The 72,089-nt window shown below is 36.1% G+C and overlaps 2 long non-coding RNA genes across 3 annotated transcripts in view; one reads left to right on the top strand and one right to left on the bottom strand.

Moving 5' to 3' along the window:
- LOC150100118 (uncharacterized) overlaps positions 1-5,850 on the top strand; it is a 14,518-nt gene extending 8,668 nt beyond the window's left edge. For both annotated transcript variants that reach the window (XR_016549288.1, XR_016549287.1), the window contains exons 4-5: positions 1,431-1,703; positions 5,643-5,850. This is a non-coding gene — a long non-coding RNA (uncharacterized LOC150100118). The remainder of the gene's footprint in view (positions 1-1,430; positions 1,704-5,642) is intronic.
- Positions 5,851-51,034: 45,184 nt separating this feature from the next.
- On the bottom strand, positions 51,035-71,861 carry LOC150100117 (uncharacterized). The gene is made up of 3 exons (XR_016549261.1): positions 71,794-71,861; positions 57,321-57,405; positions 51,035-51,126 (listed from the first exon to the last, which is right to left on the bottom strand). It is a non-coding gene; the product is annotated as an uncharacterized LOC150100117 (long non-coding RNA).
- Between the last annotated feature and the right edge of the window lie 228 nt (positions 71,862-72,089).

Raw genomic sequence — 72,089 nt, 5'->3', positions numbered from 1 at the left:
TTCAATGGCAATATTGTTACAGAATGTGAGAAATTTGCTAAAACAAGACCTTCCCTTGATAAACCCATGCTGTTCGTTGCAAAGTACAGATTCTCTGTCAACCCATTTCTGAATCAGAGCCCTAACGTATTTTTTCAAAATCTTCATGACCTCTCCTGAGATACTAATTAGTTGATAGCTGGATATATCGGTCTTTGCACCATCCTTGTGCAGTGGAATTACCATACATTCCTTCAATTCCTGCGAAATCTTCCCTGTTCTGAGACTCATATTAAACAGTCTGGTCAAAGGAATTGCCAGTTCAGCTGAACACTCTTTTAGCACACGTGCTGATATTCCATCAGTCCCTGTTCCTGAATTCTTATTCAATTTGTGCAGCAGCTCTAAAACCTCGGCCTCACACACCTGCGTTTCTTTGTCTAGTGAAGAGGTAACAGTGAACTCAATGTTGCGTTCACCAGGTTCATAGCTTTTAACAAAACGGGCACTCATTAACTGAACAACCTCTTTTGCATCTGTAATCCTTACGCCATCTGGATTTAGAAGAGTTGTTCTTTTATATTCATTCTTTCTTTTACTTGCAACATATGGATGGAATTCTTGTGGGCTGTCTTTATCATGCAGAGCCAGTTCATTTTCATACTCAGACTTTGCTTGCTTTACAACAGATGTGACTATTCTAGCCTGCTGCTTATAACGTTCATAACGGACGACATCCTTATGCAAACGGTATTTTTGCACATCATCCTTTTCTTACGAGTCTCTTGCCTAACAACATTACATATCCATTTGAATCCTACTCTATTTATTCTTGGAACTCTTGGGACATATTCTGATATCGCATCATTCAAGTGTTGTTTGAAATGCTTCCAATCCATCAACTGCTCTCATTCCACTAAACTCAGAATACCTCTCAGTTGCTTATAATTTCCTGCTTTGCAGTTCACCGTGTACCCTTTTCTGAATGTAACATTCATAAACTTAGTCATTTCTCAAGTGATTACCGACACCAACCGGAGGCAGAATAGTTACGTCTCATTAACTGAAACGTCCTCTGACAGTATAATCAAATCTAACACTCTTGGACCTCGAGTTCCTTCTGTTACATGCTGCTTGGGGAAGTTGTACTGCAACAGCTCAACAAATTCAGTTTCATTCTTCGCACGAGATTCTACTGCTACCCAAATCAATATTTCAATAATTAAAGGTTCACATTTACAAGAATTTCGTGTGAGTTCCTGTAACAAACTCCCACAAAGATTTTTTCTATATTAACCAACATTATCACAGATCATATTAAGAATATAAAATTATTTTATTATATTTATTTTATTTTATTTTATTATTTATTTTATTATTTTATTAAATTATATTAAAATGTTTTTCAACTTCTATTTAGATTGTGACGTAAATTTGTTTTACCGATCTAGTTCGCCGAAACTCCTCTTGTCAATGGACTCTGGAAAAGGATGCAGAACGAATCTTTAGGTGGCTTTGGACTTCAAGACTTGGCAAAAGTTGAAAAACGTACCCACGTGATTACGAGATGCAGATGTCGCTTTACCCAGAATTGCGCTTTTCAAAAAATGGCTAAATGGAATCTGTAATTACCACATAGGACGAGTTCCTGCTTTGAAATTTATCTGAGTATCTATTTTTAGAAGAGGACTATCACCGGAAATAAAGGAGCAGATGAAATTAAGGTAATCTAGAAAAGATATTATAAAACAGTGAAACGTTTCTTGAAATATCTCTTTATCTAGTCAAATTGTAGTTAAGATTGAGATGCTAATACATGTGATGTCATAAATTATAAAACTACACCATTTAATTGATCTGATCTGATTTTCCCTTTCAGTCGTTTCTGACCGTAAATGACTCTTGGGCATTGCCCATAAAGTATTCCTGGTGAGAGTTTTACAGGGTAGTTCGCCATTGATTCACCCTCCCCCCCATTTTTTCCGGGCTCAGGACTGACATATGGCTGAGACGTATTCATGACTGTATTCACGGGGCCAATTTGCCTGTTCTGAGGGACGAAAAAACCAGAGTTTCCGGGTGAAAATCCCCTACCTCCGTATGAGACAGGCTAACTCACCTTTAGTAGAAAGAGATCAGATAAAGGTTCCTCAGGTCAGACGGGAATCGAACCCAGGTCTTTCCGACCAAAGGCTTCTTCTATACTGACTGAGACGGAGGGTCTATCACATTACAGGACAAGGAAAAATGGACCTCTGTCTCATTATCCCTTAGGGAACATAACATCAAATATTCCTGGGATAAAATTGCAGATGGAGTCAAAATTAAGCCTGCCACTGCCACTGAATATAGGCAAATGACAAAGTTAATGAACAACAAAAATGTTCTTTACCATATTATCGCTTTACCCAGTGAAACGAACCTGAAGGTGGTGCTTCCTGTGGTCACCGAAGGCATCAACCTTGAAGAAATCACTGCTGATCTTATCACTCAATGGCTAACCCCAGGTACATTGAGCAGGATGCTCAGGTCAGATAAAAGGCCAATGCCGCTGGTACTGGTAGAGATCGACAACATGCAGTAAAAGATATAAGTGACTGCTATCTGCAGCCTCAGAATTTCTACTGAGCTTCTAAGAAAGAAGGCATCAGCAGGGCAGTGCCATAGAAGTCACAGGTTTGGCCATGCCCCAAAACTATGCAGGGCCGACTTCAGGTGTCTAAAATAAAACAAGAACTTGGAGGTGGAGGTGTACACCAACAACGCCGGCAGTCTCAAATTCTACACAGCTTACAATTCTACAAACTACCCCCACCCCAATAATATCAGACTTGGACTCTATCCTCGGCTCTACAGACTCTATTATCACATATCAGGGGATCTCAATGCTAACACAGCTTGGTTTAGTTCCACAATCAATACAAGTGGCCGCACTCTACACAACTACACAGCTCTCAACTCAGCCACACTTGCTGGTCCCGTCGAGCCCACTCATGACAGCCCTAAAGGAAGATCGGGTGTACTATACATCCTCTTCCTCCAAAATATCAGATATCAATACCAGTTAGAAACGATCAGTGGACTATCCTCTGACCACAACCCCATCTTGTTGAAACTTGGGACGCAAGAACAACCCCCTCCCACCGCACTCATTTATGGTATGGGATAAGTTGACCAAAGTTCTCCCTGAGAATATCGGTCCTGTACCTATCATCCGGAAAAAGTAAGAAATTGATATAGCTGTGAAAAACTTGACAAGCCAGATTAATAAAGCCATAACATCTCTTGCCAAAACTGCTTGCATCCATTCAACCAACCGAATCCCACAGGATATAATGGACTTAATTGGGACAAAAAATAAAGCTAGCAAGACGTACAGTTGAATAGACAAGTTGGAGACGCACTTCAAAAACATAGAAACCAATAATGTGAAAAAAATTAACATCGCTCAACTCAGAAGATCATACAGCTTGGAAATTCATGAAAATCCTTCGCAGAAAAATCATCTCCTCCCTCCCATGCACACAAAACACGGAATGGCAAAAATTCCGATAAAGATAAAGCTGGAGCTCTAGTTAACAGCCTGGAGGAGCAGTGCAGCCAGCCATATGAAAACCTGAATATCAACCTCATATATAAGGTTCATAGATAGGTCAAGCGTACTTTAAGACAAATAGAGGACAACTCTTATCCAATCACCCCTACTACTGCAGCAAAAATAAACAACATCATAAAGTGTTTAAATTCTAAAAAAGCTCCAGGACCAGATGGTATCACCAATAAGATCATAAAGATTCTTCCTTCAAAAACCATAGTGCATCTAGTGAACATTACAAATGCAATTATAAGACTACAAAACTTGTCTGGAAAACACATAGCCTGGAAAACTGATGATAACGCACACCCCTAAAAAGACTGGAAATAATCCAAATCTCTCCCAAAGTTACAGACCCATCGGTCTGCCGTCCAACCTTGGTAAAATTGCTGAAAAAGTAATCCTCTCAAGATTGCCGGAAACCACAGCACAGCTAAGAATTCTTCCTAATACACAGTTTGGCTCCGAAGGGAGCATAGTACCGTTCAACAGATAGTTAGAATAGTGGAATACGTCACGCAGGGCTTAAACTGGAACCTTTACATCGCCGCCGTTTTTTTGGATCTAGCAAAGGCTTTTGATAAGGTATGACACCAAGGCTTTCTCTTCAAACTCATAAAAGCAAAACATACCGATAACATATCCGACAGATATGATCAAATCATATCTGTCGGATAGATAGATATATGCAGGTAAAAGTCAACGGAATTGTATCATCCAGACGGAAACTTCTAGCAAATGTTCCTCAAGGCTCTTTACTGGCCCCCATATTGTTCTCAATATATGTGGCAGACCTTGCAAAACCCAAGGTCAAGCATCACAGCCCTATATGCTACTGGTGCATCAATATTAGCCAGATCGTTCAGCCTCAATCCAGCGACTCCAGAAAAACATCTCTTCTTTTGCGAAATGGTTCTCAGATTGGAGGATGCAGGTCAAACCCCCTCAAATGCTCAACCATACTTTTTCTCTAGAAGGAAAGACCCCACCGTTTATTTTTGATTTTTTCCAATACTTTGGTAAAAATATCTGGCTATAAGGTATCCAGAGTCATAGCTCAGCTTTACCCTTTGAGAAACCGAAGAAGTAAACGACACATCAAACAGACTGCTAATATACATGATGGTGATACGTCCTGTAATTACTTACGTCTCCCCAGCATGGAGCCATACTTCTAAATCAAATATCCTGAAACTACAGAGAATTCAAAACAAGTGTCTGAGGATGATTCTAGACGTCGTATGGTTTATTAGAAACTCCCAGACCATCGAGAGACCGAAGTGTCATTCACCTTCTCCCTTCTTCGCGATTTAGCTAAAAACGTTTTCGACAAGGCGAGCACGCACCCGAACCCACTAATCACACAAGCTTTCGACTAGGGTGAAGCAGTCTACTGCAAACACAAAAGACCAAAATTAATACTAATTCCAACTGAACACATCTATTTACCAAAAGGGACGAGCCTAAAACTCATAAACATTCCATACACAATTTCCTTACTCAGACAAATTGGAATAAGAAAAACAAGTTTGCTTCACCTATCCTGTCAGTAACGTTGTTGTTGTTATTGTTGAAGTGTTGTAATAAACTTGTTGTCTAATATTAAAATACATATTATTGAATACAATAATACGTATTTTAATATAAAGAAAGTAAATCAATAATAAAACATTTTAAAATTATATTTTTACTTGAGGTCTACATAATGCATGTTCGTGTGACAACAATGCCATCGTCTGCTTGATTTGAGTAAAGTTAGCCGTGTAGAATTAACTATAATTTTTCCATTTATAGTTAATCCCATATGCACTAAAATTATAACATTAGGTTCTGTTTCTCGTTTTTCATAAAGAGGGATAGGTAATGTTTAGTCGTTGTAATTAATGCAACTAAATTTTTAATAAAAACAACATGCCATTTATAATAATAATAAAAAGTTTTAATCTTATAACTTGTATTGGATTTAAAGATAGTATATAATAAATATTTTTATTAAATTTAGAACTAAATTTGTTAAAGTTTGATTTAAGCATTCGAAACTATGTTTGTTATAATGGTTTCCTTTTAGAATCACTCGATTATTTGAAGCCGGAATTCCTGTTCGGATTCAAAGGCGTTTGCTGATCAGATATAAACAGTGTCATAGCACAGACCAAGAAATTGATTTTCAGTTGCGCTTTCATAATGTTGTTCCTTTATTCTATGTATGGCTGACAGGATTACTGATTAGCAGTTGTGTTTCGATTATAGAAATGATCGTGGGATGTAATTTAAGAAAGAAATGTAAAATTTAAAAATGTATATTATTGTATGTAAATATTAAACAGATAGAAATAGAGAAAGTAACACAACCATCTCTTTGGCCATGCAATAAATTGATACGTATTTCTTATCCCACACTTAATACTATGCGTATCAGCTGAAACAGTTTTATGCAAAGTTTAAATAGTGTGATTTTTATTACTAAATTATAAAAATCCTTTGAGAATCTCGGGAATTTCCCACTTTCGATAACTCAGTTTTTTAATACTTTAAATGGTTAATCAACAATATTATTTTGAGTTAGAACAAATGATAATGTAATAATAATAATAATAATAATAATAATAATAATTTTTTTTACCTTTTTTTTTCTTTACCATTTTCAGTCATATCATCCAGAAAGCCATGATCTGCAACACATACCAGATAGAAACCACATTATACCGGAATAAATTCTAAATGGCTGATTTTGGTTTATAATGCAAACGTTTTGCTACGGCAACCGTAGCATGCATCGTAGTTGCCTACAATCTTGATCATTTGCCATGATCGTTTCTAACTGAGTTTTCTACAGGCTTTTTTTTCTTTTGTTATCTCACCCATGAAAACTTTTAAGCCTATTAAGTACTGTGGGGTGATGAACATTCTTATTATATTATTATATATGTTTAAAATTTCTTATTTATTTTTACATAATCCCAAAATCCTGCTCCATAGAGACCAAACATGTAACTTCAGGCCCCCAGTAAGTAGGGAGGTGATTTGAACCTGCATTTTCCTTATCCTGAAAGAAAACCGTATGTTAGAAGTCTGAACTTGTAGTTCAGACTTCTAACATCTTGTATTCACTGCCTTAACCTATAAGTCCTCTATTAAATATTCTGTATTGCTACAAATTCTGAATTGAATTCTGTTAAATTTTCAATTGACTTTCGAAGTCTTTTATACAGGTCAGAGGGAACTGATTAATTTTTAAATCGAATGATTGAAAATTGACTGCTTTTTAACTTCCGGGATTCATTCTTCTCTGGATAGTTTTTCTCTTTTATAGTGTAAAACGGTAAACTAAACATATAAACTCATTCCATATGGCATTAGATACTTTCTGGTTAATCTCTTCACTTAGCCTCTTTTATGTCTTAGACGAATGGTCTGTTATGGCCAATAACTCCGTTTCACATAAACCTAAATTTGGTAGGGTGCTTAATCTTATCTCTATATGCTGTCATGTTTATGAATAGGGTGGCCTGTAATATATTTTGCAAGGAGGGGAAAATAAATGCCTGTGTTTCTTCGAACACAACATTTTCTCAAATGCTATAATTTTAGAAATAGGCAAGAGTCATTTATAGCAGTTCATCTGTTTCTTCTCTCACCTAAGACGTTATCACTAATGATTATATTAACATATTTCGAACGTTATAGCTATATCAGAATATTTAACACAGTATAGAACATATACATCTATGTCTGAACTAGTGTGAGTTCTACGGTCGATTTTCTTGAGTTTTTACGAATATGCCGGCGTATATAAGAAGACGAAGTCAGAATAGAAACTGAATCCTCTGGAGTAAAATCCCCTTAATGGTCTCAATATAATCATTAACAATAAAAAAAATTACAGTAACGTAATAAAACAAACTAATAACAATTATTCACAATTAACGTAATCTACGTCAATGGATCTAAGTAGTTTGGCTATACATTCTGAGACGTTAAGTAATACTGACGAAGAAATTGAAGCCTTCTATCATGATGTTCAACTCTACAATAAAGGAAAACATCACTTCAGAATTGTAATGGGAAACTTTAATGCTAGAATTGGTATTCAACATTCAGATGAAAGCTCAATGGGAAATTTTGGATGTGGCATGAGAGATGACAGAGGAGCAATATTAATAGAGTTTGCAGAAAAAGATAGCCTGTATATCATGAATTCCTTTTTCAAGAAAAAAACACACGTAGATGGTTGACATGGAAAGTCCAAATGGAAAAACTAGTGAAATTGACTTCATTCTCAGCAATAGGAAAAACATCTTTCAAGACTGCTCTGTTATAAACACCTTCAACGTTTGATGTGACCATCGTATGGTACGCGGTAAAATCCAAATAAACTGCTAAAAAGAAAAGAGAAAAATGTTTCGGAGATCAAAGCAAAACACAGACGTACAAAAACTCAACATTAAAAAAGATATATTAAAACATGAACTAAACAACAAATTTAAACATCTTATTATAGATGACAATGCTGATCTATTAGAAAGTAATGACATTATTATCCAAAACCTTTTACAATGCTCACTTGAAATAGCTGATACCACAGAAACAGAAACAAGAAAAAGTCTCTGAATAAACAAAACAGCTTATGAAGAAACGAAGAGAAATGAAACAGTCAATTAACTTACAAAATAAAATTGAATACACTGAATTATGCAAAACAATCAGAAAACGTATCAGAAGAAATATGAAAATTCAATTGTAAATTCATACAACAAACAATTGAAAACAACCATAGTTTCAGAAAAGCCAAACAGCAATTGATGATCAGTAAACAGATGGTTGCTGTTCATTTTTGACGGGACCATCAACAGAGATAGATATGCTACAGGAAAAAGAAATGCAGAAATCTACTCAATATTTGGATGATGAATTAAATGAATAATAAGACAACTACGACACAGCTGAAGTACCACAGATTCTACCAAGAGAAGTTATGTGGATCATCCAAAGCTTCCAAAATGTCAAAGCTGCAGGTGACGATGGAGAAATAACTGAACATGTAAACACAGGTGGAGAAATAGTCTACAAACTCTTAGGAAAACTATTTACTTTATGCCTGAAGAAAAATGATGTACCAACAACATGGAAGAAGGATACTTTAATTCTGATAGATAAAAAAGCTGAGATAGAAGACTTCACGAACTACCGACCTATCAGACTACTATCAGTGGTCTTCAAAGTGCTTACAAAAGTCTTAGCTCATAGGCTTTGTGCGACTCTGGACCTAGCACAACCAAAAGAACAGGCAGGCTTTCTAAAGGGCTTTAGTACAATGGACCATATTCAAGTGGTACAGCAGATTACTGAGCGGTGTATTGAATATCAATTACCACCATGTCTTGGTTTTACTGACTATGAGAAAGCCTTTGATTCACTTAAAAGTTTTACAACACTTAAAGCATTACGAAACCAACAGGTGGAGGAGCCCTACATTAGAACCATCAAATCAGCATACACCAATGCCACAGCAGCAAATCATTTTAATGAAAACATCTCTACTGTGGGAATACAGAGAGGTATAAGACAGGGTGACACAATATCTCCAAAATTATTCACAGCGTGCCTATAAGAAATATTCAAACTTCTTGATTGGGATGGGAAAGGTCTGAAGATAAATGGAAGATATTTAAACAATTTACGCTTTGCAGATGACATAGCTATCTTTACTTCAACAGCATGAATTAAAGACTAGTATCAATGAGCTCCAAATTGCTAGCAGAACAGCATGCCTAAAGGTAAACCCAAAGAAGTCCCAAGTTATGTTCAATAGCTATGTCCAACCAGAAATAATAAAAATCAGTAATGAGGAAATTAAACAAGTAGCTCATTACATATACTTAGGACAACAGATATCAATGGAACAAAATATCATGGATGAAATTAAAAGACGCACGATGCTTGGGTGGAAAGCATTTGGAAAATCACGTTCAATATTCAAACGTCAACTACCATTATGCCTGAAGAGAAATGATTTTAACCAGTGTATTCTTCCTATAGTAACATATGGCTCTGAAACATGGACACTGAATGCAAATGAAATTCAAAAAGTAAGAACAACACAATTTAGTATGGAAAGATGCTTGGTATCACAAGACTGGATCACACAAGGAATACGTGGATAAGAAATCAAACCAAACTCTCTGACATCATAGGAAGAGTGAAACATCTAAAGTGGCAATGGGCTGGGCATATTTCTCGAAGACAAGATCAGCGATGGACAAAAGAAGTAGTGAAATGGAGGAAAAACGACCACGACGCCGACCTTCATGACGGTGGATTGATGATATCATCAGATTTGAAGGAGTGACATGGAAAAGGAGAGCCATGGACAGAGAGTTTTGGAGTAATCTTGGAGAGGCCTTCATCCAGCAGTGGATCGAAGATGGCTGATAATGATGATATATATATATATATATATATATATATATATATATATATCATCATTATCATAGAATATATATTATATATTATATATATAGAACGGCGCATTGTAGAGACAAAAGAAATTACCTTGGACCCTCTTCATATGAACAATAATCTCAGCTATAATTTGCCTGACTCTTTCAGCTCTACTATTAGATACTGGAGATCGCGTGGTTCCACACACGCACAAGTGTACAACAATAGAACTTTAACACGGAATATAGCACAAGTTCATAATAACAAGAATTTATAGCTTTATAATTGTATAGCTTTAGAGTGTCTCAATGTTTATTTCAGTGTCTTTTAATATCTTTCTATGTTCTTAACGCCTGATGAAGTCAATCTCGAAGAAACATGTTGCGTTTTCAAATAAATCTCAGTTTTTTATAATTCTCGGGTTTTTAGTAAATTTATATTAAAATTGAACATATCCCAACCTTCGGATAATAGTAGTAGTCATATATATATATATATATATATATTGTAACTTCTATACAATAAATAAGAATCGTCGCTTATTTATTTATTTATGCATTTTCTGCTTCAATCGACATAAGCAATACATCACGTATCCTCAAACTTGACAAGCAACATAATAATGATTTCAGTATACTTAATACTACATAAACTGAAAACTAAGTCATTAATTACTACGAGACTGACTTTTAGTTTCAAATTTATTTTCCCAAGCTAGTCTAAATATTGCCTTTGAAATTCATGAAGGCTTAATGTTTTAAATTTCAATTCGAAATTGCTCAAAATTGGAATTAATTGCCATGGCGATTACACCTGGTTGTTTGTGGTTTATTAGAATAGTTTACCACAATATTATGTGGTATTTGACACTGAAGAAGAAATAGTGGAAACACAAATTTAGGTCTTCTCCAGGCGATGAGGAAGATAATGAGATTTTCAGTGATAGGCTACTAAACTGAACATATTATTTAATAATTACTATCTTTTAAAATATTTTAAGAAATTAGGCCATCTCTTTTAGATTAAAATATAAACCTTGGATCATCTTACACTAAAGATATGCAATATGCTTTGTTAAAAAGCATTTTATCAGTGGTGTAGCCAGACTAAAAAGTTATTGTTTGACCAGGAGATCTTTTCTCATCCTGATCCACAGCAAAACATCGATGTATCTTATACAGATTTCGTTTCTATCCCATACACCACAAATCGCTCCATCAAAATAGCTGACCGATTCAGAAGTCATAACGTTAGAATTAGCTGTAAGCCCATATAAATCATTCTTTAAAATAATATTTTATACAGGCATTAATATCTTTAAAAAAGAAAACTGTCTCTATAAACATGTGGATATTTACATAATTCCTTGTTCCTTTGGATCTGCTTTACATAGGTCATACTAGCAGATAATTTGAACTAAGAAAGAAGGGACCTCTAATCGAGGTGGAATGTGCAGAAGCGACCTCGATTATCATTGTATCAACATAAATCCTCAGCGATTGGATAAATGCACCATATATTATCTTGAATAAACTTTCACTGACATTGTATCAAGTGATATCCGGAAGTCATAAATTAGATCTCTCGATCATGAAGTTCAACTTTTCAAATAATAACCTTTGCATCTACCATCCTGAAGTAGGCAACGTTTATTAAATGGATACAACTAATCGGTTCATAGTGAATTTTTATTAGATATGGCGATTAATAAACCCAACTCATACATCACTGAGCTGATAATCATAAAATTCTATTCGTACATATTAAAAGAATAATTTCAAAATTTCTCTATTTTAGGAAATAAAGAACTATTAGACAGTTTTCTTAATTTTAGAAAAATATCCAGAATTAAAATCAAATACATCTTTTCAAATTTTACTTAAGTAGAATATAAAATCTACATCACCTCTTGCGGTGGTCGGGATAAGAATAGTCCCACTGTAGCCCATGTATATCGTACGAGACAACTGAAATGGGTTCGCAGGGAAGGTAACGGATGGCAATGCTGTAGACCAGTGTTTTTCAAACTTCAGGTATCTGCGTACCCCTTCTTAAATTTTCATTATTACCAAGTACCCCCTTATCAAAATCGTCTTTTTCTTCTTCTTCTTCTGCAGCTTCTCCCAATTATGTGGGGTCACTGTTGATGATGAGTCTCCTCCACATCCTCCTGTCTTGGGCTGTCACCACATCCAAGTTCTTCATCCTCAAGTCCTCTTCTACCAGCTCCCCCATCTCTTCTTTGGCCGCCCACCCTTCCTGCTTCCTTGCACATCCATCTGCATGACCCGTCTTCCCACATATATTCATCCTCCCTCCTCATCACATGACCAAACCATCTCAACCTTCTCTCCTGTATCTTCGCTCCTAAGTTTGTAACTTTCACTGTTCCCCTCACATAGTCGTTTCTCAGACGACCCTTTCTGGTCACACCGCACATCCACCTAAGCATTCTCATCTCGGCAACTTCCATCCTGCTGATGTTATTTTTCATCAGGCTCACAGTTTCTATAGCATACGTCATACCTGGCCTCACTATTGTCTTATAGATTTTGCTTTACAGATTGATCTGCACCCTCTTATCGCATAACACTCCAGCCATCTCCCTCCAGTTCCTCCAACCGCTTGTATCCTGCATCCCACTTCCTTCTCAGCTCCTGCATCTTCTTTCACTGTTAAACATAAGTATCTAAAGTCCCTCACCTTCCTGACGACATTTCCTTCCAGCTCCAGGTCGGCCTCCTGGCCACCGCCCACTGTGCAACACATATGCTCCGTCTTACTTCTGCTCAGTCCCATACCTCTTTCTTCCAGTACTTTTCTCCATCTTTCCAGTTTAGTTCCCGCTTCTTCTCTTGAATCTGCACACAGCAAGATGTCATCTGCATACAACATTGTCCAAGGCGCATCTTCTCTCACCTCCTCCGTCACCACCTCCATCACAATGTTAAACAGAAATGGATTTAATGCTGACCCTTGATGCAAGCCAACTGTTACTTGAAAACTTTCTGTCTGTTCCAGACAGGTCCGAACACTTGTCTTCCCATTTCTGTACATCTCCTGCACCAACCTGACATATTTCTCCGGAACCTTCTTCTCCCTCAGACACCTCGAGACTTCTTGTCTTGGCACTCTACGTATGCTTTCTCCAGATAAATAAATGACAGATGTAGCTCCCGTTGTTTCTCTCGAAACTTTTCCATCATCTGCCGTAACCCAAAGATAGCATCTGTCGTTGATCTACCAGGCACGAAGCCAAATTGTTCCTTTGCTATCTCCACCTCCTTCCTCAATCTTCCATCAAGAACCCTTTCTAGGATTTTCATTATGTGGGACATCAACTTTAATCCTCTGTAATTTTTACAGTCTTATGCATCCCCTTTACTCTTGTAGATGGGAACAAGAGTACTCTCCCTCCATATCAAAATAATGATAAATAATTAATTAAAGTATATTTCTTGTAAATGTCTATTTTATTTGAATTTATATGTTCATGAAAACAAAGAAATATTATTTATTTTAATAGAACAAAATTTGGAATAGGTTGCTCTTCATTTACCGTCCATGAAAATCCACATTTCATGTAATTCATATCATCCTTAAGAAGATTTTTCATCTTCTTCCTAGTTGGTTCTCTAGAGATGCCAGACGACACACCCTTATCAATTTCATTTGATTCAGATGCAATATCAACGTTTTTTGTTGCATACAGCTACTTGTATTTGCTCTATTGCTCTCTTTTGTTCGTTTTATAAATCAAGTCCTTAACCAATGATCCATACGTAAGAATTTGAAAGCTAAAAAACATTACCGTATTTACTCGAGTATAACTTTTTTCCCCAAATAATTAAAGCTAATCGTGGTGCGAAATATATGCGGGGATTTTCGGAAACTACAGTTTTCAGAAAAAAACTGAAAATGGTGTGACTTACCAAGAAGCTCCTATTCTCTATTACTACTTTTGGGCATCGAGAACAGTTTCCTTGTATGCATCGTCAAAGTCATCTACCCAAATAGCTTCATGTTCTTTCCAAGTATTTCAAGCAAAAATTACCAGTAATTTGCAAGACTTGAGATACCTAATGAACAGTCTTTCACAAATGACTAATGAGAATTAAAAGCAGACAGAGCATAAAACAGACAGCAATGGTATGCCAGTAGAGATAGAACAGCTATGAAGAAGTGCATATGAGTGGTGCCGTATTAACAAAAGATCACAAAAACCAAAGACAAAAGCAAGCCAACAGTTGAGTCGAAATGCTAATTCCCTTCAACCGAATTCCATCATATCTGAAACACATTCACTATATATTTCTTATCTTTAACACGTTCACGACGGGGTGGTGTCAAGCAAAACCATACGTTGCATCGGTAACATATGGTTTTGCTTGAGTCTATACAGCAGTTTCTGTTGGAGGAGGGGAGATGTGATTCATTAGTTAGAGCCGTTTATATTCCCAGTTGTCTCTAATTGCACTATTTATTGAGAAATATATTACACGGACTGCAAATGTCTCTGTACCTTATTCAGTGATACAATAAAACTACTGCACTTGTTTTTCAGCGTCTTCAGTATAGTGACCCTGTTGGGAGGGGGGGTGTTGTTTACCGCAGGGAGCGAGTTGCTATCGCCAGTGGCGATAGTAACTCGGAATTTGAGTAGGAGAATTCATAAGTAATATATAATTCATGGAGAAATATATACGTTTAAAATAATTCTTTTTTCCTTAATAATGATTCCGTGCGTTAATGATGCATTTCCGAAAATTGCCACGTACACCCTGAAGACCTTTCACGTACCTCCGGGGGTACGCATACCACACTTTGAGAAACACTGCTGTTGACCAGTGGTTCTTAACCGGTGTTCCGCGAACTGGTTAGAAGTGTTCCGCCGGTGAAAGATGTCACATGACACAGTTCTGAGTGTAATTGGCTACTCTGATCCTAACAACTGAAGACTGCTATTCGCGTTGAATTCTAAACCCATCGACTTGTAAGCGTTATTAAATGATTCGTTACCCTTGCAAAGAAAATAAACCCAAATATTATATCTACGCACTGCTTTTTGCACAGAGAAGCCCTAGTTTCAAAATCATTACCGTCAATATTAAAACCTGTAGTAGTAGACCAAAAGTCAAAACCTTTAAAAGCACGCAAAAAAAAAAAAAAAAAAAAAAAAAAAAATGCATATCTATGGGATCCAAGTACGAATCTTTGCTTTTGCACACTGAAATGAGGTGGTTATCCAGGGATAAAGTGTTGTTGAATTTTAGAATGAATCGTTAAGCCTTTTAAGAATGAATTATTGGCCTTTTCTCAAAATGAAGGTAAAAATGCTTTCGTAAAATGTCTTCGAAATAATATTTGGTGTGCTAAAATGGCATATTTAGCTTATGTTTTTAATTACTTAAATAGCGTTAATACAAGTATCCAAGCGAAAAATGAAAATATTTTGACATCCACTGACAAATTGTCAGCTTTTCAGAAAAAAAGTACCTATTTGGAAAAACGCATATCAGAAAAAAATGCAGTATAGATGTTTCCATCACTCCATAAGAAACGTGTCGAGGGAATTATTTCCGTTATAACAGAACATTTAACAATATTGGAAGAAAATATTTCAAGTTACTTTCTTTCCTTAAATACACACAATTATGATTGGATACGAAATCCATTTGGCACAGCTAACACATCGGCTTGTGAATTTTCGTTACAACAGGAAGAAACATCAGCCACCTTGTCAACGGATCGTACTCTAAAAGTGAAATTCTCTGAAATAACTCTTGAGGAATTTTGGATTTTTGGCTAAGCCGAATACCCAACTCTTCCACGAGGGCATTGAAAATTTTGTTAGTTTTCAACATCATATTTGTGTGAGCTCGGTTTCTCAATATTAACCAATATAAAAACTAAAATGCGTGAAAGATTTACTAATATAGACAAAGAGATGGTAAATATATCGCATATTAGACCTTTCTTTTAGGGCACGGTGATCAGCACTCATATTTGTAGATTTAGGGACACAAAAACACACGTGTTGAACAGATTATTTTACTAATAAAATAAAACTTGACGTTTCGACCTCTATATCGAGGTCATCATCGGAAGAATACAACTGTATAAGGAACCAAGCTACATGCTCATGCCCTGTATACCGGTAAACTAAATCTACGTTAATAAATCCTTTTTCCTAGCTTGACCTCTAGTGATAAAAAAATGAAATTAAAAAAATATAAATAAATAAATAAATAAATTATATATAACTAAATAAATACTACTACAATAAACTGCTAAAGTCCTCATGTAATATTCTTCTGGATAGTTCTGATTGTTATAAAATGATTTCTTTCAGTTGCTGTTGAATGTTCCAAACACTTCACCAGGTTGTCTTCTTGTAGTGGGATTTTTCTAAGGCTCATTCTAAACTAGCCTTAGAAAAATCCCACTACAAGAAGACAACCTGGTGAAGTGTTTGGAACATTCAACAGCAACTGAATGAAATCATTTTATAACAATCAGAACTATCCAGAAGAATATTAATACATGAGGACTTTAGCAGTTTATTGTAGTTGTATTTATTTAGTTATATATAATTTTATTTATTTATTTATTTTTTATTTTTTTTTCATCACTAGAGGTCAGGCTAGGAAAAAGGATTTATTAACGTAGATTTAGTTTACCGGTATACAGGGCATGATCATGTAGCTTGGTTCCTTATACAGTTGTATTCTTCCAATGATGACCTCGATATGATGACCTCGATATAGATAAAACGTCAAGTTTTATTTTATTAGTAAAATAATCTGTTCAACACGTGTGTTTTTGTGTCCCTAAATCTACAAATATTAGCATATTAGACCTGATATTGCTGAAATCTGCAAAAGCCACAAGCTCAAGTATCGCTTTAAAATAAGTTCCATTTTTATAAAAGACAAACCATGCATATTTTTATTGTTAGTTTTCTGACCCTAATGCTTTCGGCAAATTTTTCTTATAATTAAAAGTCTTCTGTGACCTTGAAAAGGTTAAGAACTACTACTGTGATAGCTACTGGTCCATTCTTCCTGTAGACATAATTGGCTCCTGGGCTGTCATGGGGCAGGCGTGCTTTGACCTCACCCGACGCTCCAGTTCATCCCGCAGATGTTCAATATCACCAAGCAAGTGTCGTGACGTTCATGCTCACAAAGCACACAGTTACAGTAGTGGACTTATGACATGTTGCATTGTCTTGCTGAAAGAGACGATGGTCAGTTCAGCAAGAATATGCAACGCCACAGAGTAGGAGGCATTGCAATGTCCAGAATGTTCAGATACCTCTCGGAGCTTGATGTTTGTGGCACTAGAAACCGAGCACCGAGGTCAAATCAGGAAACACAGTATTATACCATAACACATCCACCTCCAAATTCCATAGTTGGGTTTACCCACTCTGGCAAGAGACGTTCCGTCTGGTCAATCGCCACACCCACACTCGTGATACATGTGGTTCTTTGATATTTCCAGCTTTCCAAGCTTCCGCCGTCCCGTACTACACGCTCTTAGCTCACTAAAGCTGCATGTTGATTCGGGTAATGTGGGGCTTGCGGCCCTACCATGGAAACCCATTTTGTGAGCCTCGGTTCTGAATATTTTTGTGCGCAATCCTGTTCCAATCGATGCAGGTAATTCCATGCTCAACGTGTCTGTCCACCAATGGCGTGTTTTACATATTATTCTTCGTACGCCCAACGGTCACGTTAGTGAGGGTGGTAGGTCGTCCACTGCGGGTAGTACTTTAAGTTGACTCACTATGCTTTAATCTACGGTATTGTGTCGCTGATTCTTGACGTGGAATGGCCCATTTTATCAAACATTTCCCGAGCAATAGATCTACAATATGGCATCTTATCACAATCCTCTTTCAAACACCTTATCGCGGCCATTTCACCCGGACACAGTTGCACTGACTTGGGAACATCATATTCCACCAATGTATAACATCTAAAACAGGTGACTCGTTACATGGAACGATCCACCATTCCCATGGGAAGTCCGTTGACTTCTTTGCAAGTAGTGTATCCGTTGTGTTAACGTACATGATGCACCACTATTATGCTTTGTAAACTTTTGTAACACGAAAGCCGTATAACCTCCCCCCCCCCCCTGGAAGAAGCAACAAAGGATTGAGAAGATATGGATGCTTACAGTGGAAGCAAACCTTTCCATAAAATAGTAGAAATAATTCTGAATGAGAACTAATATATTTTTTAATCTATAAAAATATTTTATTTCCGATAATATTGACACGAAGGCTTCATCTGAAGACCACGCTGAAATGCAACAAAATACCACTTTTCATTAATTTTGTCTTGCATTTATTCTCCAAGATATGTAATGTACTGATTATGTGCCATGAGATTTAAGATACTTGAAACGAACTCAGGGGGTAAGAATTAAAGTAGTTCTTTGAGGATTAGAGTTATTACATTCAAGGATGATATTTCTTGATGGAAAGAGATGGCCATTCCTCCATATGTGTAGGAGTCACAACTTTGATATTCTACTTGATGTCTCAATTGAAAAATCATTCATTCAACTGGGATATTGAACAGTGCTGGATGTCTATGCTTTTGCCAACGTACTGAAGTCAATGGAATGGCACATTATTCACGTGTTATCTTTTGTCTCATTTTCTATTTTCATTATTATTGACAGTTTGATAAAATTTTGGTAGATTTGAGAAGGTAACTGTCGGCGTGTTTCCATCCTTTATCAGTTATTAACTTTTATTTTAGCAAGCAATATGCTTAGAGGAACCTACAGTAACACATCTATAAACTACACTTACATTAGGGTAATTTAGATTCATGTCCCTGACGATAGTAAAAAGAGATACCCATCGTAAGTGAACCTTTCGGGTAAGCCAAAATCGTTTGTGTTCCCTTCATGTCTAAGTGAACGCAAACGAGTTTTGTACTCTGTTAAGTGCAGATTACATGCAAAAGAGGCTGAAGAATATGATCGTCTACCACTTACTTCGCAGGTAGGAAAAGACATAAGAAGGAAAAGGTTAAACTATAGATATGGAAAGAGAGATACTACAGTTATCATCACTCTAATGAATCTTCATTAGCAGGTGCCACACTGAAAGACGAAGCAGTAAATGCAATGCTGGTTATGAAGATTCGTTTGACAGGACTGAGTGTCATGTTCCTGTCAACTTCGGCATTGCTCTTCTGAATATGACCAAGAGATTCGTTTGACAAAAAGTAAGATGTTTCCTTTTTTCCGAAAACAGTTTATATTTCTTTTGAAAGTCAAAGTTTCTAAGAATTCCTGTAAGAAGAGACAAATGGGAAAGAATTGTTTCATTGCTTTCGGATTTGAATCCATTCATTGCACTTGTCTGACACAATATTTAAGTTGATATGCTCAATTCGGTCACTTATTGAGTCACATATGTGATGATGCGTCGTATGTTTCGTGATGGATAAAAATATTATGTTTTTCTTTTAATTATGAAACTTCTATCACATTAATCGAAGTATATTTCAAAAATTCATTATAAATAAAAAAATGTCTCATACACCTTAAAAATATCTTGATACACCATATAGTAAAAAAGAAATAATGATAAATTAAAATCCCTGCTATTGATAATTCGATAGCAATGTTACTACTTTTTTGGTATCCCGAATCGTGCAAATATGCCAAAATGCTGATGATCATCTGAAACAACTGTAAATATAAAAAAAGGAACTGCGCGTTATTTTTTTTAAATTAAGATGTGTGTTGATCATGTATCTCGATTCATATGCTTGCGCATGAAGGAAAAAACGAATAACTTTGATTATTCTACTATATGGATAAAATGATTTATGTATTGATATTGAAACATCGTGTTATCATAATAATACAAAATAATAGCACTTTTCATGGCTCACCATTTTTAAACTTCTTAAAACAGGATTATAAATTGTCATAAAATATTTCATATCAGAATTCATATTAGGCAGGTGGCGTAGCAGTGCCATTTAGTAGAAATGTACTCGTTCTGTATGTTCTTCATTACAAATCGAGTGACGTTTAAAATTCCTGAATATTTTCATAGTTACCGTCATTTAATTGTTGAATTTCCGAAGAAATTTGTTACAGCAGTTATACAATGTAGTCAAGGAATCCTATAAACGTCTATTGGATTTATGTTGGAGTGTAACATCATCTGCATAAAGCAAAGAGCTGATATTAATATTTGCAATTTTATATATAACAGTAGAGATAAGTATATAAACTTAGTTACATTTAATTGAAATTGAAAAACATCAAGCAATATTATGATATCATGACTATGAATTGGGATAATGAATGATGAGTATGTTGATTTTTACGACTAAAAAACTCATGTAATAAAAAATAACTAACACTGGGTTTATAGTCGTAATAGGTATTTACTGAACCAACGAGTTTCACAACTTAAGCTAGTGGCTTCGTCTGGGTTAGGATGAACACACAAATATGCAACGAGCGTTAATTATGAATCATTGCATAACTAAACACCGAATGTGTAGGAACTGTTACACAAAAATACAAGTAAAACAGAAACACGTGAAGCATGGAAGCTGAGACATGGTCAGTCATTGTTAATCACGTGAACCCAATAGTTTGCAGAAAATTTAAGTCCGATGTGTTAAAAGATCTAATTAGTGACTTTCAAATATCACACAAAAGTATCCTTTTGCTTTTAGCTGAGAGTGCCTTATGAGTGGATTACCAGTGTAGTCGCTTTGATGTTGCGGGCGCTGAAGTTGTCTTAACACATTGAACTTTAACTTAATAATTATTACGACCTATGAACTCACTGTTAGTTATTTTTTATTACATTGGGATCGTGAATATTTATCCTTTCGGAATGAATTCTATTTGCATTATTATACAGTTTATGTTGCTCGAGGTTATAATGTAATCTGATTACACAAGAGAAAAATGTCTTTGATGGTCTCAAAAGAACCACCATAAGTAATAAATAATCCTATGCTAATAGAAAGAAAGTAAAAATAATCCGAGGTTTCAAAAGGTTCCGGGACAATTATTTTTATTATAAGGAAACTGGGAACACTGACATATTCTTCCGTATTGTTTAAGCAGATATGTATAAAAACATGTTGTAACATGACTACGCAAGTCATTGATTCACTCAGTTCCCCACCCTATTCAGATGATGCAGTGGCCTGTGATTTCTGTTTATTCCCTAGGCCAATTTCTGTACTTAAAGGGCAAAATTGCAAATCATAAATGAAATTAAACAAAATGCAACAGAGACTCTCAAAGTTATTCCAGGTCTGCGGATGCCCAAATTTGGGAAAAACGCCGGAACGCTATATTGAGTTAGAAGGAGAATATTTTCATCTTTACAACGATGTTTAAAAACGTAACTATGGCTAGTAAGCTGTTTTTGAATACCCAAGTCAATATTGCGAATTTTGACCTTCTGGTTACACAAATCTTTGTATTAATATTTCTATAATGAAAGTAAGAAAACAATAAAATATAAAGAAAGAAAAAGTGAAAAAAAGTAGAAATAAATAACTGTTAAAACAAAACCCGAAAACAAATATGGAAATAAAGCTTGAAAATAAAACTAAGTTTTACAGTGCAAATGTTTAATTTCATTCTCAGTGTTTGGAAACATAAAAAATCAAGACAGGCTCAAAACATTTAAAACATGAATAATCGTTATTTAGCAGCTAATTTAGAAATGCCGCTGACGAAGAAACTAGCCTGTTGAATACTTATCAGGGAGAACTAATTTCAGACTTATTGGGCTAAGAAAGTTTTGGAAAGGATATAAATTCAAAGGAATACTTTAGAATTTCCTTGTTCAGCAATTTATTTATTTATTCATATTGAGTTTCCTCCCGTTTCTCTCCATCCCTATTGGGGCTGGTTGAGTCCCCTCACTGGGGGGTTAAATATTATTTATGGCTGTAGATCCGTGTGTTCACGGGGACGGTTTGCCTGCTTGCGGAATGAAAAACACCAGATAAACTGGGGAAAAAAAAAAGCCCTGCTGCCCACGCCTGGCTAACTTGTCTATGACTAAGGAAGATCCTTAAGCTCCTCACGTCGGCGACGGAAATCGAACACAGGACACCCTTCCGCAAACATACGGTTGCAAAGCGGATAGCCAATAGGCTATCCGCGCGTGTTCAGCAATGATCGATACATGATGCATTAAGATTGCAGAACTATATGAAATCAAGTTAAACCACCAAGAACAAGCCAAGTTACATAGATGGAATTAATTTTATTGAAAATTAACTTTTTTTTTTTTTTTTTACATTTTGTCATCAGAATTATCGTCGCTATTAGACAATATCCGGCAACGTTCGCGAACTGAGTGCGAAATCACTACTCATCAACAGGAAGAGATAGTCAGCCCATCAGATCTGTATGATAAAGGCAATGGTTCTTCACAAACAGAATTAGCTTCACCCTCATTCTGTGCTGATTTTTTTTTTCTGACAATGTACTCAGTGATTAAACTTTGCGATGATGAAAACATTTTTATATTTGGTATCCAGGGAGGAGAGTATGCTGACAAATTCAACTAAACTCTAACACCACATGTTATTTTCTAAAATTATATGAGTTTTAGAGTCACTTTTCCTCTGCTGCAGGATAAAAAAACCTGAATTTCCGTTAGAAAATTTCTAATTGCTCATGCTGCAGATTCGCTAACTCTGGAATGGCTTGAAGAAAAAACTTAGGGGAAAAAACAAGAAAATAATTTATAATGTTCTTTCTTGGGGCAGCCCAGCACTATAGACCCTCAGAGCCATACAGCTTTTTTGTGACTCCAGTAAAATTACTGAAATAATTACTTACAATGATAAATTTACATCAGTGAACAGTTATAGTAAAAAATAATTAATGTTAACGTTGTATAGTAAATTTAATTCAACTGAATTTATTTTTATTTCAATAGTTTTTAATCACTGACAGATATCAAGCAGTGGTGAATGAGAATGGGTTAGCAAGATTTCATGTGACGAGTGAGGTACTCCGGTATAAATCCTTGGTTTATTTTTATTCACTCTTTATATTAATGACATTCGAAACGGATTTACCGAGACACGAAGATAGTCAGGATAATCTGGAATGCATCTGGCATTCTGTACTTCCAGAATAATTTGAATAAACAATTCCAGTTTATTGAAAAACAGTCAGTTCGATACCAGTGAATGTAAAGTTGTCCACTTTGGTCTAATGAAATATTCGACGACGTATTATATTGGCAAGAATATGCTAGAAGGAACTGACCAAGTGAGGGTTCGTGAAATTTTGATAAATAGGAAGTTGAAATTCAGGAGCCCCCCCCCCATATAGTTGTAATACTGAAACGAACATTGACATGTAAGGTTAAGGAATTCAGTCATTTTGATTCTTTACGAAGCTTTGATTCGACTTCATGTGATCTGTTTTACTTCCATCTGGCGTCCTGGTTTCCGAAATGATGCATATACATTTGAGTGGGTTCAAAGAAGAGTGCGAAAGGTTAAAACTGGGGTGTAAATTATGAGAACATGTTGAGCAACTTTGTACCAAAGTCACTAGAAAAGAGAAGGCTTCTGAAAGAGTCATCAGGTTTGAATATTAGTTGAAAGGGGCAAAGACATTTGACATATAAAATGGAAAACGTCGCTCCAGTAGAAGATATACTATTACTACTCCTACTCCTTGGTATCACAGTCCATTTAGGACCGGGGCCTGTCTCAGGATAGCCTTCCATTCTTCACGATTCTGTGCCTTCCTCCTCCAGTTCTTTACTCTCATTTTCTTTAAATCATCCTCCACATCGTCAAGCCATCTAGGTGGATCTAGGCCCAGAGGACGACCTTTTTGGTCGTCCTCTGGGCCTAGATCCACCAGGTCCAGACATGAAGACCTTTTTTACGGCTCTATCATCCCTCATTCGCTGAACATGTCCTAGCCATCTCAGTATTCTCACCTTTATTTCAGTAATAATATCCACCTCATTGAATTTCTCCATTATTTATTTGTTATTCCTCACTCTCCAAAGTCCATTCTCATTAATCGGGCCAAAGATCTTTCTTAATACCTTTCGTTCCCAAATTTGTAATCGGTTTTGATCTCTCTGAATCATTGTCCATGTTTCGCAACTGTACAAAAGCACAGGTTTGAAGATTACTTTATATAGCTGGTTTTTACTTTTTATCGAAATCAAATTAGATTTTAATAATGGCTGAATACTATAATAAGTTCTATTTGCAGCAGCTATTCTATAGGTAATTTCAACTGACATATCATACTTTCTGTAATTACTGAACCCAAATATTTGAACTGCTGGACTCGTTCAAAGATTTCTTCATCTACTGTGAAACTTTGGCTGTTTCCCAATTTTTGTTTATCTCTGGCAACAATTAAGTATTTTGTTTTAGTTTCGTTTGTTTGTAGTCCAATTTCCCTTACCTCCTCTCTCATTTGTCTATAACCTTCTCTAAGGCTTCTCTCAGTCCTTGCAATACAGTCCACATCAACCGCAAAAGCCAAAAGCCGCAGACTTCTATTCATAATACTTTCACCTCTGTTTATAATTACATTTCGTATTACCCTTTCAAGGCAAGGTTGAAAAGCATTGTCGATAGTTGATCTCCTTGTCGTAATCCTTTAGTAATCCTGAAGTCAGGTGTGAGTTCTCCCTGTATTTGCACTCTACCCATGGTATTTCTGAGTGTCATTTTAACTAATGTTTTCAGTTTAGGTGGAATTTGGTATTCGTTCATGACTTTAAATAGCTTATCTCTATTGATTTTATCATAGGCTTGTTTAAAGTCCACAAACAAATGGTGCAGATTGATATTGAACTCGTAGCATTTCTCCATTATTGTTCGCACTGTAAAGATCTGGTATGTTGTTGATCTATCATACCTAAAGCCACATTGGTAGTCACCCAGTGCTTTTTTCTATAAAGGGTTCCAATCTAGCTGCCAGTACCCTTGCAAATATTTTGTACATTATGCTAACAGTGATATTCCTCTATAATTTTGACACAGAGACTTGTCATTTTTCTTATGTAGGAACGATAATAGCAGTGTCCCATTCAGTAGGCATAGATTCAGTTTCCCATACCTCTGACAAATACTTGTGAATTTTGATTAATAGTGATTGCCCACCGTATTTTAATAGCTCGAGTGGTATTCCATCTTTACCAGGTGCTTTATTATTTTTCATTCTCTTTAGGGCTAATTCCACCTCGTTTAATTCTGGTGCTTCCTCTGTCTCAGCTTTTCCCATACTTGCCATTGGGTTCGTTAAGCTCTTCTTCTTCTGGAAAGTTATTTTCCAAGCTTGTTTTGCCCTGAAGGAGATCTTTAAAATATTCTGCCCACCTTTTCAAAATTTCCTCCTTTCCACTGAGCAAGTTTCCCTCATGGTCTCTGCAGAAAATTGTTCTGGGTTGAAATCCACCTTTAATTTCCTTTATCTTATTATACATTTTCTTAATTTGTCCTTTATTCTTCAAAATCTCAAGTTCATTTAGCCTTGCCTTTTCCCATTCACGTTTCTTTCTTCTACATATCTTTTTGGCTTGTTTTCGTTTTTCTCTATATTCATTCAAATTTGTTCGAGTTTTTCGTCCAAGCATCTTTAGACGAGCTGTATTTCTGTCTTCAACACATTTTCTACATTCCAAATCATACCATTCATTTCTTTTGTCATTATTTCTGAATCCCAGGACTTCTTCCGCCACTTTAGTAATTTTATTCTTGATCCCTTCCCATTTTTTATCTATCGTCATATTATTTATATGTTCATCCTCATTTTCTTCATTTATTTCTTCTCTCAATCTTTCAATATATTTTTGTCTGATTTTTCCATCTTTTAATTTTTGGACATCATATCAATGTGTTCTCTTTCCTCTACCTACTTTATTAATTTTTATCCTTTGTTTATATTTAATTCTTAACAAGTAATGATCCGTCTCACAATCCGCTCCTCTAAAACTTCTTACATCAATGATATCTGTCGCATGTCGTCTATCGATCAGCACATGATCGATCTGATTTTCCGTTATTCCATCTGCCGATCTCCAGGTAACTTTATGTACTTTTTTATGTGGAAAACAGGTTGTACATATGATCATATTTTTGCTACTAGCAAAATCAATTAGTCTCATCCCATTTTCATTACTTTCTTCGTGTGCACTATCTCTTCCAAATTGTTGGTCGGAAGGTCTCTTCCTTTCCTATTTTGGCATTCATGACCATTTTTACGTTATGTTTCGGTACCTGCTCATGTATCTTCTCCAATAATTCACAGAAATTCATCTTGTCTTCTTCACAAGAGTCCTCAGTTGGTGCGTGTGCGCATATAAGTGAAATATTGAATATCTTAAACTTTATTCTCAGTACACAAAGTCGTTCATTTACTGGTCTAAAATCAAGAACCAAGTGATTCCATTTTTTTATTACCCAAAAATGCGGTGCCAAAGGCTTTTTGATCTCCTCCACTGTAAAAAACAGTATGTGTTCTGGTATCAAATATGCCACTTCCTTTCCATCTCAGCTCCTGCAATGTTGTTATCCGCACTCTCTGTAGTTCCTCACACACTAACGTGAGGAACGTTAGTGTGTGAATAAATAACGATGTATAAATGTTTCACAGGGGAATATTGTATAAATCCGTGAGCCTAATCGTATGGTTGAATTCTCCATGTAGTGGAGCCCTAATTTTGCCTTTTACAAACATGGATTATTCACGTTGCATTTGTTTAAAGGGCAATGTGAATATTACAAGAATATTTCTCTACTGAATGTTTTTAAAAGATTTATACAAACATTTCTAAGTAGTCCAGAAAATAGGTAAATATAATTACGCTGACCTCGAAAAAACATAGGAATACGAAAGCAAACATTTAAGTTAATGAGTGATGATTTTGTAAGGATGTATCCAGGTGGTGATTTTGCAATGCAGGATGTGACATTGACGCTTTAGCGAATAGAAGCTGGAAAATTGGATGTGAAATATTGGAAAACGTTAATTCGAAAACGCCCATGGGATTGTTGGCATTTAAATGCGTATATTAATAGAATATGCAACATTTTCCCACTGATTCCATCTGTGGGATTCTACACAGATAGAATCAGTGGTTTGAATGCTGGTTTCTATAGAGCTAATTTAGTGTTTTTGACCAATTTCTCTCTCTGTTATAAGGGTCATATAAATTAATTCGGCTAGATTTTCGCCATGCCATCTTTTAAAAAAGCAAAGCGTTGTTCATTCCAATTATAACGGTATTTTTTTAGGAAGGGTGCTTCCTTTATAGCGCTATTATTCCCTGGAGTCATGTCGTATTTATTATTCTGAATTTTCCCATTTTTAACACGCTGAGTAAAAACAATGTTATCCTGACAAGAATTTCAGAAGTTCAAATATATTTTTTTGTTTTCTACTAAATAAATTTATCATTCTTCCATCTTATTAATATTATTATTTCAGCTCACATGCATCATATGATATTTTACAATGATTATTGAGGTCTGAAGTGGCTTGAAAAAGTTTTATGTTTGTCTCTAGAAAAGGGTTTTCTTAGTAAGTAAAAATAAAGAGAAATACAAAATAATTAAATAATAAAAATTATTTCAAAAAATTCCTGGTGCAGTCCACGATACCGATATATTTTATATTCAAAACAGATCACGTAAAAAATCATACACACAAAGGTCTTAAAACCATTCTATAACTATTGCGTTCTTAGTACAAATATGAGCTAAGAATGAGACCAAACAGACATTCTTTTCTGGAGACCAACCATAGAATTTTTTCATATTATTTCAGACATGAGTGTATCGGGCAATGAAGAATATAAAGACTTCTGGAAACTTCCATGTCGTGTGTATTGTGAATAATACATAAGACGTGAATTTGAACCCACAGCCCGTAAGTGGGATATTGTATTTGTATATGCAGCAAAAGTATTCTAGTTAAGAGTTGTATACGTGAAAGAAAGTAAACCTGAGTATAAATTTGGAAGACTTCATAATTTAGTTTGAAGCTCATATGATTGAAACTGATGATATTAAACGAGCTGATTGTTAGGTATTATTTGCAACCCATTCTTAAATTTAGTAGTAGCAAAAAAGATATTTGAAGGAATGAATCGTCTGGTCTGTTAAGGTTACAATGACTATACATTACGAGTACGTTTGTGATCACATGGCAATTGCATATATAAGTCATAGGAATGCAATATTATTATCCATTGAACCGGAGAAAATATGGAAACATATTCAGAGTGGATTGCATATGAATCAGAATTCATAATGAACTAAGTTATGAATTTTGAACACGTCTTCAAAAGGAAAAGAAAGATAAAAAGGTTTAATTTTGAACGAGCATTTATTTTGTGATTTAATCATGTAAATATTGAATACACCAAACAGAACGATACATGTTTAAGCTTAATGACAACACAAAAGGAAATAATGTGAGAATAAACAAGGCCATTATCATCTTGGATTTCAAATCGTAATTACTATTATATGTATATAATCGCCTTGGGCGTGGATGTTACAGTTGATTTCTCTGCTAAAAATAAAACTATAATTTAAATAATTAGCATTATATGCCTATTCTACAAATATTCTTCATATGCGTACTGCTTTGTTAGCAATATTTACTGATAAAAATAGTGAAATCTAAATTCATAATATTAAATGACTTGCTAATAGCTAAGTTGTTTTCTTTCTACTTACAGATAAATAATTATGAATTATTTCGATAATTAATGTCAGCACAGATATGGAAGTTCCAATTAGCCACATATAGAATACATCTCTAAGGTTCGCTAGACAAATCGCTAGTGTAAATTCCTGACGGCTACTTTTGGATTGAATGTAACCTTCTTTGTACTCATCCATTTTTAGTTCGTGGATGATCACACCGGCTTCCACCAATCTGGTGATTCTGAAAATTACAAAATTTTAAAGTTTATTTCTCTTGCATCTGCTTCTAAAATGTTGCAGTGTTATTAAATAATAATAATAAATAATATAAATAACATGTCGGAAAACCAAAAGGCAACTGATACTTCTTCAAGAGCTAAAAGTATACCCAAAATATCCCTACACGATAATTTCCTTAAACATTAGCAATTTCTTTCACCTTATTTATAATTTTTCCCCACTGAATCGAAATTAAGCAGTGAGTGCAGAGACATACTTAGGAAACAAAAATTCAGATGTCATAATTTACCTGTAATTTATTTGTTCCACGATCCGTTTAGGCAAACCTCTTCTAAAAAGAATCACTCTCATGAATTTATATACAGCTTCTTTTGCAATCCGAATCTTAATAGTTACTTTGGATTTCTTGAATTTTGAAATGGCTCTCTTCACAGTGTGTACATCATCAACATAAATATATGGATCTTGTTCAATCTTCTTCAGACAGTCTTGCATTTTTCGTGACTTGCAATTCATAGAACGCTTCCAAATTGAATGCAACACAATATCTGAAGAATCCTACGATAAAAGAAATTAAGTATTCAGTATTTCCGTTAAGAATATTTTGTTTAAAACAAAATTGCATTTGCGTTTAAAAAAAAGTCAGTCTGCTGAAAATTTTCATGTCTATGCTTTATTGACTGTTAATCCTTTGAAAAGTTCAATCGCACCTTTCACTGCAGAGTGCAGTGAAAGGTGCGATTGATTTAATTAGTTTAATATTATTTTTTCGATTACTTTAATATAACTAAAATCTACAATTCGACGTTTCGACCTTTATGTGAAGGTCATCTTCTGGAGCGTACAAATATACACAAGAAACAAGCTATACTACAATCAAACTGGTTCGTTAAAGACACTGACCAACCGCTACCACAATTGTTGGCCTGACCTCTGGTGAAAAAAAAAAAAAAAAAATTAACAAATTAAAAATAAAAAATAAAAAATTATACATCAACGCTAGAGTCCTATTATTTGTGTTGTCTACTATATACATATATTAACATCATTCCAGCCAGTTGGAGTGGAATGGTTTCTAATACTAGCGGATTGGCCAGCGTCCTGACTTATGTTGAATCTTTCATATTAGGTTGGCTGAATGTGTGCCATCCAGATCTTTGGAATTTTCATACCATCTTTGTTATTGGTATTTGTGTGGTTTATCAGGATTTCACAGGATTCCTTAAATTTTCTTTCGTACCAGGTTTTTGTGCGGTGTAAGAAACAATCCCTATACGCAAGAAAGAACACATTAGACTCATCAAATATAACCATTATAGTGAAGCAGGCCTCTCAGACCACGCACTTAACACCTTACACCAAATCAACTGGAAAAGCACCTGCTCCTTACACCGCAGTGTAAGGAGCAGGTGCTTTTGTTTGATTGTAGTATAACTTGTTTCTTGTGTATATTTGTACGCTCCAGAAGATGACCTTGACATAAAGGTCGAAACGTCGAATTGTAGATTTTAATTATATTAAACTAAAGTTTTTATTCAAACACGGTAGTTGTCTCCATAATTTTCAGAAACTATAGACGTTTCGTGCAGAAACTAAAAGCTTCTTGCGAAAATTGACCAGAGAGCTCGCGGGAATACACCGCCGCCATACTACGAGTTGCCCTAGCCGAACCTAATAGGAAAAGCACGAACGCTAAAAGCGCCCGTATATTGCCTTCTATCCGTCCATTTTGAAAAGGTTTCACTAGTCTGACAGCTCAAACTCAGACTAGTGAAACCTACCAAAATGGACCAATAGAATGCAATATAGGGGCGCTTTTAGCGTTCGTGCTTTTCCTATTAGGTTCGGCTAGGCAACGCGTAGTATGGAGGCGGCGGTGTATTCCCGCAAGTTCTATGGTCAATTTTCGCACGAAACTTTTATAGTTTCTGCATTCGGCTTTGAAATGATGTTGGGTTTAATATCCACTTGATTTATGTAATTTTGCATACCCGAAATGAAGCCTTTGGCTCTTTATTTTAGTAAAGCTAAAATATTTAAGAAATATAAGATATAATAAAACATATTCTGGAAAAACTATTTCAACGCATTCTGTGACATTTCGACTTACCCTGAAATATAGCTCAAATGTAGAACCCAAATCGAGAAGAGGAATAATTCCAGGATTGTTATATATATCTTGCAGATTATTTACTTCCAGTTTCCCATCCCTGGATGACATTTGCGAAGTGACCAAGGAACGGAAGCTCCCCATGAACACCATCACCGCAAACATTAGCCATACTCCATTTAGTATAGATGTGGATACCCTAAAACAACCCCTAAGGGTTTTACGGTTGGCATTTCCTTGAATGTAAATAAATATTTGTCTGCATTTAAATAAATCTCACTCAACAAAAAAGCTGGTAGACCATACCACATTGCTGTTAATATATCAGGTAGGCTAGGAATTACATAATTTTAGCAATCTGCTCTAAGACCGAATATGGAACTTTTTTCAAACGATTTAGGCCTCAAATAAGCAAGAAAGTCAATGAATCAAATTCTTCTCCAACCTGATGACATGTACAAGCATCCAAGCCCACATTGAGGTGGAGATTTATTTACTTATTTATTTATTTATTATTTATTTAATAGCAATAATAAATTAAATAATAAATAATAAACATGAGTACAGTTTGGAATTTTTAAAATAAACGATTAGTATCTTCTCTTTAAAAAGCATGTAACAATGTACATTGATGTCATTATTCGAGAGTGGCGCTAGTGAGCCAAGCGCTGTGGACGTGTCTAAGTAGAGCTCCTGATTGAGATAAGTTATTCTATGAATAATTAAGTATATATTAAGTATTACATAGTACATAGTATTGTTTCCTTTAGTAGTTTAACGTGTCTGGGTGATTTTTGTGTGTTTTTTGAATATTTAACAGTAAACTGATAGATCGATTATCTGTGCTCATGGCTCCCATAAAGAGGAACATAAAGATGGCCTCCAGGTCGCCATATTTGTCTGATAATCTTAATTTAAAAGACTTGATTCAGTGTTCCGTTTGCGAAATGTATGCATCGAGGATAGCGGTTGGAGTCTGGTTAAACAACGATTGTGGAGTGAATGTGTGCAAACAGTGTAAAGAATGTGAGGATTTAAAGAATATTTCAGATCGTATGAGTGATATTGTCGAAAGTGATAACAGTCGTCCAATATCACTGTTATCACTAGATAACAGTGATATTGGAGGTATAAACGAGGATATTTACAAGGTAGTACCTGATAGCTGTGAGAGTGGCGTTGAAAGTGTGAATGAAGTTAAGCATACAGAATGAGTGAATGAATCATCGGAAAATAAAAATTACGACACTGACGAAATGAGTGAAATAGCTCTATTACGCGAAACGACATAGTGTAAACCAGCAACTGGAACGTTGGCAAAAATCTTTAACAAGCGTGCCGACTCATAATCGACAAAATTATGATAGAAAAAATAAGGGTATGATAGTGAGTGTAAACATAATGAAAGAGCGTGTATTGTATGAAGATTCCCTAGTAAGAGATGTGTTAGTTGAGAGTTTAACAAAATCGTACCAACCTGGTGCGACCGTAAAGAATGTAAGCGAGTCAATTAGGATGCAAAAATAGTGGGTGAAGGAATTGATAGTGGTAGTGGGTACAAATGATTTGAAAGGAAATAAAAAGGTATTAGTGAGGATGTAAGGAATTGCTTGAGGTAGCAAAAGAAAAGGGTGAGAGAGTTAGGATGGTGAGTCTGTTGCCGCGGTATGACAGTGAAGAATATAGAAGGAGGGCCATAATTGCTAATGACTTTATGGGTGAATTATGCTTGATGAGTGATGTGGAATTTGTGGATGTGTGGAATGAGTTCGATGGGCGAAAGGATTTATATAAAATGGATGGTTTACATCTGAATGGATTTGGTGTGCGGAGACTAGGTGTTGTCGAATGTGGAGTGAAGTTACAGAACGGAAAACTAGAGTTATTAAGGGGGGCAATAGATTTGCAGATTTTAGGGAGACAGTTGAGTGTGTGAATGTGTGCAATATGTCCAAGCGAGTAGGAAAGACCACGAATAAGAACGGGATAGTTAGTATAAGGCATCAAAATAGGGATGGGACAAATCGGCTTCTTCAATTCATGGATACAAATGCCAGAAGTATTAGGAACAAGAGAGAAGAATTTTTGGCATTGGTTGACACTTCCAGATCACAGGTTATTCGCATTAGCGAAACATGGCTGACAGAAGATGACACAACTAGTGGGATTGAATGTGAGGGGTATGGCGTGTTCAGGAGTGACAGGGAGAATAAAATGGGGAGGGGAGTGTTACTGATGATAGCTGTTGAGCTACAGCCAAGAAGAATAGAAGTGGAACTGAAGGATAGAGAAAAGAGCACATTTGAGGCTGTTTGGTGTGAGATTGAAATTAGCAGAACTAAATATACAGTTGGGTGCTGCTATAGACCAGGTGATGGAATAGATGGTGGAGATAGTATGCATAAGCAAATAGAAGAAATGAGTGGAAGGAGGGTAATTATAATGGGAGATTTCAACTATGGTAATATTGATCGGAAGGAGGAGAGGAAACATGGGACGAAGGAATTGGATTTTATGCGGTTATTAAGGGATAACTATCTGCGACAGCATGTAATGGATAATACTAGGGGTCAGAGAGTGTTTGACCTGGTAATTGCATCTAAGAATTTGACTCTAACGAATATGATCACGTTGCCACCAATTAGTGAGAGTGATCATAGGGCCTTGACTTGGGAGGTGGCTAAAGGTGTGGAATTTACAATTAAGACAGGGTACATGTGGAATTATCGGGCGGGAAAGTATGACAAGCTTAGGAGTTTGATTGGTTCAGTGCCATGGCATGTAAAACTGCAAGGACTGGATGTTGATAGTGCATGGGAGGCGATAAAGAAATGTTTGCATGAAGCAATGGCTGATGACTGTATACCTAGAGTCCGAATAATAAATCAAGTAGGGGTTAAATGGATGAATAACACCATTCAGCTTGAGCTGCAAAAAAGAAACAACTATGGAGGGAATTTAAGGAGAAAGGTGACCTGCAGGCACATGAACAACATAAAGCGTAGGCCAGAAGGGTAACGAGTGTGGTAAGAAAAGCAAAAAAAGGATTATGAAAGAACATTGGCCATGTGGGCTAAAGAGAATCCTAAACAGTTTTTTCGATATATTGCTAGTAAGAGAAAAAATGTATATGGCAGAATGATTTTAAAGAATGCCGATGGTAGGGAGGTAACCGAATCAGCTGATATAGTTGAATTACTGCGCGAGCACTTTGCAAGACTATATCTTCCAGGTGGTGACATTGCAGAAATGAATGAACCAATAGATTATACGGGAATTGTGGTGAATAAAGTGGAGGTGAGTAGTCTATTGCAAAACCTCAATGGCAATACATCTACGGGGTTGGATGGTATACCAGCTTGTGTCCTACGTGAAGCGGCTAAATAATTGTCTGTACCCTTGACGATTTTGTTTAATTTGAGTCTCGGGTCTGGGTTAGTCCCGAGGGGTGGAAAGAGGGGAAAATAGTTCCTCTGCATAAAGGAGATTCCAACACTGCTGTTGCAAATTACCGACCGATTAACATATCAGGAATCGTTGTCAAGGTCTTGGAGAAATTAGTCAAGAGAAGAATACAGGACTGGATAGATGAAAATGGGACACTGTATGGGGGACAACATGGTTTTGTGAAGGATAGATCAGGCCTCAATAACTTGCTCACGTATTATAACACAGTGACGGCTGAACTGGATAAGGATAATGAGTTTACAGTGTTTGTACTAGACCTTGCCAAGGCCTTTGACAGGATACCACATGTTACTCGAATCCACTGTCTGGTATCTCTCCATCAACCATCCTCCTATCCATCTCACCAACCCTATATCCATCCCCATCTGCTTCAGTTTACCAGAGAGTGGTTTATTCAGGAGTGGAGTCCAAAGGACGACTTGTGACTAGTGGTGTGCCGCATGGTTCTCTTCTTGGAGCACTACTTTTCAATTTGTTCATTAACGATATAGGAAAGGATCTGAGAGGAAGTGTTCACTTATTTGCTGATGATGCAAAGTTGGGTAGAGCAATTGTGAGTGCACAGGATGTCAAAATTTTGCAGGATGATTTGGATAGTTTGGAGGACTGGGCTAAGGAAAATGGATGTCAATTTTACATTTTGGAGTGAAACGATTAGCAGCAGTATATCACATTGGTGGAACCATACTCCGGGAGATTGATGAGGCCAGGGATTTGGGAGTGTTGGTGGTAAGGGAGTTGAAGTTTAGTGGGAACATTGCAAAAGTGACCAAAACAGCTCATCAAATTACTTGGTTGCTGAAAAATACTTTAACATACAAAGACAAACAAGTTATTGTTCCTCTATATCGAGCCTTGATAAGACCCCATCTAAACTACTGTGACCAGATATGGGCGCCAGGGTTTCTTCTTGATGGGGAGGAGGCGGAGAGGATCCAGAGACGAGTGACCAAGATGATAGCCGGTCTTTGGAATGAACCTTATGAGAACAGGTTGAAGATTTGTGGGTTGAAGAAATTGGTTGATAGGCGGAAATGGGGTGATATGATTGAGACATTCACATTACAGAAGAGTTTCTATAGGATTAATCCAGAAGATATTTTTGAGAATAGGACTGGTGGTGGGAGGACTAGGGGCTATACATGGAAACTGGACAAGAGTGTTAGCATGGGTGGTAGATCTAGGTTTTTTACTTGGAGAGTGGGGAATGAGTAGAATAATCTGCCAGAGTCTGCTGTGAGTGCCATGACTGTTAATATGTTCAAGGCATTATATGATAAATACTATGCGGATGTTGAATAGTTGTTCTTGACATGATGTTTAGGGACGCCTTCAATGAGTCTAAGGACTTCTTGGAGTGTTGCCCGAAATAATAATAATAATAATAATTTTTTTTTAAACATTTTATTATGTCTCAGTATAAGTTACATACAATAATAATATTTACAGTATTTACAATAAGGATTATACAGAATTTTTATTTTTTTTATGTCTCAGATTAATTGCATACATAGTTGCTGTAGTAATTATATGTATATAATTTTTATAACGCATTACAAGTGTGTATAACAGATATTTGCAAGTTAGTAATTTTCTTCCTCGAAGCTCAGCAGAGCTTATCTGAGGAAGATAATAGATGACAGAGGGTGGTGGTTTCATGGTTGTGTTCCTATACTGGTCACAAGCCAGGTGTTGATTTTACTGTTTGTTGGTACGTGCTTGAAAGATTTCGACTGCTATTACAATTTAACTTTTTTGTTTTCTGCAAATAGGGTTGGATTTAGACATGGTGTTTTTGTTACTTTGTGTTCTTGTAGTGATAGTTTTTGAGAGGGGGGGGGTTGTCATAGGTTTGTGTGTGTATGTGTGGTGGAGGAGAGAGAAACAGGACTGGCTCTAATTTTCATTCTCGCTATAATATTTATATAGTGCCTGTTTCAGCTCTCTGTATGTTCCTAGGTTTCTGTTGTCGAACGGCAGTTTGTTTATCATGTCAGGTACGTAGAAGTTTCGGGTGGCTTTGCCGTGGTTATTGCTGTACTTATATGTTATGTAGTTTGTTGACTGAGGTCTTGTTCTTTGATATGTTCTTCTGGTTACTCTATATGCTGGGCTGTAGTAGTGTTTTAACATGACTGTGTAGTGGCGTAAGTGTTTCACCTTAATATTTTGTGTTTTATCCGTGCTTCCTGCATAAGTGTGGGTTGTTCCCAGAATATCAGTTTTATCATTTTATCTTGCAACCATTGTAGCCTGTTAAGTCTGTAGTCTGTGCAGAATGCGTATGATGTGATTGCATATCTTAAAATGTTTTCACATAATGCTTTATAGATTAGTATTTTTTTGTGGGTTGGGGCAATATCTTTTAATCTGTAGAGTTTGCTTGCTATTATCCTAAGCTTGGTATGTAGGTAGTTTGTATGGCTATTCAGCATCGAAGTGAAGTCCAAGGTAGCGTGTTGTTTTCACCTGTGTGATGGTTGTGATTTTAGGTTCTGCACTTTGTGTATAGGAGAATGAATGTTTGATAGTGAGATATTTAGTTTCTATGGGCAGGGTTTGTGGTGTTTTGAATATCATTAGCTTTGTTTTTCCAGGGTTTATATATATGCCGTTTTCGGTTAACCAGTTAGTGATTTGATTGATGTTGTGTTGCATATTTTTGTAAGCGATATTTGCATTGTTGTGAATGGATACTACGGCAGTGTCGTGTGCATACTGGAAGATTTTACTTTTTAGGGGGAGTTGGCTTATGTCGTGTGTGTATATGTTACATAGAGTGGGAGATAGGACAGCTCCTTGCGGTACTCCACAGGCAATAATAATAATAATAATAATAATAATAATAATAATAATAATAATAATAATAATAATTTAATAAGAAATGTAAAAAATCATACCACATAACCTCTACGAAAAAAATATTAAGAAGATGATATGTAGTGGAAAAAAATGTTTTTTTTTTTCCACGTGTAATGAAAAATATCTCTTTGTGAGAAGAATGTTCACTTTATATTCTTGCTGTTCAACGGCTTTGATTCTACTTTTAAGTCTGCTATTAACAGATTCCAGGATAATTAACAACATTGAAAGCCACACTGAAAATGGCAACATCAGATTCTATCCATTTTCAAAGTCTTATTTGTTCCCGAAAGAAGTTTTGTCAGTTGCTAAAATCATACTATCCAAAAACAACGTTTTGTCAAAAGATATTGCCAAAAAATCCGGTTTTGTCAGTTGCTAGAATGACATTGTCTTAAAAAGGTTTCGACAATGCTCTAAACGTTATTCATTGTGTCAAAAGTTAAAGAGGTTTGTCCAAAACAATTAACATTGATTGTCATAATGTCGCTAAAATACATCAATAAATCTTATTGTTTTAATAATACAAATCATGCAATAAAACACAAGTAAAACATTTATTAAAAAAAACATCTATTATTGATCCAGTGAATACTGATCTCATTGATATGAACGAAAAAAGGAAGTTTTAATACTATGGTTTTCACAATACCTTGAGAAAGTAGAAACTCACAGTAATTCCAACTGTGTTTGAACCAGATAATGCGATTTCCTTTTGAAATATCGGAGTTTTGCGATAAAATATTTTCGCAAAATATGGACACCGTAGACACTACTAACACCAGGAATAGAAGTATTAGCCATACCTGTGAAATAACATATTTTAATTAAATTAGTTACAAGCCATTAAAAATGAATGTTTAGTTACATGTATATACTATGATAAATATTAAATGTCCGATTTTTAGTACAAAATAAGAGAAACAAAGAAAACCACATTGTAGTACTTCGTATGCCAATCTCTAACAGCTAATTCATCTTTCCTTCATGGTATGGACTATGTTAAACAGTGTACCTTTATAATATGCAATCATGAACCTAGCATTAGGAATATCCAATCTGTTTCTGGCTAACCAGACTTCACAGTTGGCCAGACACAGGCCGTTAGTGGCGATATCCTGGTATAAGGAATGTTTTCATGGACATTACTGAGTGCGCTCGTTCCCAATGAATATACCTGGGCTGCTAATTCTTATCTCCGAATTGAATTATTTCGGACATACATGACAATTTGGACCAATGTATTTGAAATCAGAATTGGCGAAGGCAAATTCTCATTTGAATCCCATTTAGCAGCTCTTTCATTTGCTGACCTCCTGGAAGTTATTCTGTCCGATTGGTCTAGAACATAGGTTCCCAAGCTTTTTCGAGCCACCGCCAGTTTCCCCACTTTGCAAGACATACATTTTGTATGGCCCCCCATTATAACAGTTTTCCGCGTTCAAGCCGTTTGATATTTTTGACGTAAATAGCAACTAATAATACATTACTGCTTATGCCGTTAAAGTTTTAAAAAGTGGCCAGTATGTGCTTCATCTTGAACACAGTTATTGCTATACCGATTTTGTTGAAACGTAGCCCATATGTAAAAATTGTAAAATGTATGCTCGAATAACATTATGCACAACTTCATACAATGGTTTAAATATGAAAATGTGGAATAAAATTAAAAGATTGCATTGCATTAGTAAGAATCTTATTGTAATAATTAAAAAACCATCAAATATATTAGATGGTTTATTTCGAACTTACAATGTAAAAATACAAAGAAAATATAACAAATTAATGTGAAGGATGAGCCTGGTGCATTTTTAGAATTTTGTTAATATCGGGTTCAACTTTCGTTAAAAACAGTCGTAAATCGCCACGCTCAGTTATATGCAATCGGTTCCTTTTCTTAGATAGCAAATTCACCACAACACTAAACCCACGCTCAGCCAAATAATAAGATGGAAATGTAATTAAAAATTTCTGCACTATTTTATATAATCCAGGGTACAGTGTCGGTATTGATTTTTGAAGCCAGAACTCTTGGTATCCAGTTTTGAATTTTATTTTTAGTTCTTCATTTTTTGTGAGTTCTATGAGTTCCACTTCTAAATTTGATGATCCTGCTGTGCTTACATGTGAGAAAGGATCTAGAACCCAATGTGGTATATTCATGTTTAGAATATCCTTGAATCGCTCATTGAAATCAGCATGGAGAACCTCCAAGTGTTGGCAGAATGTAAATAAATCTTCCTTTTTGAGAGACACTGCTGATAAATTTGAAAAGTGGCTATATACCCCTCGGCCCATATTCCGCTTGAACAGAAGTTTCCCTACAAAAGCGGCAATAACGTTTTTTGTTTTAATTAAATTCAATTTATCACCTTGTAGTTGTATATTGACGTCATTAAATATTTTATGGAGGTCTGTCAAATAAACGATGTCATGTTTGGATGTAATCAGGTTGGCCCGCAATCCGTCGTCTCTGTTTTCTAGGAACTCTAGTACTGAATCAAACAAATTGTTAAATCGATTCAGACAAATACGTTTTGTAAGCCAGCGAACTTCTGTGTGAAGCAGCAAACGATTGAAATCTTCATTGTTTTCACTACAAAGTTGGCTAAACAATCTGTCACTCAATGAATTGCTTCTAATCTTGTTGACCACACTAATAACGTAATGGAGCGAGGTGTGCAGGCGTTCACTTAAATTTTTCGCAACCAAATATTGACTATGAAGAACACAATGTATAGCGAGTACATTCGGTACTGCTTGTTTCAAATGCACTATGAAACCCTGTCATTGCTGGAGCACCATCAGTAGCAGTAGACAAAATATTACGAATAGGAATGTCTTTCTCTTGAAAAAACTTATTCAAGATATTAAACATAGATTCTCCCTTTGTATCCGCTTCCAAGGTTTTACCAAATAATAATTCTTGACAAGCTTTTTCTTCTTTTATGAATCGTATGTATGATAAGAGTAGTGGTTCATTATTTGGGAGAGTTGATTCATCGAGTTGAATGGAAAATTGACATGTCTTCAAATAATCGCATAATGATTTTTCAACGTCTTCAGCCATTTCATCGATTCTTCTTTGCACTGAATTATTTCTCAAAGGAATTTTCCTGATGATATCTGACGCAGGCTTATGAAGCGCAGTGTTTATTACTTCTTTTACTGCCGGCAAAATTAATTCCTCACCAATTGTGTATGGTTTTCCCGCTTTTGCGATTAATAATGAAATATTATAAAAAGCTTGTAATCCGTCATTATCTTGTTTAGTGGATGACGTAAAAAGTTTTGATATAGTTAGATGTTTAAAATATTTTTCTTCTAGTAATTGAAAATAGGACAAATTTTTATCCTTTTTGTCACCCATATTTCTGTCAAAACATGCTGAATTGAGTGAATTATCTGCATAATAGTTGACCGACATACTTACTAGTTAAGACTCGTCTGCTGCGTGGATAGATTAAAGTCTGTATGGCACGATCAATTTTTACAATAGCAAAAAATGAATACATTTTTAAGTATATAAAAAATAGAAGTTAAAATATCCTGTATGACACGTTCAATTTTTTATTTTGCGCGCAAGCGCATTTTGTTCGTCCGACTACATTTTCCGGATAATTATAAATAATAATTAATAAAAAAAATAATTACACAAGATATAAACAACAAACCTACAAAACAAAACCACAGAAAACAGTATAATAAATTTCGAATAATATATGCTTTGTTTTTTTCCTCTACTTAGCAATATAAGTTGTACTAACTAGGCTAAATAAAATTTACGATTTTATTTCTTTCTTTCCATTATTATTTTTACTCGTAATATTAAATTATATAAAATTGGGTTTATTTTTGTACAAATTAATTAGAAAAGTGGTTTTATATATTTTATATATTTTTTGAAATGAAATATAACGAATATATTTGCTACTGCAAACATAACCTATCATACACGCATACATACGTGCTCTGTTTTCTCATTGACCTAGAAAATTGACATCTATTTCTATCTGACATGGTAAATTTTCAAATGATTAAATAATTCAAATAGAAAATTCATAAAAAAATTGATCGTGTAAGACTGGAATAAGATGAATTAAAATACAATATTTAAATTTTAAATGTTTATCTAATCACAAAATCACGAAAATAATTAATTTTTAAATATATATTATTAATTTCTTCTATAAAGAGCCACCGACCCCTGGACCGCCTGAACGCCCCCAAATGCTTCTGATCCCACTATAGCCCCCCCCCCCCCCTAGAAGGCTTCAGCGCCCACTAGGGGGAGGTATCGCCCACTTTGGGTACCTATAGTCTAGAATATCTCAGGACACTTTCCATGGTCAAGTGAAATCAATTCCTAACTTGTACAAGCAATCATCTCGCCCAAATGAAGCCCCACTCCCTGTCAGGTAGGCGGTCATAATGTTTTGTCTCAGGAGTGTATATAATAAATTAAAATATCTTACTTTGAAAGCAAAAACACGGAAAGGAGACACTTCTGGAAGTTCCCCTATTTCCTTGGTAACAATGACCCAGGATCCTTCATCTATAGGATTGCTGAAGACTGCCGCTTGAGAACGGTAAATATCAGGAAACAACGGAAGAAGCACTAGATCTGCCTTCTGAAATAGAAAAACAATTCATACATTACATAAATTATCTTCGCTGTGAATCCTTTTTTAACACTTTTATGCCGATATTTGGAAATAATATGATGGAAAAATTACTTTATGAATATGACTGTGGAAAACTGATGAATTACCTAAGAGATTAAATATTTAATGTTTTAAGCGATCCATTATTAAAATACATTACATCGGACACAGGAGAAGATTTACAAACAAAGTAGTGAAGGACTTGATTCTGTTCGAACTGATGTACGAAATATAAGTCGACTCTGGTTGGGTCGAGTTCGGTGTTATTATTACTATCGAAGCTAATATGGCTAATTAATTCTGTATATTCTCCAACATGCTGACTGCCTGTTATGTTGATGAAACCAATGTTTTCAAATAGAAACTCAGAGGAAATCCACCATCAGTTCATAAGCCCTTGCAAAAGTTCCTTGGGTATTAGCTTTGGTACAAAGAGAGTCCTCAAGGATGTTTATAAAATTTTCCACTGTGGCAACCGAAATCACAACATCTACGCGTAGGAGAAAACGGAATTGAAACAAGAAAGCTATAAAGATAGATATCACAAACAATGGCATATCATTCCATTAGCACTTGTGCTCTTGTATGTCCAAACAGATGAAAGACATTGGATGTCACAGCTGGATTGTAATGTGGGGAGGGCTGGAATTGCTTTAGAATACAGCCTGCACAAATTTCTCCATAGTTGGAATGGTTATGAATTACACTATGCACAATCTCCAGTATGAAAGTAAACGCTCAGTAAATTTAATTTACGGATTCAAACTTAACCTCAAATACGATGACATGATGTTTGCCCTAGCATGCTCTTCTATCAATTGCCGATGGTTTGCTTTCGGTGTAGTTTATTATCATTATTATTATTATCTGAGACCTCCAGGGAGTCAATGACTCATCGAGGGAGGCTGTAAATTACCCAACCCAGCTATCATACCTACTCTTGAATTCATTCACACTAGATGCACTCACTACCCGTAAGCGCAAATTATTCCACTCACTCGCTGCTCTCTCTGGAAGAAAAACCTAACTCTTAACCCTTTCTTGACTGAGAATAACCTTAACTTCCATGGATGCGCCCCCCCCGTGTTCTCTCTCCGCCTTCCACATAACGAAAAATTTCATCATTTGAAATGTATAACACCCATTCAAAAGTTTATAGACCTCCATCATATCACCCCTCTTTCTCCTGTTACCAAGAGTCTGTAATTCACATACTCGCAATCTGTCCTCATGATCTAAATCCCATAATCCGGATATAATCTTTGTAACTCTTCTTTGCACCCTTTCCACAGCTTCTTTATCCCTTTGAAAACCGGGAAACCAAATCTGTGCAGAGTACACCAGGTGTGGTCTTATCAAAGCCTTATAAAGAGGCACAATTACTTCCTTATCCTTACTTTCTTATCCTTCAAGGTTCACTGCAACATACCAATTATCCTCTGAGTTGTATTTGCAACATTTGCTATGTTAACTTCGAATTTTAAATTCTTATCCATCAATACACCAAGAATCAATACACTCTTGCCTCTTCAGTTTCTTGTAGCATAACCCCGCTAATATAATATGCCGCTGGAACTCTAATCATGCCAAAGGGCATAACTTTACACTTACTAACATTAAACTGAGAACCATTTTCGTTAGCCCAGATTTCCAGTCTATTCAAATCATTTTGTAATTTCTGAATATCAGTAGCATCTCTGATTTCCCTGCTTATCTTCGCATCATCAGAAAACAATTGAAAATCTGATGATAGACCCTGCTTGATGTCATTAATGTGTCGATTGAACAATAATGCAGAATCGGATGAAATATGCCCATGGTTTCGGTGGTGAACTGTCTTGTAGTAGTTGGTGCAACCTTACAAAACACATAAGATGCAATCCGGTTATAGCACAAGAAAATAGACGATGCCAAAACTGTCTTTACACGTTAAACTTCAGCAGTGATAAAGAGATTTACAGGTGTTTTTTCAAATGCTTATCCGAAGCATTTGACAAAATCTGGCATTTAGGTCTCCTGCACAAACTTATCTCAGCCGGTACCTCACTAAAAATGGTTCATCTAATCCATTCATATCTTCAGAATAGATCAATGCAAGTTAAAATCAACGGCCCTACATCGTCCCAGTGCCACCATATCTTTGCTGGAGTGCCGCAGGGATCTCTATTGGCTTCATTGCTGTTTTCTGTATACATGTCAGACACGCCACACAATCCGATGACTTCCATTTTGGCCCTGTATGCGGATGATACGGCAATATTAACCAGATCTCTCAGACCCCGCTTCATTACCACAAAGCTTCAAGAAAACCTTCTAAAGCTGGAGGGTTGGTTCTCCAAGTGGAGATTGGAAGTCAACCCCCCTGAAAAGCTCAGCCGTTCTGTTCTCAAAAAGACCAATGTCTCCTGCAAGAGATGTGTTACTATTCAATACTAAAATTCACTGGCAGACAGAAACAAATTACCTGGGTGTGATTCTCGACAAAAAAAAGCTATCTTTTAACCAATACATCAAGTCTGCGTGCGCAAAAGCATCTAAAGCCATAGCTCAGATCTATCCGCTAATAAATAAAAATAGCAAGCTCAGCAATAGAATCAAATTGCAATTATACCAGATGATGATTCGTCCTATAATCACCTATGCCTCTCCGGCCTGGACCCACACCTCTAATACTAACATTATCAAAATACAACGAGTACAGAACAAGTGCTTGAGGATGATTCTGAATGCCTCATGGTATGGTAGAAACAATCAACTCCACAGAGACACAAATATTCCCTATATTCTCTCTTTTCTTTAATCCTTAGCATCCAAGTTTTTCCTAAAGACGTCCACACATCCCAACGATTTGGTTCAACAAGCTTCAACATACGAGCCAACGGACATATTCAAATATAGAAGACCAAATGCTATATTAGCCTCCTATAACGATGCATAATCTCCATGCCCATTCAGGGCGAGCAAACTGCTCGTAAAATTTACACTCGCTGTAACCACAACAGATAGCGGGGAATATGAAAAGCATTTTGCTTCACCCTCAAAGACATAAATGTCAATTATCAATTGATGAGAACTCTCAATTTCCAGAAAGCTACAGATCTATCAGTCTTCTATCCAGTCTTGCAAAGGTTGCGAAAAAAGTTTTCCTTACAAGGCCTCAATCAGCAACGGATAAAATTAGATGTTAATCCAAACGAGCAGTTCGGATTCAGAAAACACCATAGCACTGTACAACAAATATATCACAAATATATATATCACAAAAGGTTTCAACTGTAACCTCCACACAGCTGTGGTAGTTATATACACCAACTGGTAGAATATAGAATATATCACAAAAGGTTTCATCGTGGAATATCTACACAGCTGTAGTCTTTATAGATGCTCAGAAGGCTTTTGACAAGGTGTGGCATTGGGGTCTTCTCTACAAACGCATCAAATTCAATATACCAATTAATTTAATAAAAATAATTGGCACATACCCTCAAAGACAGATACATGCAGGTCAAAATAAATGAAACTGTATCAACCAGACGCAAGATCCTAGCAGGTGTGCTGTAGGGCTCACCGTCTACCCCCATACTATTTTCTACCTAAATAGCTGATATCCCTCAATATGACCCAAGATCAACAATCACTGCACTATATGCAGATGATACTGCTTTATTATCAAGATCTTTCAGCCCCACAAGGGCTATCAGAAGACTCCAAAGCATCATTCATACACTGGAAAAGTGGCTGATGGACTGGAGGATCCAAGCAAACCCCAAGAAGAGTTCAGCCAAACTGTTCTCCAAAACGAAATTTCAAAGCAAGGAGAACACACCTGCAAGGAGTCAAGATTACATGGCAGACTGAAGTCAAATATCTTGGCGTGATGCTTCACAAAAAGCTCCAATTCACCAGTCATATAAAACACATAAGCTCGAAGATATCCAAAGTAATCGCGCAACTCTACCCCATGATCAACAGAAGCAAACTGGATACTCGGAACAAGCTACTCATACATGATGGTAATAGGTCCAATCATCACTTACTCATCTCCTGCATGGAGTCATACCTCGATACAAACATTCAAAATCTATACATAATACAGAATAAATGCATGAATAATGATTCTGGACGCCCCGATGGTTCAATAAAAGCTCCCAGATTCACAGAGAAGTCACCATTCCTTATATCACATCCCTCCTTCATGACCTACCAGAAACGTTCTTCACCAAGACAAAGCAATCATCCAAACCTGCTGATCAAGCAAGCTTCAGACTACAATGAAGTAGCATTTTACTAATACAAAAGACCCAACTCAATTCTATGCTCAGCTGAACACAGCTAATCTCACTGCCCTTCCAGGGCGAGCTTAAAGCTCAATAATTCTTCACTTAAAGAACTTCCCTCTCAGACAAAGAGGAATTAGGAAAAGCATATATGCTTCACCCATCAAACCAATAACGTTCTCCGATAGATTGAATTCATTCTTGGCTGCAATACCTAATCAGCTTTTAATTGTTTCAATAAAGAAATACCGTCAGTAGACATATTTAAATAAATTATAATACCGGCATACACTCACGTAAAATATTATTTTATTAGTATACGTTTTGGCGAAGTATCAAAGGCATCTTCAGTACATGTAGAAAGCTAATGCACTGAAGATGCCTTTGATATTTAGTGGAAAGTTTTATATGGATATAATGGTCTATATGAGTCTTCTTCTTACTTCTAGGATGAATTGGATCCTTGGATGGAGTACATTTAATTTAGAAACAAACTGTTGTAACTCCCCAATAATTCCCCCACTCTGTACTAAGCCCTTTGGAACACGTAAATCTTTCGACCAACATCCTTTCATAGTATATCTTGAAACCCACAGAACAAGTTTCTTTTCCTCCTCCTTCATCCCTGCTACTGCTGTTCTGTGTAACAGCCTTCACCTGAAGTATTTTCCAAGAAATACAACATACAGGCTTTGAAATCGAATGTCAACAAGTTTCTCCTTTTTCATCCCATGCCCATATACGGTACTAACGTACTATAGATTGACCTGTCAACCTCTCGTATATGAGCCCAACATTAAAAAAATTTTTAAAAAATAATAATAAACTGAATGTAAGGGCCATTCCAGATAGCAAAAATATCATCCACATATCTGTACTAGTGAATACATCTAGGAGAAACGTTGTCGAAAATACTGGTTCCAAGTCCATAAAGAAGTTTACGATAGCAGAAGAAATAGGATTGTCCATTTGTGTTCCTTCGATCTGAAAACAAACGCTTTTTAGTTACCTTACATTAGCTACTTAGGTGTCTCAAGCTAATGTCTCATATCGATTAGCTTTTTAATTAAATGATGTTTGCGACAATGTAATTTTATTTTGCGCAAAAACCAACTTTAGTTCTAAAAGGTGCCACTACAGCAAAACGTGGCGCTGCAATACATTTAAATTACTTATGATACTCCTGGTATGTAGCGAAACGCTGCGACCGTACCATTAATGCAGATTACAAATGTCCTCAATGACGTATTCTTCGAAAGTAGCTTCTGTAAAAGCACGTAGTTGGGGAATGTTTCAGTTCATTGCCTGAGAGAAGACCACGTGTTAAAGCACAAAGTCAGCATTACTGAAGGATCGAGCACTTCTCGTGAAGTTGTTTAACCAAAATAACGACTGTGCCTTGACAGCATTGCGACAGTTCAGAACATTAAAGGGATTAAAACTGTGTCCTATGAATGCAAATGGTTTATGCGAAATGATCCGGAAATTTGAGGGTTCCTTAGATGTTTAACCTGGCAGAGGACGAAAGCCCATTGAGTGGCAGACAGTGGAGAAAGTAACCACAGCATTAAAGGAAGAAAGGATGACAAACGTCGTAGGAAGCAGCAGCGCACGGAGAACTGCATGGTCTTTAGATGAACCCTTAATGACGGTTAAAATCGCAAGGCAAATTCTGCCGTTATCCTTACAAGATTTCTCAGGTTCAGTAATTACTTAATCCTGACCAGGGTGCATGAGAAGCATTTGCCCTACAGTTTGTTGCTCGGACTGAAGTGGACAACGACTGGCCGTTGAACATCTTCTGGACTGACGAAACTCACTTCCATCTGGACGGTGCTGTGAATACACACAACTGCAGAATTGGGGTAACCGCAAACCCACACGTCGTGAGAAAGATTCGGCTTCATTCCCAAGGTCACCGTTTGGTGTGGTCTTTCAGCACAGCACAATTCATTATCGGATCTTTCTTTTTCGAGGAGCTCGGTCCTGCTGGTCTCGTTATCTGATGTTAGAGATGCATATCTTTATTCCAACACTTCAACAGCGTCAGTGCCTGGATTTTACACATTTTATCGAGGACGGAATCAACCGCCATTTTCGTACAACGTCGCCAGTTCTGTCGCAGGATCTGAACCTCTGAGACTTTTGACTGTGGGGACTTCTCAATGACCTTGTTTGTCGTGGATACATAGTCAACATGGTGGACCTCGAAACCAGCGTTACATGCCATATCCACAGCATTTGTGAAACTCTAAGTTCTGTGGTTGAGCATGCGATTTTGCGACTTCAACACGTTGCCAACAATGGAAGACAGCATATCGAACATGTTGCTGTGTAACCACACAACACGTCGTGCGTACCCCACGTTTTGTGACGGTTTGAATTACCCACTATGGTATTGCAGCGCAATACCATAGTGGGTAATACATGTATCGCCCTAGTGGCAGCTTTTAGAATTAATGATAGTTTTTGAGCAGAATAAAATTCCAATGCCGCACACATCATCATGTTTAATATTAAATCGCTACGCTGAGCAGTTACCCAGTTAGAGCCTTTCGAAATGTGAACTATATTTATAATGACCCTGTGGTTTTACACTTAATTAAATAAGAATATGTGGGCTTCAGGGCAGAAATCTGAGGAAGGGTTTGATGACATTCTAAACTTTTAGTTTCAAAAGTCGTCAACATTATTTGCCTACTTTTCTACAAAATAATGAAGTATATTAGTGTATTAAAAGTATTAATAATCTATTAATACGGACTAAATATTTAAACTTACCTTTCTATGCAGCATTCCAAAAAGTCCAGTGTGAGTTCCATTTTTAAGTGAAAAACCCCAACCTCCTTCTGAAGGTATCCATTCATAGCTACATGGCCATACGGGAAGAGAAATACAGTCATTTATGATAGATACAAAATGAACTTTTTTGTTCTTTAAAATTTATTCACGTGGAACAAGAGGAAGGCTCTCCAAACAAAAGTATCAATGGATCAAAGTAATAATATATTATTGTTATTAATATACTCATATAACATCCGTTTTCATACACTCAACGATTAAACATAAGCTGATGATACTGGTGAACCTTCAAGTTAATTTTGGAAGAACAGGGTGGCCATAATTAAAGAGGAAGTGTTCATTGCCCTGAAGCGAAAAAAAATGTATTGGACGAAATTCAACCAAACTTAGTGTAAAGTTTATTTGAATTTCGTCCAAAATTTTGTAAGAATTTCATACAAACTTCTACCGCCAGGGGACATTTTGAGCTATGGCTGAAAGAGACACAACAAATCAGTTTTTATTCGTATAACTTATAGATGTGGTTCAATATGTCCTCCTTTCAACTGCATTGATTTGTCACCAATGCTGCGTTATTCTGTCTTTCAAGGTTGCTAAATTAGGAACATTTCCTTCATACACCACGCTTTTCAGATTGCCCACACAACCAAAAGGCACGGAGTTGAGATTAGGTAAACTAGTGGCCATGCTTTAGGAAATTCACGACTATTTATTTGTCTGAGAAATTTTCGTAACATTCGCTGTACCGGCAATCCACTGTGAGGTTGCGCTCCATCATATATAAATATGGTAGAGTCAAGGTAATTTTGCTTCTGCAGTTGCGGAACAACAGATTCGCGCAGCATCTCTCGATACCTAACAGCAGAGACGGTACAAGTCACTGGTCCTGTCGGGAGAACTTCTTCGAAAAAGTACGGACTAACAATAAACGCTGCATAGAAACCACACCATGCTATGATTTTCGGTGAGTGTAAAAGGGTCTGATAGAACATGCGCCTAAATGCGACAACTGTGTGACATAACACTATCGCTTAGATAAAAATGTGCCTCATCACTCCTCGGTATCTTCCGCGGTAATGAAGCATCCACCTCCAATCGGGCAAAGAATGTCAAGGCAACCCAGTCGAGTTCACAGCATCACCATGAAGCAAAACTTGAGTATGGGAGACCTTGTAGGAAAAAAACCTCAGCATTTGACGCAGGATTTTCCACACAATTAAGTATGGCAGGTCCATCTGCCATGATATTGCCAGAGCACTGCTGGACCCTTGTGCGTTATTCATTCCGTGTTTCATGATGGCAGTTAAAAGTTCGTCAACTTATTCAAGAATAATCAGTTTGCGCCCTCGTCCTGGATTCACTGCTAAAGATCCCATATTTTCAAATCGCACAATCATTTTTCTAATCACTTTTCTTATTGTCACTGGATCTTTTCTCCTATCCTTCAAACGCCGGAATTCTCGAGGCGCGCCCTTAGCGTTACCGCGTTGTTGATAGCAAAGCTTGACCAGCAACGCACGTTCCGGTATGGTGAGTCCATAGCACTTCAGTCTTATCAGAATGACGCGAATCCGTTTCGGTCTTCCTTATATTCAACAAGTCAGTAAAAAAACAGTAAGATGATGCAAATAAAACGCGACTCTAACGCTAGAGTCGCGTGATCATTTTGATTTTTTCTATAAATCAAAATTCCATTTGCCAAATTGTACTTACACAAGTTTAGTGGAATTTTGTCCACAAGATTTTTCGCTACAGGGCTCTGAGCACTTCCTCTTTAATTATGGCCAACATTTAAATGCCACACATTGTTTTAAGAACATAAGAATAATCAGAATAGAATTACGTAAGGTATTGATACATAAAATCACCTTAGCTTCATGGAATAAGTCAACGATTCCCACATATCTTTCAGTATGCCTGATACTAAGCGATTATTTTGTACCTTTATCCATGGATGATACTGAAAACAAAACGAAACGAAAAATTAAAAAAAAAAAAAAAATATCTTACCTTGTATATTTGTACAATAATTTCAATTAAATAACAATTTCACTGTCTTATTAAATAACTTAATAAAATATGGGACGGGTATTCAAATGTTTGGCATGATTATGCGTATAAAGGTTTGCTTCCAACCCAGTCTGCTATTGTGAGAAAACACTTAATTATTAAAGGAGTTTATTTACTTATAATTTCATTACGACACTTTACGTAACATCAGTTTAATTAATTTAATGTAATGTAAAAGTAAATAAATTGTAAGGGTTTAAAAGTAAATAAACTATTTAAAGAAAATTTTATTTGATCAATTTTACGTAATAAAAAGTATTCCTTAATTTACAATAAAAAAAATCAGTTCTCCTAACTAAACGCAATAGTAATTAGCTAAGCGCATACTGATGCTTCATTGTCTAATGAATATATTTATTCACGTATATTAATGTTTCATTAATGTATATAACTGTTAGCGTTTTATATTTTACTGATATTTTGGCTTGAAATATTCTCTCTTTAATTACGACTCTAGAACTGCATTCTTTATAGACATTCATTTTAAATATTTGGACATTTTTCGCTTAGAAATTTTTTATTTTTATTTTTTGGGCTAGATGGGTGAAGCAAGAATGCTTTTCATATCCCCGTTATTTGTAGAAGAAAACTGTTATTGAGCTATAAGCTCTGATCTTAGCGGAGTAACAGCAATAGCCAGGGCTCAGTTAAAACTTTACTGGCTACAGCATTGCCATCTATTACCCTCTAGAACATCTTTGTGTGAAAATATTAAAAAAATCTTTTATATTAATTTATTTACTTTTCATTATTGTTATATTTTGGTATTCTTTGTAATTCTAGTTTTCAGAAAGTAATCAGGTGTGTATTGTCATAAAGTATAAATTTTCAAACGTATTCAATAAATTATTGAATACTTTTAAAAACTAATATTAGTAAACACATCTTTTAACTTTTGAAGGTTTTGAACAATACATCTCTCATTTCTTTCAATCCAAGAGAATGTGAAAGTACGTGTAAATGGTTAATTGTGTCATTCTAATTTTTAAACTTAAATTTTTACATAAAACAATGTCATATTTTAATTAGTTAATATATTTTTGTATTTCCGTAGTTCAATCGGTATCGCCAATTCTACTGATCGGAAAGACCTAGGTTCGAGTCTGGTCTAGGACGCGAAGACTGTTTTAGTGGTTTTGCCGGGCTGGTTGGCCGATTGTTTAGCGTATCCGCTCTCCAGCCAAAAAGCTGTAGGTTCGAATCCCGCGGTGGGCACGGATGGTTGTGATTTTTTGAAAATAGTGGTGGTGGTCGGCGGTAAATGGCGCTGGATGAAGGAAGTAGCGGTTATGCAGTGGTGGAGACGGAGAGCTTTAGAGCAGGTTCCCTCCCTTATGAGTCTTTGGACTCCATGTAGGTATTATGTAATAATAATAATAATAATATTTTAATCTACCTTGGTTATCTATTTTAGCTAACTTAGTATATTTAAATTGTTTCGCTTTTCTATAAAATCATCGTAATTGATGTGTACTCACGGAGTAATTTCGTTTGAATTTTTATCTTTTTCACTGTTGCATTCATATAAGTTAACAATAATACTAGTAAAAAACTACGCTAGTTCGATGTTATACCTATGTCTGTCTGTGTTCAGTGGGCATCTACAGATGCCGTATGGTCACTCTGATGCTCGATGATGTTCCACACTAGGCCTCGCCATGTAGTCCTGTTGTTTTTCCTTCTGGCAGCCTCAACTCTCTGAAGATCAGTCACTCCACACACGCCATCCATCCATTTCATTGGTGGTCTACCCCTGCCTCTTTTCCAGGAACTTTACCTTCTATTATTGTTCTGAGAAATCCTCCTTCCATCCTTTCTATGTGTCCAAAATATTTTAATTTTCTTCTGTCAATATCCTTAAGGAGTCTTAAAGTTCTACTAATCTTTTCTAACACCCATTCATTTGTACGCCTTTCAGTGTATGATATCCTCAACAGTCTTCTGTAACACCACATCTCAAAAGCAGATATCCGTTTCTTATCTGACTTCTTTAAGTTCCAAGTCTCTCATCCATAAGTTGCTGTTGGAAAAACAACTGCATCCAAAATCCTCAACTATGTTCCCATGGAGATTGATCCATCCTTCCAGAATTTAGACAGGTCTCTGACTGTTGTTTTAGCCATTCCTAACCTTTTTCTGACATCTTCTGAACAGCAATTCTTCACATTAATAATGGATCCCAGGTACTCAAACTTGCTGACTTCCTCAATTCTTTCTCCGTTAAGATACATTTGTTTCTCAAGAGCTTCTCTGTTTGTTTTTCCTTTGAGAACCATGATCTTTGTCTTGCTAGAATTGAGTTGAAGTCCTCTGCTATTACTTATCTTGATAACTTTATGAAGAATTAGTCCCAATGCTTCCATGTCATTACAAAGGAGGACTGTATCATCAGCATACCTCAGATTACTGATCAATCGACCTCCTATCGTAATTCCTGTCATGAGCTCATCCAATGTTTCACGCATGATGTCCCCTGCAGAGGACATCACGCATGATGTCCTCTGCATATATACTAAACAAGTTAGGAGAAAGTAAACATCCTTGCCTAACTCCTTTTCCAACTCGAAGCCAGTCATTCCATCCAACAGGTGTTGGATGGACCGACTGGCTTCAAGTTGGAAAAGGAGTCAGTCAGTCCATCCAACACTGTGGCTTCTTGCTCCTTATACAAGTTGGCTATAAACCTGATAGTGTGTTGAGGAAAACCCATTATTTTCATTACTTCCCACAGTTTCACATGCTTAACACAGTCAAAAGCTTTAGAGTAGTCTAAGAAACACATTACCAGAGGGAGTCTGAATTCTTTATATTTTTCTATGATCTGTCTAAGGATCTGATCTCTGCTGCCCTTACCTTTCCTAAAACCTGCTTGTTCCTCGGCATCTCTGCCTCAAATTTGGCCTCAATCCTATTAAGCATGATCTTTAATAAAATTTTGCTTGCATGAGATATCAAACTAATAGTTCTATAATTCTTGCATGCCTTCATATCACCTTTCTTGTGTACTGGTATGACAACTGACTTCTTCCAGTCTCTCGGCCATGATCCTGTCTCCCATATCCTTGTAATCAATCTATGAAACACTCTTATCCCTCCATCTCCTGTGGCCTTAATTAACTCTGGTGGGATTTCATCTGCACCTGGGACCTTATTGCTGTTGAGCTGCTTAACTGCTCTTTCAACTTATATAAATATATATATATATATATATATTTGACCTATGTTACCTTGCATAAATTTTGTACGAATTTCGTAGCCAAAGAGAGAACAGTTTTGAATGCGCAGACTTCAACGTTTCAACGTTGAATATATATAGACTAACTTTCCGTGATGCTTACCATTATTTTCTCTACGTTTTACTGGTTATTTCTTTTATAATGTGCACCTGAAAAAGGCTAATACAAGCTGAAACTAGTAGTGCTATTAAACATTGGTTTCATTTTTTCTTGGTTTCTAGTCATTCAAGTTTTTTTTTTTTTAAATGTATATCAACCGAATAAATCAACTTCTTACACACACACACACAGTCAAAAGTATATATATATATATATATATATATATAATGTGTGTGTGTGTGTGTGTGGGTGTGTGTGTGTGGGTGTGTGTAAGAAGTTGATTTATTCGGTTGATATATATATATATATATATATATATATATATATATATATATATATATATATATATATATATATATATATATATATATATATATATATATATATATATGCGTGTGTGTGTGTGCGTGCGTGCGTGTTAAAAATACCAAAAATTTCATACTCGGTCTTAATCCTTTTCCCAAGTAAGGAAAACAAAGTTTCGTGCGTGAAATATATCCCACTGAAAGAGATCTCAACAAAGGTCGCAACCGGTCTGGGTTGTGGCCCTTCCAATTATGCATTGTATCATACACGCCCGAAAGGGTGGGGTGTGCTTTGCATTATTGGATACATACTAAGGCAAGTGATAGGAAGTCATCAGCCTCTATATACAAGTAGCTCAGACGCCAATATATTTCACCCGTAAAACTTTCTTTGTTTTGCCTACTTGGGAAAAGTATCAAAACCAAGTATAAAATTTCTTGGTATAGTTAACATAATATACACCGAAGGTAAAATATATACCTATAAAATATATATATCATACCTTCCCATAAATTCATTTACACTAGATGCACTCACTACCCCCTAAGGGCAAATTATTCCACTCACTCATTACTCTCTGAGAGAAAAACCTAGCTCTTACCCCTTTCTTGACTGAGAACAATCTTAACTTCCATGGGTGCCCCCATGGAAGTTAAGATTGTTCACTCCCTGTGAACAATCGCGTGTTCTCTCCCCGTCTTGCATATAACGAAAAATTTCATCATTTGAAATTCTATAATACCCATTCAAATGTTTACAGACTTCTATCATATCACCCCTCTTTCTCCTGTTAAGCATAGTCTGTAATCCACATATTCGCAATCTGTCCTTATAATCTAAATCCCATAATTCTGATATAATCTTTGTAACTTTTCTTTGCACCCTTTCCACAACTTTTTTATCCCCTTGGAATATATATATATATATATATATATATATATATAGAGAGAGAATTTTTTTTCCTTGGGTATAATATATTAAATTAAAGATTATAAACCTGGTTTTAATCCATTTCCCAAGTAAGCAACCAGACAAGTAAGTCAAGTTTGTGCCTGCAAGAAGTGCAAGTCTTAGGCAACTCGTGGTAATGGTGAAATAAGTTCTGATCACTATTCTTGGTATTTACCCTTAATGAAAATTACATCTCCTTGAGGAGATGTATGATGCTATGCATTAAAGATAAGGGGGCCACTACCCAGACCAGTTTCGACCTTCATTGAGGACTCATCAATGGGAGCCTTGGGAAATGCATTAAAACCAGGTTTTTATTTAAAATAGCTTGGTATCTTTAACGTATATTATACCCAAGGTAAAAAAACTCTCTACATCTCTCTCTCATCCTGAGATTTTTATTTAATAAGGTCAAAGCACCTTATGTAACTTGTTTTGGTAAAATACTTATAAGCTCTGTATTACTTAAACCTTGGTATTTCTAATCCTGGCTTCCACTGATGAGACCTCAATAAAGGTCGAAACCGGTCTGGGTAGTATATATATATATATATATATATATATATATATATATATATATATATATATATATATATATATCATGTCACCATCGAGAAGAACCTCATGTTACCCGCACCAGCTACAATACTTGTTATTTGTTGAATTTATTCATAATATTTGCGCCCACAACATCCCATGAAAATCACGCACCACTCTGTGAGAGAAAGTTCACTCATATTTTCCCCACCCTTCATACTTGTAATGAAAACTTCCATCTACTGGAATCATGTATGAATCTTTCAGATTATGCCATTAAAATGAGTAGGTTTAAACGAAATTGAAATAAATGAAAGTGTTTAATTATAATCATAATTGTAACGAGTGAATATTAATGGGCATTGTAGAATTTCGAAATCTTTTATTTTTTTAAAATGAATTTTGATTTGATTTTATGCGTAGCAATAGTCTGATTGAACGAATAGTGAGCAGATTGGAGAAATTTTTGTAATGATTCGAAGTACTAAATTTATGGAGAGGTAGACTAAAGGAATCAAATCAGATGATACACATTTACAAATCAACTTAGCAAAATATAAATAAATAAATTCGATTTTTGAATTTCTTTTCAAATAGTTTCAAAACATTTTAAATAGTCACAGGAGAAATTTTCAGTAGTCTGCCGTATGGTCTGAAACCATACGGCAGACTACTTTCGATATCTGTTACTAATTAAAAATAAAACTCTCTCACTTTTATCCAAGAGTGAATAAAGATAATGATAAAAGTTCCACATAATTTTATATCAGTTGTGAAGAATATCAAAACATAAAGACAAAACAGACTAAATTAAAAGCATCGATTATCTTTTTAATAGCACATAGTATTTTTAATCTAAGTCGGTAATTCAATCAATATTAAATATGTTATTTATTCCAACAGTACACAAAAATAACATACGGTACCAAGCTAGCAGTGGAATATCCCAACTTACATTAGCGACACACGTTATATTAAATTTCTTCATATTCCTGTTCTTGTAGGATTACCTAAATTTTTTTTCTGAGGATCGTAGTAAGCTACAATTATAATGAAATTTATTAGATGATCTTAATTATCTTATATATACTTTTTAAATATATTTTTATTCTAATTCAGTTTAATAAATTTACGATATTGGTTAGTAAAAAATTACTGCTACAACCCAGATTTTATAGAATCACGTGACATAGCAAGGTAAAGGTAAGAAATTTACTAAATGATTTGAGTTGAGTGTAGAATATTGAAAATGAGGCATAGAGTAGAGTTTAGCGACTTCCAACGAGGAATCAATACCTGGAATACTGCTTCGTAAGAAGTCAACAAACATCATAATGTGAAGAACAAAGAGCCATGGCAGTCACCTTAATAAGACGCCTTAATAAGATGCAGGACTTCCTTTCGCTCCGAGGTCTGCAGCAATCCTACGAGGCATACTTTCCACAAGCGTACGACTGCGATCAATGGGAATTTCGAATGATGCATCCTGCAGGCTTGTAACAGGTCCTGGACTGTTATGTAGCGGCGTCCCTTAACCTCTCCCGGCATTCCGGTTAATTCCACAGATGTTCAATAGGGTGTTAAGATCAGGGCTCTATGGAGGCCAGTCAAGTGTGGTGACGTTCATTGCCCCAAACCATGCAATTACACCAGCAGCCTGATGACGTGGTGCATTGTCTTGCTGAAAAAGAAACTGGTCAGCTCTGTAGAAACGCCACAAAGTGAGAAGCATTGCATTGTCAACAATGTTCAGATACTTCTAGGAGTTCAATGTTCAAGGCAGCACCACAAACAGAGGTTCGAGGCCAAATCAGAAAAAAACATGAATTTCACAGTTGGGGTTACGCACTCTGGTAACACGTTCACCGGGCATCCACCACACCCACACCTGTCCGTCAGCTCGGTGGAGGATGTTTTAGCCCGATTCGTCGCACCCCTTTCCAAGCTTCGACGTCCCACTTTACACGATCTTCACCACAGATGACAACGCTGCACAGTTGATTCGAGTAATGTGGGATTTGCATATTGCGGTCCTACCATGGACACTCATGTTTTGAGCTTCGCTTCTGTGTTTTTTTCACATTCAACGTGTCGAGTGACGAATGGCGATTTATTGAGTTATATATTATACTTAGTCACACCCTAAGGCCACGTTCGGTATATGTGGTGGATCGTCCATTGGGGACAGCACTTGAAGTTGTCTCCATGCGGTTCCATCTCAGTCTGGTATTATTGAGCGTTGACCTGGGATAGGGCAACTTGCCTGTAAGGTGGCATCCTATCACAATGCCTCTTTCAAACTCAGTCCGTTCCCTTCTCGCAGCCATTTAACCCGGGCAAAATTGCTCTGACTTTGGAGCATCATATTATTTCCCCAATTTTTATCGTCTACAAACACCTGACTCGTTACATGGCACGGTGCGCCTTGCCCGTTCGGGGTGTCCGTTGACTTCTTTCCAAGCAGTGTATAAGTTACTATTCACCTCAGTAGTAAATTTCAAAGAGGATACTTTTTATACTTCAAAAAACATGCAACAAGCCATAATGAAACAGATATCTTACAGTATTTTTTCAAATATCCGGTAAATAGTCAGCAACTCTCTTTTCTTTTGTAAGAATAAAAACTGAAGAATACTTTTATATGATTTAATTGAAACATGAAATATCTCGCTTATACTGTTGAGTATAAGCCAGTGCGAGATCACCTCGTTGTTTACTGTTAGCCAAAAGTGAGTTGACGAAGTTCCCTGTTTGGCGCCTAGAGCTTTATCGAAGAAATTATTAGCAATTTCGTGAAATTACTAATTAATAATAAAAAACGAAACGGCATCTGCACAATCTAACGTTTGTATGAATTTAAAAGAAAAGTCCCAGGCCATCAAACACATACGCTATAAAATTTCATATCATTCTTCATTTCTCTTACCTGAAGTTTGGCTTAGTATTCCTTGGCTTACAAAGATGTGAAGATAGTAAGCTTTTCTTTGTAATCACGCACTGTGAGGGTAGCACTTTTGCTACCTTCACAGTGCGTGATGCCTTTGTGGTTTAAAAAAAAAAATAAAAAAATAAAATAAAATACTCGTCTACCATATAGCAGTACCATAATGGAAAAGTATCATTAAGCTACCGGAAAGATAAATATTGTACGGAACTACGGCCTTGAAGATCTAACGATCGCGTTTCTCTTACAACTCTCTGAGTGAAAAATATTTACTACATATCGGAATGCAAAATAGCTTCTTACTTAGTCATATTATCATTGAATTAGACTAATATTCCGAATTATGAATTAGTTTTATACTGAGAGGTCAATTTATTCAGAACACATTCACATTTCTATTTTCCTAAATAGGGAGGTATTCCTAACAGTCAGCCACTTAGTGTATATTTCTACTTTAATTGTTGTTATATTCTAGCAACCAAGAAATGTACCCGTATGTCAACAAACAGGTGAGCTAGTGTTCTTATTCTTCAAAAACTAACGCACAGCGTTAAATGAACAGAACTTGAAGCATTTTTTGTTGATTGATTGATAGAAGTAAAGAATGATTTAGCATGCAAAATCGTTGATCAAGTTACCAGAGTGCACATGAATAGTTCCCACGTGTTTTTTTTTCTTCGATCTGTTTCTTGAGGTGCAATGACGTCAAAAAAATGTTTTTTTGTATCATTAGTCGTTTTTTTTTCTTTTATTTCTTTCCCAAAATAATGACAAGAGATGAGAAATATAATTTTTAGCTGAAGATAAAGATTTTTGCATTCTATAAGGAATTTTAAGCGGGGTCTTTCTAATCAGAGGGAGTCAGCGACACAAACTAATATTAATACTTTAGGAAATCCAGGTGGTTAGAGGTAAAATTCTACTAGTATTCTACCAGGCCTGATTGTAGGGAGTTCAAGTTTCTTTATAATAAATCTGAGACTGTTTCTTGTTATATACGTATATGGATGAGTAACATCAGTCTAGGATTCTAACATATTCTAACATTGAAATCTTTCCGCAGCACGAAGGAAATGTCAGTTTATTCCAGCCGGATTGGCCAGATGAACGAGTGAGCAAATCTCCTTTCTTCTAATCTATAAGCCATAGATTTGAATAATTTTGTTACATAGGGGGGGTATATAACGTCTGGTGAAGTTAACTCCAACAGGTTCGCCTTTATTATGAGAAAGAATAGCCATTTTATTTTTAAAAATATGTTTCTGTTTTCGAGCATTAGTATAATCCGACAAGAAGATAACTGAGATTTGTCAATTCAAAATCCTCATGTGTCAATATAATTGTTCTTATGCAGTTCATATATTAAGATTTTCCCTGTATTATTGTCGTTATATTATCTGTACGTGCAGCGCCATCACTTTTTTAGTTGTAGATTGCCTTTGGACGGAACTAACTGGGTTGTTGTTTGATTCATTCCGAGTTGGACACGAAGATCGTTAGTGAGGATTTTGTAAGTGAACTATAGTTTTCAATAGATAGAGACACAACGAACACGCACTCACTTTGACAGGCATAGTACACCGTGATACTGTTAAAAGCTAAATATTTGTAACTAACTTTAAGCAATGCTAACTCACTTCTTCATAATGCATCATTGCTCATAATACTTGAAAGGAAGATGCGATTGTGGGAGGATGAGGATTTGTGTATGCGTTGAACTTATTGTGCTACTTCTACTCTCTCTCTCTCTCTCCCCCACCCACCTACTGACATGTAAGTAGTACAGCCTCTCGTACGATAATGCATAAAAATAAATAAAAAATTACAGTTTCCAATATGAAATAATTCAATCGACAGATTAGGCCGATTTAATACTGAGTTGCTCAATTTTTTTTTCTTAATATAATAATGCAATCGGCTTAAGCCTCTTATAAGCCACTGATCAACTGTACATTTTCCAAATTTTTCAGTTTTAATATCCAAGCACATGATTATTGCTCGGATTTAAGACGTAGGTTAACTAAACAACTAACCTACGTCTTAAATAATTCAATATATAATCTTTAAAAAAAATCAGATAACATATTTTATTCCTCACAAGGAGTAGGCAAGACAGTTTTAGCCCTATCGTACTGTTTGGAGACAGACTTAATCTACACTGATGTGTAGATTAAGTCAGTGTTAATCTACACCGATAGCCAAGCAAAGATGAGCAGAAAATTAATCGACAGACAACTTGTCCAATGACAATTTACTAAAAGACAATTTATCGGAAAAAGCAATTCATCGAACAAGAGCTAATCGAACAAGCAGTTCATCAAAAGGCAGTTAATCGAAAAGACATTTCGTCGATTGGGAATTCATCGAAAAGTAGTTAATCGAAAACAAACAATTCATCTAAACTATAAATTATCGAATGAGCACGCATTGAAAAATAAATTATAAGGCGTGTAGACTCTATTTATCAAAAATAACTTTGTTTTTTAGGGGGGGGGGATTAACTGTGATGCTGTTGAAGTTTACTTACATATTATTCCTCTTGTATATTATATGAATTATTATATGAATTTTCGAAAAATAGCAATTGTTTAACCAAAAATTTGTTGTTCTGTGAATTGCCATTCGATAAACGGACTTTTCGATTAACTATTTTCGAAAAAAATCATGGAATATTAGTGATAGCAGACCAAAGACCATCACTAAATTTAAATAGCATCCATGCAGTGAATAGAGTACATTAGACAAGCTGCACAATCTCGTTCCTCATAACCATAACACGATATATGACTGTGTGAAATAACGTGTTCTACAGCTGATTTTCTTGAGTTTACAGGAGGAATAAAACAATCACCAGTTTTAGGGGCCAAAATGCCCGCTTTTTCCTGCCAGATATCGAATAACTAGAAAACCAGTCGAACTCTAGTTAGCAACTAGAATCAAACTAGCATCTTTCTTTGGGCTAGCGATAATGATGCAAACGTTTTTTCCACAGGGCTACACATGCCTCCACTTATAATAATGTTTATACAATCATCAATTTTCTTCTGCATTTTATTTCATGGAGATGGTCATTGTGGCTTCTGAGAGGCACATATTACAGTGATAATAATAATAATAATCACCAGAAAAGAATATCAACAGCATAATGAGAGAGTTATCTGATGTGTTAATCTACATCGATAACCAAGAGATGGTATTCAGAAAACTCACCTGCTTCTTAGCCTTTATATATTTTTTTATTTTTAAATTACATGCATTTATGTAATAAACAGAAACGGAACGCAAAGATACAAACGCTGAATGAAAAGGGAAATAAACTGAACAACAACAAAAACGTTCTTAGCTAGATACATATGCACATACTGCTGCTAACGGAGGATGCAGGGTTTTACCTCCCAGAAACTTGGGCGAATTATCATGCAAAGTAAAGAAACCGGCAATTAGGACACATTCCATTAACATACATAACACGTTTGCCTTATAGCCTGAACTGCTTTGGCCGTAAATCCAATTAAAACAAATAAAAAAAAAACTGCTATTGATAAACATTGAGTACAGCACAGATCAGGAACTTTATGTAAGTATACTTGAAATGGAGCTGAACTGTTCACACGATTCTTCAATTCAATGTGGATATAATTTTTCTTCAACATTTTAGTTGCGTGTTTTCTTTCCAAAAGAAGAAATATTACAGCGAAAAGAACAGATTCGGTATTCATTAAAAAAGCACCTACTCATGCCCAAGCTTGAAATTTGGCCAGAATACAACCGAAATCGACAAATTATAGTGAAGCACCCAAATGCAAAATTTAAATAAAATTCATCCAACAAGAATGGAAGAACCATGAAAAAAAGGTTCCACGCGTTTTCAAAAACGCACCTTGTGAAACATCTAATTGTTACCTGAAAGGTATTACATTTTTTATTAAAAGAAACTCAACCAGCCATGAGCGGAAGAGAAGAATAGTATAATATATTATGATATAAACTCCTTTCTTTCCAGCCTTTTAGCTTAATATTTGAAATTGAATAGTGACCAGTTTAGCGACTTTTTTCATTGACATTTTAAACAACAAAAAATTATATAAAGGTATTTTATTACTGTCCTACTAGATATTACGTACTATGAAATTTTCTAGAGATAGATACTATGTATTATAAAATATCGTATAGTGTTTTTGGATATTTTTTATTCATATTATTATATAAAGTAGTTTAGTGAATACGGAAATATATATTTTTAATTTAAGCATTACTTTTAATACCTGTTAAATTCTATGACTTTCAGTTAATATTTAACGTGTACAGTCATTAATATTTAATTGTGATTCAACCCCTTGCCGGGATAAGATTATTCCCAATGTAGCCCATGCATGTCGTACGAGGCGACTAAAATGGGTACCTGGGGAGGGTGATGGATGGTAATGCTGTAGCCAATTATGTTTGAACTGAGACTCGACTATTGCTGTTACCCTCCTGCCATAATCAGAACTTATAGCTCTATATTATCCTATCCATACATTTTTTCTACAGATAACGGAGAATAAGGAAAGCATTCTTGCTTCACCCATCTAGCCAAAAAAAAAAAAATGATTGCGATGCCAATGGAATACTTGATTCCATCCAGGATAACGGATGGCAATGCTGTAGCCAATGAAGTTTTAACTGAGGCTCGGCTATTGACGTTACCCAGCCATGACTACAGCTTTTAGCTCAATAACAATCCACATAGATTTTCTTCAATCAGAGGAGGGGATGAAAAGACAAGGACTTAGTCCATCTTTCCAAAAAAAAATAATAAAATAAAAATAATATATATATTTGATTGCTTTCAAGGACAGTTATAATCTTAAAATAATCAAGTTAGGCTTAATTATTTTTTAAAATAACTCGTATGTGACAGAACCGAACAAAAATCTCTTTATTTGTAGATTCATAATGAATTATTGATTTGATCTACATTGGTTACATCGTGTATGATGTAAGCTACTATAAAATATAAAATCCAGTACTCTTTGTTCCTCTTCTTTACTAGAGAGACCCTGTAGTGCTGTAATTATTGTAGCCTGAAGGTCTTCCATAACTAAAGACTAGAATGCATCTCCGCAGCATTATCAAGTGGAATGAAGACCCACTAAAACTCAGGCCTGTCTTATTACACACAAGAAAGATCGTACTTCACTCCCACTTTTGATCATGTTCCAATACCCTTTCAAGATCAGCTTTATTTTATTAAGCTGCCTGTCAAAGTCAGCTTATCCTGGCACAAACATATTACATCAATAGCCCTCTCAGTTCCAAAAAAAAAAAAATGTCGCGTTTTTTTTTTTTGTTCAAAACATTACTTCTCTCCGACTCAACTCCTCTCCTGACACTATACGTCCAAGATCATTGCGACCTTGAATACTGTTCTCACATTTAGTATGATGCATCCCAAACCTTTCTAAGAATTTTTGATGATATATAGAAGAGTACAATCAGCTTATTAGATGACCTCCCTCTCTCTCTCTCTCTCACACACACACACACTGACTCTCTTCAGATAGATCTGCTTCTGCTTCCACACTATCCAGTTTCTGTAGGTACTTTCATGGGTATTGCTCTGCTGAATTGGTCGCTACTATTCCTCCACTCTCTTCCAATCATGTAAGAACTAGAGCAGTCAATAGTCAACATCCATTCACTGTCCAACTCAAAATACACTAAATGAACTTCACATCTTCCTTTCTTTCTTCTTAACCGCTTGCCCACACACGGATGACACTCTTGTGTTAAAGGTTTTGTGATTTCATCCCATATGTGGGGTTATGGGGGAAAAAAAGCTCAGAAAGTGAAACAGAAATGAGATTAGATGAAGAAATAGAAACCTGATTAAACCAGAGGCGTTCAATTAATTTATATTTCTACAAAAGGAAATAAGATCCTAGAGTTATGAAGAACATAAGAAAAATTATACGAAGAGACCTTCTCAACGGCTAAAGATATGCAAATTTAGCTGAAAATTTAAGGAATAAAAAAATGTCTTCTAGGCTATAAGCCTTGCTTTCAGAATTTATTAATAACCAACAATACATCTGTTAAGAAGTATGAGTATTATCCGCTAAGGTACAATCTTTTGATACGCGATTAAACATGTATAGATGCTCGCACGGGTGGGGAAACAATCGCAGGGGACCGTTACAATTTAACATACGAATGATTCCGTAATTTAGCGGGAAGTTCCAAAAGAGTTGTTGAATATTTGAATTTAAAATTTTAATGCAAATTACTCCAACCACAAGAGAGAAATTTTGTTCAAAAGTTCATTTAGATTTTTTCTCTATTGAGAAAATTGTGACAGAATAGTCCGCTACTTATCCATGACAGTATTCTTACCACATTGTGAAATGTAAAATATACCTACCACATTGTAAAATAAAATAAAATAAAATGTAAAATATAAAACAAAACATAAAATATTCTTACCACATTGTGAAATGTAAATTATACCTACCACATTGTAAAATAACATGTAAAATATATAACATTGTGAAATGTAAAGTATGAAATAAAATATAAAATATATTTTATTTTACATTTTACAACTGAAAAAATTACTGAAAGAATAGTCCTTATATAAGGACTGGCTTAAAGGGGCGAAGCAAGAATGCTTTTCATCTTCCCCGTTATCTGTAGAGGACAGTGTAGGGATAAGGTGCTATTGAGCTATTAAAGCTCTGATCATGGCAGGAGGGTAACAGCAATAGCCGAGCCTCAGTTAAAACTTCATTGGCTACAGCATTGCCATCCATTACCCTCCAAGGGTATTGGATTGAATGAATCAATCTCAACTGAAAGAATACTCCAATACTTCTCCATGACACTATTTGTTATGGTTTTAAAAAATTGCTGTATTTCTTAAATATTTATTACTAAAATAATTTAGTAAATTATATAAAATTGTTTAAATAATCATATGGAATTTTTTAGATCCAATCGTATTTTATAGAAAAATATTAAAAATATTATTAACACTACTTAAAAAAACACAATCTCTGTCTAGGAACGAATATGTTCTTCTTTTTTTTGTTAGTGCTTAAATTAGGTTGCATTTGGAAACTTGGTTCTCTTGAGAGACCACTCAGAACCTAGAGAGAGAAAAAACTACCAAGATATTGCTAAGTCAAAAAGTTAAATTGTTTACAATTGAACCATTGGCAGGTGCATAATCAAATTACTAAAGTATTTAACTTTCTGACAGGATTGTTATGATATTACGAGAGTGTTTACTCAGCGATTTTCATAAACCGTCTAGGAAAGTTTTAAAACTTTTTTAAGGTTTCATTTTACATTGAATTATAAAATATGACTGGATCCATAATATCTTCTATTCTAATTTCTTACCTATGCAAAACTGAAACCCTTAGGTAAACTTTAATAAAGTAATTATTTTAGATATTTATATAACGTTTCTTGTGAAGAAAAGCAAGTGCGAATTCTACTGTTACAGCATTTCTTTAATAAAAATGTGTTTTCATTTTTCTATTTTTTGCATTTAAATACAATCATGCAATGTACTTTTGATTAAATGCATTTGGGTCTACATAAATTTCCCCGAAAAAATTTTTACTCAGAGTTATTTTATTTCCGATTATTTGTATAGCTACAGTTTATTTACAGCAGACGATGGTCAGTTTGGTGTGAAAAATTCAGATGGTTCTTTCATCGGAATGCGCCCCACCTTAAAATAGTCCGCAACTTAATCATCAACTTAATCAAGTCTTGGAGGGGATCCTGAACTCATTCCCAGCCAGTCACATGCTAACTTCGCAAAATTCAAGGCTACAATTAACACTATCATAGACTCAGTACTTACTATCTCCTCCCGTGAAGAAATTGACGCGGCAGTCAGCAACCTTGAAAGTAAAATCCATTCTGGTTTATCCGAAGCTTGTTCTATTTCCACCCCGACTCAATTAAACCTACTTTCTGAAGAAATCTTTGCACTAATCAGAAATAAAAATAGAATCAGACGCTGTTATCACAACACGCTATCTCCGCAGGACGCTAAATAGAGCGTCCAACCTATTCCGTTATGCATTAAAAAACCACAGGAACCAGCAATGGGAACATAAACTGTGTTCCCTTAAAACCGAAAATAATTCTCTGTGGAAATTGCCAAAGCTCTCCTTACTGATCGCTCTACCATCCAGCCCATTCACAGAGAAAGAGGCCTTGTTTACAGAGACGATGAAAAAGCAGAAGCACTCGCTGACGCTCTTCAACTCCAGTGTAGTCCTAATTATGCGCATGCGGATCTGCTCTTCATTGAGAAAATTCACCGACAAGTCCGTACTGCAATCCGGCAGCCCTGCAGTCGTGAAACATCTACCGCACTTCGCCTAAAGAGGTCTACTCAATCATTAGGAAACTTAGCAACAAAAAAGTCCCTTGCCCAGATGAAATTACCAATAAAACAATCAAGGCCCTCCCGCACAAAGCTGTCATGCATTTGATAGCTATTATTAATACAACACTAAAATTAAACTATTTTCCCACACGATGGAAGCAAGCTGACATATTCCTTATCCACAAGCCTGGTAAGACTCCTCAAATGCCACAGAGCTACAGACTTATCAGCCTATTATCATGCCTAGGGAAAATTGCAGAAAGAGTCATTCTCAACCGACTTCAAGAGGAGGTGAATAGAAACAACATAATTCCAAATGAACAATTCGGCTTCCGTACTGGACACAGCACTTCTCAGCAAATTCATAGATTGACAGAATTCATCACAACAGGCTTTAACTGGAGACTACACACAGGAGCTATCTTTTTAGATGTTGCAAAAGCTTTCGACAAGGTTTGGCACAAAGGCCTCTAAACTGATTTCAGCCAACATCCCACTTTATCTTACTAAACTCATTGACTCATTTCTTAAAGACCGTAAAATACAGGTTAAGCTGGGCGGAATTCGATCCTCACTGAAAAAAATCATCGCTGGTGTTCCTCAAGGCTCGCGGTTACTCTTTAAAATCTTTGTTGCTGATGTTCCTAGCACGCCATTAACCACCATAGCTTGTTATGTGGATGATATGGCAATTTTGAGTCGATCTCTCAAACCGCATATAGCTACGCAGCGTTTGCAAATTGCAGCAATAAGTCTAGAAAACTGGTTTAGAAAATGGAGAATAACCGTTAATGCCGATAAAAGCACTGCCATTCTCTTCACAAGAAGAAAGGCATCTTACTTCGGAGAGGTTAAGCTTTTTAATACAGCCATTCCATGGAAATCTAGCACCAAATACCTAGGTATTCAACTGGATAACCGAATAAACTTTAATTTCCACATTGCTTATGCGTGCAATAAAGCAAACTCTGCAACTCTACTCTCTTTTCAATCGAAGAAGCCAAGTCAGCACCAAAAGAAAACTACAGATTTATAAAACAATTATCAGACCCATGTTAACTTACGGATCGCTAGCTTGGGGTCACACTTTCCCCAACAATAACATCAAAAAACTACAAGTTATCCAAAACAAGTGCCTCCGTATGATTTTCAATGCTCCGTGGTTTGTCAGAAATGCTCTCATACATCGCAATGCTGATATTCCAGATATTCCCACGTTTCTCCATAATATTGCCACTACTTATTTTGCCAAAGCAGCTATTCATCCCCCGTACTGCCCCCGTACTGCCCAAATTAGGGTGAACCAGGTGCTGGCTAACTCGCTAGCGATGAAGGGATTAGAAGGGGTCTTAGATTTTGGGGAAATTGCCCTGAGGGAGTATTTTGAGTGTCTGGGGAGGGTGTTCTCTGGGATGGTCCATGAGGGGCCTTGTTGGTGGATGCTTTTCCCTGGAATGGAATATGAGCGGTTCTGCTCAGTAGTGAGGGAGCCCGTCACTGAGTGGAACCAACGCTGAGTTGGACGGTCTTTTGGCTACTCGTAGGAGTGGTCCGGGTGATTCGTCTTAATTTTTACAGGTGGCTTTACTTATTAATCCCACTGCAACCCATCATGTCGTAAATGGACGCAGAGTTTCGAGAGTTTCGCTCTGTCAGGTTTCTCCCGGAATATTGCTCCTGGTGAGGGGGGGGGGGGGCTTAGATTTCAGGTAGGGGTGCCATGAGAGAGCATTCTGATTCGCTGGGGAGGGTGGTTTCCAGCGTGGCCCGTGTTGGTGGATGCCTTTCTCTGAAATATGAGCCTCTCTGCTCAGTGGTAGGGTGAGCCTGTCACTGAGTGGGCCAACGCTGAGTTGGACGATCTTTCGGCCACTATCGAGTGGTCTAGGAATCGATCTAATTTTTAAACAGACCTTTACTTTAAAATAGCTCCACTGTAACCCATGCATGCTGCACGAGGCGACTAAAATGGGTACCCTAGGAGGGTAATGGATGGCAATGCTGTAGCCAATGAAGTTCTGAGGCTTGGCTATTGCTGTTACCCTCCTTCCATCATCAGAGCTTATGTACAATAGCTCAATAATTATACCCCATGCAGAGATTTTCTCAATCAGATGATGGGATAAAGAGTCAAGGACTCAGTCCATCTACCCCCCCCACAAAATATATACAGGGTGATTCAGAACTCTTAGGCCAAACTTTAAGGGGTTAAAGAACACGCCTAAACAAGCAGTTTTCGTCATACAATGCATGGTCCGAATTCAAGCGGTGAAGCGCTAGAGGGCGCTTTCCAGTGAACACATATAAGCGCTGCTTCTTGCAGTCGTCGTTGTTTCTATCGTGGAGTGCAAAAAGGATGGATTCTTTCACAAATCAGGAGAAGGCTGACATGCATTTCATTTAGAGAGCTGCGGATCGGAATGCAAGGGAAGCACAAAGACTGTACCGAGAGTGCTTTCCGACCAGACGCGTGCCTGATCGTAAAACCTTTCAGCGATTTCACCAGTATCTGTGCGAAATGGTCTCCTTTGTCAGTAGCAGCATGCAGGATACAGGGCATGCAAGTAGTGTGAGGACGCTACGTGTTACAGAGGAAATTCTACGTAAGGTTGCAGATCGTCCCGAATGTAGCACGCGAGCAATTTCCCATGCCGTACGTGTGCCGTACGTAGAACTCACCATACCGACGGTGTGGTGAGTTCTACGAGATGAACGATTACACCCCTACCATGCACAGAGGGTGCATGCTTGACACCTGCAGATTACCGGCCTCGTGTGGATTTTGCACTGTGGTTCCTGCAGCAGATTGCAGTGCAGCTGGACTTTGATGCACATGTCTTATTCACTGAGGAATGCACCTTTACACGTGAGGGCATTTTTAATACCCACAATTATCATGTGTTGGTGAGCAGAAATCCGTATGCTACACGTCCACATTCGTACCAGTGACGTTTCTCCATAAATGTTTGGGCTAGAATTCTACATAACCATTTGATTGGCCCATACTATCTGCCAGCAAGACTGAATGGTAGAACCTACCTAGTATTTTTACAAGAGGTCTTGCCAGAATTACTGAACCTTGTTCCAGCAAACATTCAAACCAGTACGTGGTTCCAACACGATGGAGCGTCACCTCGTTTCAGCGTGGATGTGCGGAATGCCTTGGATGCAACGTTTCCAGGACGATAGATTGATTGGGATGGTCCTTTCGCTTGGCCACCACGATCGCTCGATTTCTCATGTCTGGATGTTTTCCTATGGAGCCATATGAAAAGCCTGATCTAAGATAGCCCCATCGATTCCAATGAGGACCTTATCTTATTGCCAAAATTTCTATGGCCGTTCTCGATGTACAAGAAGTGCCTGGTGTTTTCGCCAATGTATGCCAGTCACTACGTTGAAGGTGTGAAGCTTGCATTAATGTTGGCAGTCGCTTTTTTGAGCATTTTCTGTAATTTGTTCAATAAAATTCTTTAATTTATGTTCTGTAATTTCTGCAATTGTTTCAAATCTCCTCTATCATCCTTGTGTTTTTTCATTTACTGACACAGTAGATGCTAACCCTTAGCGCTCCATAGCATGAGTTTGGACCATGCAATGTATGACGAAAAGTGTTTCTTAGGTGTGTTCTATCACCCTTTAAAGTTTGGCCCAAGAGTAATGAATCACCCTGTATATATAAATGTAAGAGAGGGTAATGGATGACAATGCTGTAGTCAATGAAGTTTTAACTGAGGCTTGGCTATTGCTGTTATCCCACCAAGACAAGAGCTTTTAGCTCAATAACACCCAATCTATACATTTTCTTCTACAGATAAAGGGGAATATGAAATGAATTCTTGCTTCACCTATCTACTCGTATAGAAACCTTTCATCATTGATAGTACTGTTATAAATTTAATGATTTTGGAAATGCCAAACCTGGTTTCCATTTAAATGGAAAAATTCTCTAAACATTTCATACTCTAAACATCACCCAGAATTCCATACTAAAATCATTACCCATAAGCCACCACTGAAAACAAAAAAAAAACAAAAAAAAAAAAACACTCAGATAACTCATGAACACACACACACACAGCAAGTCAGACCTACCCATGATAATAACGTCCCCTTTCCACTTCAACTCAATGACGTCACATTGGACAGAAACCTATAAGTAACAAGAAAAAAAATGAGCAAAGCCAAAACCCTTTGGAATTTTTCTTTCTTCTTGAATATATCAAGAGAGACAAATCTTGTGAAATATTTCTAGGTAATTACATGTTTGAATTTTTCATTGTGAATATACTAGTAAATAATATTTCATTCAAATAAATGTGTATTTGTAAACTTAAATGAACAAATTTTAGGTGTTGACATGTTCTCCATATTTAAGGAGATTTATTCTG

This window comes from Typopeltis vanoorti, chromosome 13 (genome assembly GCF_054136105.1).
Source record: "Typopeltis vanoorti isolate ZY-2024b chromosome 13, IOZ_Tvanoo_1.0, whole genome shotgun sequence".
NCBI classification, from domain to species: Eukaryota; Metazoa; Arthropoda; class Arachnida; order Uropygi; family Thelyphonidae; genus Typopeltis; species Typopeltis vanoorti.
Note: the sequence above shows the minus strand (reverse complement) of the source record. Positions and strands in the feature narration are given on the sequence as shown.